Source organism: Theropithecus gelada, chromosome 7b (genome assembly GCF_003255815.1).
Source record: "Theropithecus gelada isolate Dixy chromosome 7b, Tgel_1.0, whole genome shotgun sequence".
NCBI lineage: Eukaryota > Metazoa > Chordata > Mammalia > Primates > Cercopithecidae > Theropithecus > Theropithecus gelada.
In genome coordinates this window covers 3,238,199-3,309,733 of record NC_037675.1, presented here as the reverse complement: position 1 = coordinate 3,309,733, position 71,535 = coordinate 3,238,199, and the positions used below count along the sequence as shown (strand labels likewise).

The 71,535-nt window shown below is 43.2% G+C and overlaps 2 protein-coding genes across 9 annotated transcripts in view; both read right to left on the bottom strand.

The window, feature by feature from the left end:
* The window catches only part of NMB (neuromedin B), a 3,454-nt gene extending 181 nt beyond the window's left edge, over positions 1-3,273 (bottom strand). The window contains exons 1-3 of one of the 2 annotated variants that reach the window (XM_025391457.1): positions 2,685-3,273; positions 1,864-2,036; positions 1-91 (exon numbers count right to left, since the gene is read on the bottom strand). The exon at positions 1-91 is cut by the window's left edge and continues 181 nt beyond it. In XM_025391457.1, the coding sequence (XP_025247242.1) occupies positions 1,864-2,036; positions 2,685-2,841 (330 nt within the window). In that variant the 5' untranslated portion in view covers positions 2,842-3,273 and the 3' untranslated portion in view covers positions 1-91. Of the gene's footprint in view, positions 97-1,863; positions 2,037-2,684 lie in introns of both variants that reach the window. The other variant, XM_025391456.1, reaches the window with a different exon arrangement.
* Positions 3,274-15,839: 12,566 nt separating this feature from the next.
* On the bottom strand, positions 15,840-61,302 carry SEC11A (SEC11 homolog A, signal peptidase complex subunit). Of its 7 annotated transcripts, none has more exons than XR_003120441.1 (7): positions 60,871-61,302; positions 36,880-36,989; positions 32,811-32,960; positions 26,102-26,221; positions 24,606-24,667; positions 17,025-17,082; positions 15,840-16,364 (listed from the first exon to the last, which is right to left on the bottom strand). XR_003120441.1 is itself a non-coding variant. In XM_025391453.1 (7 exons), the coding sequence occupies exons 3-7, from the start codon at positions 36,960-36,962 to the stop codon at positions 16,314-16,316; spliced, it is 462 nt and encodes a 153-aa protein (XP_025247238.1). In that variant the 5' UTR covers positions 36,963-36,989; positions 59,562-59,697; positions 60,871-61,302; the 3' UTR covers positions 15,840-16,313. The 7 variants fall into 7 exon arrangements, 6 of the variants coding, with proteins under 6 accessions (XP_025247238.1, XP_025247236.1, XP_025247235.1 ...); XM_025391453.1 differs by lacking the exon at positions 24,606-24,667 and adding an exon at positions 59,562-59,697; XM_025391451.1 differs by lacking the exon at positions 24,606-24,667 and adding an exon at positions 25,304-25,341.
* Positions 61,303-71,535: the final 10,233 nt, after the last annotated feature.

Genomic DNA, 71,535 nt, shown 5'->3' with positions numbered 1-71,535 from the left:
GCACCTTCCCTGGGTGGGCACAATCTAAGCCACGCTGTTGTGTCTGTCCCATTATTGGTATCATTTCTGAAGTATTTGTACCAGCAGCCTCCTGTACTGAAGAGAAACATACAGAAGAATTGAGTCAGGGAGGGGTTCCTGATAATGATAGGGGCATCCTGCCATTCCTAAGTGCCAGATGTCTGCAGAGGTGGGCACCGGCAGGCTGTCAGCTGAGGCAGAGCACCCTGAATTGCCTTGGAGGGGTCAGGGGCAAAAGTTTTCTCAGAACACAGCCCCAACCACCCAGGGTTGTCATGACAGTCAAAGGAGATCATGGAAGTAAATTCAAGTACAGTGCCTGCTGCTGGGCAGCGTCCTGTAGTCCTCACTCCCCTACCCCAACTCTGCCCCAGACCTCACTCTGAAGCCCCAGACCTAGGCACTGCTGCTTCTGAGATTCTCTAGTTGGTCTGCATGTGTCCGAGCTTCAAAACCAAGGGCACTAGAGGTGGTATTGTTTCCCTTCAGACTCAGCCAGCCCAAGCTCCTAGGCCTTACATCTGAGGTCCTTAGGGGCTGCTGGTTCTATGCCTCAGGAAGTCAGGGATGTCAGTTGAGGCTGGGTTGGACCTTTTCTAGGGAATGCCTCTCCCTTCAAAATGCACACACTATATTGTAGGCACAGTGGGGGATATGAAGGCAAGTCCACAACAGGTGCTGCCAGGGAGCTCACAGACTGGTAAGAGCTCCTATCTACTAAGGGCTGCCTATGAGCCAGGCACCGTGCTGAGCATTTGACATAAATGGTCTCATTTAATGGGAGATGGGCCTTATTATTATCTTCATTTTGTGGGTGAGGAATATGAGGCTTTAGAGAAGTTAAGGGACATTTATAAGGTCACAGAGCTACGAAGTAGCTAGGTTATGAGCCCAGCACGTTGTAGTCAGAACCCACATTCTACCACATCACACTGCCTTCTGCACACAGCAGCAGGGCCAGGGAGGGTGGTGTGCAGTAAGGACAGCACCAGGAGCAGGGAATGGAGGAGTTGCCACTCAGCTGCGCTAGACTTTAAGGCTGGTTTGGCTCTCCAGCTTTGGAGCCTTGAATCCCATAGATCAGTGATTGACAACCAATAATGATTTGGGGCCCTCTCCCCCAGCAGACATCTGGTGATGTCTGGAGATCTTTTCAGTTGTCACAACTTGATGGGGTGGGGGGAAGGTGCTACTGGCATCTAGTGGGTAGATACCAGGGATGCCACTAAACATCCCGTGATGCACAGGTCAGCCCTCACAAGAAAGAATGATCCAGCCTAGAATGTCAAACGCACTGAAGTTGCTAAACCCTGCCACTGGATGCTGAGGCAGATGAGAGAATGGGAAGAGCTCTGGTCAAGGTGAACAAGGTCCAGACTCTGTCTTGGCTACTGACTTCTCTTTCTCTCTCTGGGCCTCAGGGTCCCAGTTCGGCCACAAGCACACACAGGGCACGGCAAAGGTGGACTTGACTAATGCAGCGGGGAACAGCACGGGTGGGACAAGACTGTGGGGACTGAGGGAGAAAGGTCCTTCTCCAAAAGGCTGATGATCCCAGTCTGTTACTTTAGACTGGGTGATGAGTCAGGGGAACTTCTTTCCCTACTTCTTGCCCCATGGGGTCTGCCAGGAAGGTCAGCTTACTTTCTCTGGACTGTTCCTCCTTTGAGCTCTGCCTCAAGAGGGAAAAGCCTGGAACCCTGGCTTTCTGGGGTCTACACCCATAATGTCCTGGTCAGACAGTCACACCCTAATACAGGACTGGGTGGTAATTCCTCCCATGCAGGATCCAGGGATGGCCCCAGCTGGGCCCTCCTGACACTGGAGTGGGGGCTGGCTCACCTAGATGTGGGGTGCGGGGTGGCTGAGGCTCATGCCCAGAGCCTTCTTTAGCAGGAGGATCCTAAGCAGATCATGACTTAGCTGCAGTCTCTGGTCCCTCAGGGAGGTGTGGGGAGCTGTCCCCAATGGGGATGGGCTGGGAGGCTCCAGACTCTTCTTGCCCATGAAGTGACCTAGAAAGGAGGTGTCCGGCACAAGGAAGTCAAGCAGGGAGGATCCTACCTCAGGGGGAAAGTTCCTCATCTCTCCCACGTGTCCATTGTTGTGGCAGGAAGATACTTAACCTTCCTGTTCTTGGTCCTTCCACCTCACCAAGGAGCCACAAAGGTGTCTGGATGGTGGCAAAGCCTGCTCCCTCAGCTTTTCCTGAACAGGTAGAGAGGATGACACAGCTGGAAGGAGGGTGGAATGGTCCAGGGTCAGGGAGAAACTCTGCTACTTGTGTGGCCTGCTTGGACAAGGGACGAGAAAGGGCAGGGTAGGAAGTGGAGAGTGAAGCCAGGTGCCTGGAAAGTGGAGGTGCAGCAAAACCACATCAGCGGTTAGAAGATTCGGTAAAGTCTTGCCTAAGGTAAGGGGCACCGGCTGGCAGTGGGATTTAGGATCTAGCCCAGCCCTGTCTTAAACTGGCTGCGCGACCTTAGCCAAGTCACTGACCTGTCCAGGTCTCAAGTTCACATCTATTAAATTAGATGAGCCCCAGGGTTTCCCACCTGCTCCGACACTAGTGTCCGTGGCTGAGGACAGGCCAGAGGGTTGAGAAGGAAATGGGATCTGAGTAGGATGAGGGGCACTTGCTTGCCCAGTCCGCGAAGACTTACCGGTGGCCCAGAGGTTGCCCCGCGGGTGCACTCGGATCTTGCCGGCTTGGTTGCGGGGCTCCGGGAGATCCCAGCTGAGCGGGGCGACTTCGGCAGCGAGCAGGGCAAAGAGCAGTAGGCTGCTGAGCAGCCGAGCACCCCCCACCCGCCGGGCCATGGCTGTGCCAGGGCAGCAGCTCCGTTCCGGCGCGCTTCCCGGCCGCTCGGCCCCCGGGCTGCCTTCCCTCCTTTTAAACCCGCGCCCCTGGGGGCGGAGCCTGCCCTGAGCAGCCAAGCCGTGCTGCGTGCCCGCCGCCCTCCCCACCCTCACGCTAGGTTACCGGGCAGGGGCACCCCTTTTGGGTCGCCCATAGACCTGCACACCCACACTCTGAACCGCACGCAGGCACCGCTTCCGCCAGGGGCTTCTGGCTGAAGCCCACCACCTTCAGGCTAAGGACCGGGCACAAGGCACCGGGCAAGCAGGAGCCCGGCCCTGGCGGCAAAGCTGCTTCCCCTGGCCCTGCCTTGCCACTGTCCCACGGCTTTCTCAGCCCTCTGAGCCTCTCTTCATGAGGGTAGAGGTCGGGCGAGGAGTTCTCCTCCCGGGTAGCAGCCTTTTTCTTTTCTTTTCTTTTTCTTTTTTCTGAGACAGGATCTGGCAGTATCGTGCAGGTTGGAGTGCGGTGGCGCGATCACGGTTCACTGCAAACTCAACCTCCAGGGCAGGGCTCAAGCCTCAGCCTCCCCAGAAGCTGGGACCACAGGCACACGCCTTCATGCCTGGCTTCCCGCCCCCCGCCCCCGAGAGACTGGGTGTCGCTAGGTTGCCCAGGCTAACAGAGGCATTTTTACAGTGTCCAGCCAAGTGCTAGGCACCAAAGGACTTCCATAAACTAATCCCCATCACCTCCGCCCGTTGGGGGAATCTGATCCGTGTTCACCTTGCTGTCTGCCCTCTCACAGCCAGCACCACAGTCTGGCAATGTTCTGGTACACAGTAAGTGCTCAGGATGGGAATGCAGACTGATGGAGGGTGGGACAAAGGGCCGCTTCTGAGGAATGGGCATCCAGCTGCAGGGCCTGGCTTATGGGCAGGAAGCCGACCTCTGGGTCAAGGAAGTGGAAAGAGCACTGCACCCAAGACTGCACTGCACCCAGGAGTCCATGTACAAGCTGTGACCCGGCTGAACCTCACTTTCTTCAACTGTAAAATGGTAATAACCACACTGCCCTAATTTTTTTTACATGTTTTAGCATACGTACTCTGTGGCAGGAAGCAACAATCCTGTAGGACCTGCCCTCTCACATCTGACACTTTGTTCTCCCCAGGAGCTGTCTGGACTTCCTTGGAAAGAACTTCTTGATCAGTGGCATCATATAATGAGCAGAGGAAGACACTGTGCTCCAGAATAATACATTTATGTTTGCTTAATTAACCGAAACTCATTGTTCAGAGCACTACACTAGACACAAGAAGAGGGGTGACAGATAATTCCCTGCTCCCAAGGGAGTTAACCATCTCCTTGAAGAGACAAGTATACAAAGGAGAGAGTGATGGAGGAGCAGGGCGCAGACCACCCCTTGGACTCTGGATACCTCTGGAACACGGAACAGCATGGCTATGCCAGAACCTACTCCCATCTGGCTTGATAATGGGACCTGCTTCTAGGACTCTTGCTAGTATCTAGCTCAGCAAAGTTGCTAGCTCTGTGGATCCCCATCCTAAAAGGGGAAGCTCACATGAAAAACTGGCTGCCATGCCCAGCTGGAGGCCCAGCTTCCAGGAGCATGACACACAGGACAGGGACGTTTCATTTCTGGCCCTGGCTTTCCCCCCAATCTCCGTGCTTCTCACCTCCCACTCTGGCATTTACACCTCTCTGCTTTCTTGTCACAGCTTAGCCATGGTGTACAGATATAGCTCTTATCACCTTCCGGTAATCATTCCTTTGTGACCCCCCCGCCCCCCGCTCCTCTGCATCCATCAAGCCCCCATCCTATCTTCTCTAGTCCATGGATATAGAAATTAGAGTGAACACACAGAAGCTGGTATTGATTGAGTGCTGCATCACTTAAATGCTTAAAGGAATATTATTTGGTAGGTTTCTCTCTTCTCATTTGGTAGGTTTCGCTCTCCTCATTTTATAGGTGGGAACGAGCTAAGAGGTTTAGCCACTTTCCCAGACATCCCACTGGAATCAGATTTCAGGTCTGTCTGGACCACTGCATCAGGCCCCCAAATCTATGCAGCGCAGATACAACTCTCCTTAAACTACACTCACTCCCATTGTACCATCTCAAATTTCAACACCAAGTTGGGTTTCGATATCTCAGGAGGGAGAGGGAGCAGGCACTGCATTTCGAGTTTCACCTCTCTTCCACAGGTGACTGGACCTTGAGTTCTTCTGAGTTTATACTTAAGCCAAGCTTCCTCTGACACAGCCTGGGTTCACAGCTGCAACCACAGCTCTGAGGCTGGCCCCAGGCACCCTTGGGACCATTTGATCTGTCAGCCTACTACAGAAAAAAAAAAGGGGGGGGCTCTGAGGACCCTGGAGAAAACAGCAGGGGAGCACCTCCACAGACTTAGGAGCACTCACTTTACCTTAGGGGAAAAAATGGGAGGCACAGGGGAGAAGGTGGCTTGCTCAAGGGAGTGCTAGGCTCTGAGTTTAGCATGAAGACCTCAAATGCCAACTGCCTGTTCCCTAAGTCCACTCTGGTGGCAAGAGAAGTCCAAAGGCCTCCACTCCGTGGGGAAAGGCTAGCATTGAATTGAATGGTGGTACATGGGGAAGCTCTTCAGAACCCACTCTTGACCCTCCTATGATTCTACAACATTCAAGGACATGCACAGAAAATGTGAGGCAGGTTCACAAAACAACCCATGGGGTAACTAAAAGGGTGAAAGATACATGGCAAATCCTATCATACCTAACACCAGGAAAACATTTAAAGTGCACCAAGTTTTTTAATAATAAAATTGCTTCATCAAAAATAGTGATTAAGAATGGATATGGGGCCGGGCACGGTGGCTCAAGCCTGTAATCCCAGCACTTTGGGAGGCCGAGACGGGTGGATCACGAGGTCAGGAGATTGAGACCATCCTGGCTAACATGGTGAAACCCCATCTCTACTGAAAAATACAAAAAAACAAAACAAAACAAACAAAAAAACAAAACTAGCTGGGTGAGGTGGCGGGCGCCTGTAGTCCCAGCTACTCCGGAGGCTAAGGCAGGAGAATGGTGTGGACCCGGGAGGAGGAGCTTGCAGTGAGCTGAGATCCGGCCACTGCACTCCAGCCTGGGCTACAGAGCGAGACTCTGTCTCAACACACACACACACACACACACACACACACACAAAGGATGGATATTACAGCCGGGAGCCGGGGCTCACACCTATAATCTTAGCACATTGAGAGCCTGAGATGGGTGGATCACTTGAGGTCAGGAGTTCGAGACCAGCCTGGCCAATATGGTGAAACCCCATCTCTACTAAAAATACAAAAATTAGCCAGGTGTGGTGGCATGTACCTGTAGTCCCAGCTATGCAGGAGGCTGAAGCAGGAGAATCACTTAAAACTGGGAGGTGGAGGTAGCAGTGACCTGAGATCATGCCACCACACTCCAACCTGGGCAACAAAGTGAGACTCTATCAGAAAAAAAAAAAAAAAAAAAATATTACTCCAGTCTACATACAGAAAAAAGAAAAGAATAATTATTTATTATTTATTAAATAAACATTTTTATAAAAATAGAAAGATAATTTTTAAAATAATGGAAAAAATAGCTTGAAATAAAGGACATAAATATATTAATGTTTTTGCTATATTTTCATTACATTGGAATTGATTACGAGTAACACCTTTTCACAATTCAATCTTTTTTGTTGTTTTCCAAAAGTCCTTACCTGCATGCTCCCTTGATCCTCCCATTGCTTCATTATTACACCTATTTTACAGATGAGTTATGTCTCTTTTACAGATGAGTTAACTCAAGTACAAAGCATGTTAATTTCAGAGAAATTAAACAAATGGAGAAAGCCAGAGTGTATACTTCAAACACATGAGAAGTACAGAGGACAACAGAGAAAAGGAAAAGCAGGTCAGGAGCAGTGGCTCATTCTTGCAATCCCAGCACTTGGAAGGCTGAGGTAGAAGAATCGCTTGAAGCCAGGAGTTCAGGACCAGCTTGGGCAACATAGTGAAGCCCAGTGTCTACAAATAAAAAATAAAAAAATTACCTGAGTATGGTAGTATGCGCCTGTAGTCCCAGCTTCACAGGAGGCTGACGGGAAGGACTGCTTGAGCCCAGGAGTTTGAGGTTGCAGTGAATTGTGATCCTGCTACTGCACTCCAGCCTGGGCGACAGAGCAAGATACTGTCTCTTTTTTCTTTTGAGACGGAGTCTCGCTCTATAGCCCAGGCTGGAGTGCAGTGGCGCGATCTTGGTTCACTGCAAGCTCCGCCTCCGGGGTTCAGGCCGTTCTCCTGCCTCAGCCTCCTGAGTAGCTGGGACTACAGGCGCCCGCCACCACGCCCAGCTAATTTTTTGTATTTTTAGTAGAGACAGGGTTTCACCATGTTAGCCAGGATGGTCTCCATCTCCTGACCTCGTGATCTGCCTGTCTCAGCCTCCCAAAGTGCTGGGATCACAGGCGTGAGCCACCGCACCCGGCGGACACTGTCTCTTAAGAAAAGAGGCCGGGTGCGGTGGGAGGCCGAGGCGGGCAGATCATCCGAGGTCAGGAGTTTGAGACAAGCCATGGCCAACATGGTGAAACCCCATCTCTACTAAAAATACAAAATTACCTGGGTGTGGTAGCCCATGACTGTAATCCCAGCTACTCAGGAGGCCGAGGCAGGAGAATCGCTTGAACCTGGGAGGTGAGGGCGGCAGTGAGCCAAGATCGCACCACTGCACTCCATCCTGGGCAACAAGTGCAAAAGTCCGCCTCAAAAAAAAATAGGGGGAGGGGGAAGAAAGGAAGAAAGAAAGAAAGAAGGAAAGAAAGAGAAAATAAATGACAGGAAACCTAGGGTTGTCACAACAGGATGTGTAAAACAGGGGTGTTCAATCTTTTGGCTTTCCTGGGCCACACTGGAAGAAGAGGAATTGTCTTCGGCCACACATAAAATACACTAACATTAATGAGAACCAATAAGCTAAAAAAAAAAAAAAAATCACACACAAAATAATCTCTTACTGTTTTAGGAAAGCTTACGAATTTGTGTTGGGCTACATTCAAAGCTACCGGGCCGCATGTGGCCCGAGGGCTGCAGGTTGGACAGGCTTGGTGTAAAATCTCTATTTTGGCAAATCTTTGAGCACAATCTCCAACTGTATGGGCTGGGGAGATGAAAAGAAACATCCTGGGGTATCTCAGGTCCTACTCTTTAGTTTCAGAGTGAAGAAGGGACCAGAGAACCAGGAAAACAGCAGAATCTTTAAGGGAGAATCAAGGATATTGGATACAATTTCTTAAACTCAGAGGGAACACATAGGGATTAGTTATAAAATCAGAACAGTAACCTCAAAAGGGAAATCTTTCGTAAATCAAAATTGCCAAAATATGAAACATTTTCTTTTTCTTTTTCTTTTTTTGAGACAAGGTCTCGCTCTGTTGCCCAGGCTGGAGTGCAATGGCATAATTTTGGTTCACTGCAACCTCTGCCTCTCAGGCTCAAGCAATTTTCCTGTCTCAGCCTCCACTGCGCCTGGCTAACAAAATGTTTTCTTAAAGGCAATATTTAAAAAAGAGAAAATACCTACACCGAATGAGAACCTGATCATGACTCCAATGGTGGCTAAAAAACAAAGGCTGCTGATCAGCTAACTGGTGCAGTACTCAGGAAAGCTACGAAAACCTAAGGAAGTGAGAAGCCCAGGCCCAGCATTCTTAATTATTTGGGTGTAATATTCACGTATGTTAGGGGACATTTCTGTAACTGGAATGAATACTCTTTAATCTCCAAAGAGGTTTAAATGCTTGGAAATCTGCCAGAGAATCTCACTATTTCTAAGAGACTTACTAATAATCTGAGCAAATCTGCACAAGAAAAACCTAGTCTCTAAAGAATTCCCAAGGGCTTTGCAATTGTGGAATTTATTGCAAATAAAAGAATTTCAATAGACTTTACAAAGGTAAAAGAACTGGGTTATGACATCCAGCATTGTGACACAGTAAAAGCAACAGACTTCAAATCTGGCTCTGCCATGCATGGACCAGAAGACCCTGGACAAATCCCTTAACTTCTCCTGGTTTCTCTCTTTTATAAAATGAAGGTCATTTAGAAGGTTCATTAGATAGAGAAGGTAAAAGCTGTTATAAACTATAAAGCACTTAGCAGAGCTCCTGGCATATTCTAAATACTCACTATTATTAGCCGGACCTGGGAAACGCAAAGCCTGCTTTAAATATGAAGCCCATCTCAGAGGGGGAAAAAGTTCCCTGGATAACAGCTATGGTGTTGACACAATAGTGCCTGACTCAGGCAAAATGCCTATTACATCAAAAATTGATCAACTAAAATGTCAGCCCATCTACCTCAACTCTTGACCAATTCCAAGAAAAAGGATTCTACACAGCATTCTATTTTGGCTTAAAAAAGTTGTCAGGCTGAGAGCTTTGATCAAAGCTTGATGCTAGCCAATTTACTTACTTGCCTGACATTAAGTCTAGTTTAAATTCTTCTAGACTCCTTGAATTAAATCTGGAATATAGCTTACCAATCTAAGTAGACAGGCCAATTAAAGTAACAATTTCAGAGAAATGATTCTTAATCAAGAGTAGGTGGGGCTGGGTGTGGTGGCTCACGCCTGTAATCCCAGCACTTTGGGAGGCCGAGGTGGGTGGATCACCTGAGGTCAGGAGTTCAAGATCACCCTGGCCAACATGGTGAACCCCATCTCTACTAAAAATACAAAAATTAGCTGGGTATGGTGGTGAGCACCTGAATCCCAGCTACTTGGGAGGCTAAGACAGGAGAACTGCTTTAACTCAGGAAGCGGAGGTTGCAATGAGTGGAGATTGCTCCACTGCACTCCAGCCTAGGCAACAGAGCGAGACTCGGTCTCAAAAAAAAAAAAAAGAAAGAAAAAGAATAGGTGGAACTTGGGCACAGTGGCGCACACCTGTAATCCTCACACTTTGGGAGGCCTAGTGGGTCCTGAGGTCAGGAGTTTGAGACCAGCCTGGCCAACATGGTGAAACCCTGTCTCTACTAAAAATACCAAAAAATTAGCTGGGCATGGTGGCGCGTGCCTGTAGTCCCAGCTTCTTGGGAGGCTGAGGCAGGAGAATCACTTGAACCCAGGAGATGGAGGTTGCAGTGAGCCAAGATTGCTCCACTGCACTCCAGCCTGGGCGACAAGAGTGAAACTCCGTGTCAAAAAAAAAGAAAGAGTAGGTGGAATTTCAGAAATGCCTAAGATTGGTAGAACAAGGATAGGATATATAGCTTGAAAGTCATATTCAATATAATAATAATTGTATATGGGAAAGAAGTTATTATTGTTTCTATAATACAAACTTAAGAGAAAGCAAGATCAAATACTCTTGGCTGATGAGGATAAGAGGTTGGATATTATAGACTGGCGCGGTGGGAGAGTGTTTCTCAGAATGAAGAGGAGGTATGAGATTTTTGTTTCCCAAAAGAGGCCATGAGTTTTAAGATTAAGGAACGCTGTTCTACAGGAAAGTTGAAGATTCCTGGTTTAAATGGGTAGTTGGTCTTTTGTGAAGTAGCTTTTCTGCAGATGTTGCCAAACTATACCTACACTGAGGAACATTCTCTGAAATAGCTCTATCATTAGGCTAGAGGAGTTTTTGTAAAAAAAAAAAAAAAAAAAAAAGTCATGCAGCATGCTTAAGAAGAGAAATTTCTTGGTTTTCAGATACCATTATAAGTTTTTTCTTTTAATCTCATTTTATACCCATTCCATAAAGCACATAAATAACTAGTTTCTTCTTTGCATTAGCTGCTAAGGACTGAGAGTCAAAGCTATGGATCTATTCCAGTAGACAACAGAATCTTTTGATATGTCCTGTAGGTACTAACCTCACCTCTGATTTCTTTCTTTCTTTTCTTTTCTTTTTTTTTTTTTTTTGAGACAGACTCTTGCTCTGTCGTCCACGCTGGAGTGCAGTGGCGCGATTTTGGCTCACTGCAACTTCAGCCTCTCAGGCTAAAGAGATTCTCCTGCCTCAGCCTCCCAAGTAGCAGGCATTACAAGTGACAGCTACCACACCTGGCTAATTTTTGGATTTTTAGTAGAAACGGGGTTTCACTATGTTGGCCAGGATGGTCTTGAACTCCTGACCTCAAGTGTTCTGCCCGTCTCAACCTCCCAAAGTGCTGGAATTACAGGCATGGGCCACTGTGCCTGGCCTCCTCACCTCTGATTTCATCCTTTTCTTCTCCCACATTTCTCTCAACCCTGAATTCTTCAATTTTCTACTTCACCACATAGTACTGGAGGTATCTTTATGGAACAAGACAGTATAAATAAGTTTAAAATATGCAAAGCACTGCAGTAGGGACTAGTGGATATGAAAGGATGAATCAGAGGCTGACTGTCTTAATGCCCTCCAGGAGTTGGCCCTCTGGTGGGGGAGAGAGATACACATAAGGCAAACCACTTTGAGGCCAATGTTCGAGAGGAGCACGAACAAAGTACAGGACAGTGCGGAGCAGGAAGCATGACACGGACTCAGAAGCTCCATCCGGAGTAAGAAACACCCCTTTCTGGAGCTCCCTGAGCATCTCTCTATCATCGCACTTATTTTTTTTTATTTACTTATTTTTTTGTGATTGCTGGAAGAATATCATTATACTTAAGATCCTATGTGGAAAAACCTGTTTATGTCCATTGCCCCTGTTAAGGTACTGAGCATGAGGGACATGGTCTTATCCACCATTTTTGTATCCCCAGGGCCTAGCCCCAAATCTGGCACAGAGTAGATGCTCAATAAATGTCTGTTAAATGAATGAGAAAGCTTTTAGTAGGTACGGAAGTGACCAGGCACTCCAGGCAGAGTGACCAGCATAAAAAAGCCAGAATGTCTGTACCATAAGACCAATGTCCAGGATGCAAAAATGTGAGGTCTGGTAAGAGTGCAGCTGGAAAAATCCTTAGGGCATAGAATGACACATGGAAGGCAATATCTTCACCATTTTCTGGTAAGCCCTGCACATTCTAGTTTTGATAATGCTTTTAGGTTACACAGCATTCTTTCTACATTCAGAGAGGTTTTATTTGCTAATTGAATGACAATAACTATGGTGGCTTTACAGTCACCATAGTTGTGTGTGAAGAGTCATATTTGCTATTTTACTTCTGAAAGCCTATCTGGTATTACTTACTGTTCTAGCAGGAGACAATAGTGGTGAAGATATACCTGGCCATAAAACAACCTGAACAGGCCATCCTGACTGAAAGAGCTGCTTGATGAAGGTAGACATCCATTTACCTAGCTAGAACCAGCTGGGTCATCTCTGAAGTTTAACAGTGGCAAATGTCATAAGAGGCCTGCCCCTCAGATTCTGAAATCAGCCTCCCCATGTTCTGAGAGGTTAGCTGGACTTGGTAAAAGACTTATGCAAATACCAAGAAATGCACGCAGGATAACAGAGACTTTCTCTGTTCCAAGCCCTGGGTCTCTAAGAAGGAAGCCTGTGATTCCTTAAGAAAAATAACAAATGACAATACTTCTGCCATCAAGAAAGAAGACACGAGAAGAGCCTAAGCCTAAGGACACATACAAAAAAGAAGGAAGCAGGATTAACAGTTAAAAATCTGGGAAGGGTACATGCTGTTTAAATGGAACCGTGGACAGAGAAAGTTTTCAGATTCAAATTTGGCAAGACCAAGAAAATGTACTTACTAAATAACAGGAAAGTACAGATCACTTTAATGATTCATATGCTTTGCCTCCAAATAATAGCTCAACAACAATGCTAACTGAAGCTACTGCCTCTGGCTACAATGCATGATTATACTGAACACTTAATATATGCTGTTTCAGGCTACTGAGGAAAGACAGTACAGTGTCTATGAAATGCTCCTGTCCTGGAGGAGCTCACAATCTGCCAAGGACCTCGAGGTCATATCCACAAACTTAAACAAACAGTGTAAGGGTGCAAATGCTGAGTGACAGCAGAACTTGTGAAGATGGTAAGACTCAGATAAACAGAAATAAGATGACATAATACAAGTGGAAACACTCAGGAAAGGAGGAAAAAAATAATACTTTTAGACAACTGGTTGTGAATGAGAAAAGTGTTTTTTTTTGAGATGGAGTCTTAACTGTGTCACCCAGCACCCAGGGTGGAGTGCAGTGGTGCAATCTCAGCTCACTGCAACCTCTGCCTTCCAGGTTCAAACAGTTCTCCTGCCTCTGCCTCCCAAGTAGCTGGGATTACAGGCACACGCCATCACAGCTGGCTAATTTTTGTATTTTCAGTAGAGACATGTTGGCCAGGCTGGTCTCAAACTCCTGACCTCAAGTGATCCGCCCGCCTCGGCCTCCCAAAGTGCTGGGATTACAGTTGTAACCCACCACGCCCAGCCCAAGTGAGGAAAGCATTAATGTCTTCCTTCCAATAAGTGTATGAGGAGGAGGGACTGGATAGATGAAGACATAAGTACAAGGATGTTTGCACTCATAAGGATGCTTACTGTTGGCAGAATTCAAAGTTTGAATTCAATGTAGGGAAAAGGTAGTATGAACACAATTTATGGTCCACACAAGAAGCACTTCTGAAAGTAGAAGGCAGGCTAAAACTAATTATTAATAACAGGTGGTAATTATCCAAAATAGGCACAGACTGGCACATGGCAGGGGGACCAGTACACAAGCAACAGGGAGCCACTGAATAAGTATTTCTGGATTTAGGTGATGGCAATGAGAATGGAATGATGGGGTAAATGGAGGATTTAGTACATGGCTAGATATGGTAGGGAAATGACAAATCTAGGTGAATATTCCTTCACATAAAACATGAAATTTGGAGGGGAAGTTTTCAGGAACTTGAGTTTAAAGATGGGACAATCAAGTGGAAGTGTCCAGAGGAAAACAGAGACATGGAACTAGAGCTGAGGACAGACATTGGAAATAATATAAAGAGATTGATTAGCCGGAGGTATAAGAGCAGACAAGTAACAGCCAAAGAGATAATCCCATTATCAATTTCTCATTTAAAGTTTGATAGTTTTCATACTCCTCTTCAATTCCTTTCACTCACAATGGTTGAGCCCTCCCAATTCTCCACTTGCCCTGCCAAATCTCAAACAGCTTATCACGCCACTCAGTTAGCAAAGAAAACCTCTCTGGCATTGCTCACATTTGCAAAGAGCTTTTAGGATATATTTGCTAATAAAATCTCCCATTTTAAGTCTTATGTTTAGCACTAGACAAGATAAAAATTGGGAATTTAATATCCCTCCCCACAAGTAATCTTTTTATTTTTGGCTAATGGAGTGACTCAAATATTATTAAATGATTTGATTACCTTTTTAGAGAAATTTAGTTGTTGCTTGCATCCAGCAAAGGAGGAAAAATAATACTTACATAAAACTGGTTGTGAAAATATGCAAGGGAAAAAAGTATTAATGTTTTCCTCCCAGTACATTTTTGAGGAAAAATCTGGAGTAGATGAAGATACAAGTACATGGATTTTTTTTTTTTTTTTGAGATGGAGTCTCGCTGTGTCTCCCAGGCTGGAGTGCAGTGGCGCGATCTCGGCTCACTGCAAGCTCCGCCTCCCGGGTTCACGCCATTCTCCCGCCTCAGCCTCCCAAGTAGCTGGGAATACAGGCGCCCGCCACCATGCCCGGCTAGTTTTTTGTATTTTTAGTAGAGACGGGGTTTCACCATGTTAGCCAGGATAGTCTCATCTCCTGACCTCGTGATCCACCCGCCTCGGCCTCCCAAAGTGCTGGGATTACAGGCTTGAGCGACCGCGCCCGGCCTACACGGATGTTTACACTCAGGCAAGCTAGGATCACAGAGAACCCTAAGATCCCAACCTTGGCCAGCAAAGCACACTGCTTCTCCCCTAGAGTAGTCCTAGAAAGGCTAGTACAAAAACCAGTGTACTGATTAGGCTGAGCAGTGAACTGCATCTTCCACAGGTGATAAGGGGGGAAAAATGGAATAAATGGCAATTTTCTGCCACTCCACACAGGGAATGTTCAGCTTCTGGTTCATGAGAAAATACAAGTACTATACAAGCCTCACAGACAGGTTCAAAAAAGCATTTGTTATAGCAGTGATTTGCCAAGTTTCATATTCTGTTGAGAATATTAAGAGCCCATATCCAAAGTTGGAAGGCTAAAGCCTGGTTAATGGGTTTAGGAAGGTACTATTCTCCACAGGGGAGGGCTTCAGAAGAGTAATTGTCCCTGTTCTCATGCCATTAGCATTACCGCATAGACTGATTTCCACTGCAGTTGAACAAATAATAGAAACTGTTCAAGCGGCCTAACACAGATAACTCACTTTAAGACTTCACATTAATACAAGAGAACAGATAGAATTAAGAGTATTTGGTGCTCAAAAGATATTTACTCTATACTCCCTATTTCCCTCACTGCCTTGATATTAAAAGAAAACATACAATTGGGTTGTGCACTCACTACTTTAAACTGCCTGCTTTAAGTCTGCATTAGAGAAATGCAAAGTCAGGCACTTGAGAGAACAGCTTCAGACAAATGAGAGTTTAAAGACACCAAGCAGAATGCTTGTCCTCCAGCCCTTTCCTCTGCCTCTAGATGCTAACACACACTTGCCACGGTGTAGAAAGGGCTGAGAATACCTCAAGTGTAGAAAGGGTTATGACTTTTTATAACCAAGTGAGATTTTCTGAACATCTCAGCAACACTAACTGGGTTTATACACATCTGAGTCATGGGAAGAATCAATTTTATGACTAAGAGATTTCCTATGAATGTCAGTGGCTACTTTTGCTTCACACACACACACACACACACACACACACACACACGCAAAACAGAAAAAAAAAAAAACCAGTTGTTAGTATCAGAGCAACCTTCTTAGCTGAAGGACTGTTCACACTAAGTCTTTATATCCCCCAAGGGGTACTAAGAACCAGCCAAGGAAGGCAAATTTCAGAAGCTTTCCCAACAAACACAATTCAGGGATAAGGGGTTCAATGTGCAAAGTCTTTTATTTAAAATTTTAAAAGTTAAGACTTACGACCACCTCAGTATATGCCATTCCTATTAGAAGGAGGTATGACGGTTTCAAACTCATGCAGAGCTGCATTTTCATTTACAAGTCTCTGTAGGCACTTTAGAAGTGAAGCTTGGCTTCAAAATACAAACACTGGGGGCTTTGGCTCAACCTTTTAATATAAAAAATTCACTGATGTACAAAAATGTGAAAGTGTGACAATGACAATTATGAAATCCTGTGACTGAAAGTCCCCTCAAGTGCACTCTGTGGTGCACATGTGCCCGCCCACACAAACTCTGGTGTGGAAACATAAACTAATGCAAACCAGTGCTACCAAGAAGCACCAACACGTGTGTTCTCCATTCCACCAATCACAGACCAGTATCTACTCCAAACATCCAGTAACGAAAAGTATGGCATCTTCCCAGGAACAGCAAGGCAGGTTTCTTACTCACGATGAACCAGCACGAATAAACCCAGCAAAAAGAGCACTGCATACTAGAAAATAAACACAGAACCACACGTCAGAGAAGCATTGAAAAGTTCAAGGGTTCTTAGAGTTAATTAATAAACTGGTCTTTGTGAATATATTACTAAACTACTCAATTATTCTTTCATCTTTTAGCTGTAATCCATTTAAAAGTTTTCAATACTAAGCAAAAGATTACATTTCTTTAAATAATTTTCTTTTTTTTTTTTTTTTTGAGACACAGTCTCACTTTGTCACCCAGGCTGGAGTGCAGCAGCAACCTCCACCTGCCATATTCAAGCAATTCTCATGCCTCAGCCTCCCCAGGAGCTGGGATTACAGGCATGTACCACCACACCTGGCTAATTTTTTTGTATTTTTAGTAAAGACAGGGTTTTGCCATATTGACCAGGCTGTTCTCGAACTCCTGACCTCAGGTGATCCGCCTGCCTCAGCCTCCCAAAGTGCTGGGATTACAGGTGTGAGCCACTGCGCCCAGGCTAATACTTTTTTTTTTTTTTTTTTAATAGACACGGGGTTTCACTATGTTGCCCAGGCTGGTCATGAACTCCTGGGCTCAAGCGATCCACTCACCTTGGCCTCCCAGAATGCTGGGATTACAGGCGTGAGCCACTGCACCTGGCCCAAAAGATTACATTTTTAATAAAACAAATAATACAGGCCCTTACCTTAAATTTAGGATAGTCATTCATGAGGATTGTCACAATTCCAATATAAGGAACAAATCTAAAACAAACAAAAAACTGATTATCACAGAATTTCCGATGTAAAGCAGCTGTTGTCATTCACTGAATATTATCAATATCTTCTATAGAATACTAATTTTCAATTCACAAAGTTCATTTCTATATACTGCCCTATTTGATCCTTTCAAAAGCCCAAGTGATAGTAAAGTTAAGAATATCACCATTTTAGAGATGAGGAAACAGATGATCATGCCCAAGGTACATGGCTTGTGTGTGGCAGAACCAGCACCAGATAGATCCAAGGTCTTAGATTTCCAGGTGGTGACTCTAATGCTACATGTTGATATAGTGCTAGGGGCTAGGTTTATCATCATAACCTTCAAGAAGCTGTCAATCTAGCTAGGGAGACAAAGCAAGCACAGCCAGAATATTACAAAGTACTTCATGTTAAGTGGCCAAAAAGTGAGTGTAAGAGCTCATTATAGTACTTAGGATTTCACCACCTTCTCATTTGTTAACCACCTGTAATCTGTGTTTGGTCCTATTAATCTTGAAACTTTTCTAGAACAGTTTTCATCACCATATGTAGCAAACCAGTCTCAACTCCCATATTCCTTTCCATCATGGCACCATTTGACTTTCATGACCACAAATATGCTCTGGAAATTCCTCCTTCTTGGTTTCTTAATGTACCACAAATTTGTTTCTTCACCTACCTCTTTGGTTGCTACACCTTCTTTTCACTAGCTCTTTCTAATTCCTCATGCCCCTAAAGTTTTTCTCCTCAACTAAGCAAAACCACCTGTTACATGATCTTACAACACCTGATACATTTCCTTTGAGGTCTTTATAACAATTATACTTTTATTAAATAATTAGTTGTACGACAGATTCTATACATGTCTGTCTCCCCTGCTAAACTAGAAGCTCTATAAGGGCAACAATGATGCCTATCTTGTTCCCCCTGTACCCTCAAGGCCAACATAGTACCTTATACATAGGAGATATCCAGTATATCCTGCCTGATTGAATGTCTGAATGTCCGGGCCTCCTCTTTTTGCTCTCTCTTGGGGAAATCCTATTTTCTCCCAGGGCTTAAATTCCTCTCCATGCAAAAGACTACTTTGACATCATAGGAATTCAGGGCAGAAAGAGAAAATTAGCAGGGTACTATCGATGTGAGTGGAAGAGGTGGTTAGCAAATGTAAAACTTTCTTCTTTATCCTCCTCTTCTATCGCTGGACTCCAGAGCGGACTGGCAATATTGTACTAAGCTAGAGCCTGTCATAGGGAGGCTGAGCTGAAGTGGAGGCTGACCTTTGCACACTTTAAAATTGCCCAGATACTTTTATTCAGGGTACCTACCTACAATCTTTGCACCATGCCAAACACAGCACAAACAGAAATTACCTCCCACATAATATCTACACCATCAAAGCCTTAGGCAAACCTGAACACACATTTTGTTTCGGACACATTTCACTTCCCTTTAAGAACTCCCCTCACTTCTGTCTCTTGTCCTCACCCCTCCCTGCTCCTCTCCCTTCTGGCAGGATCACTGAGACCTGTCTCTCCTGCCCCAACCCCAAACTCCCACTAGTGTTTCTTAAAGCCTAGACCTCCTCTGTCACAAACACTTGATGGCTTGTTAAAAATGCAGATTCTTGGCTGGGCACAGTGGCTCATGCCTGTAATCCCAAAACTTTGGGAGGCTGAGGCAGGTAGATCACGAGGTCAGGAGATCAAGACCATCCTGGTCAACATGGTGAAACCCTGTCTCTACTAAAAATATAAAAATTAGCTGGGCATGGTGGTGCATGCCTGTAATCCTAGCTACTCAGGAGGCTGTGGCAGCAGAATCGCTTGAACCCCGGAGGTGGAGGTTGCACTGCGCCATGATTGCGCCACTGCACGCCAGCCTGGCGACAGAGCGACAATCTGTCTCAAAAAAAAAAAAAAAAACACAAAAACACAGATTCTTTTTTTTTTTTTTTTTTTTTTTTTTTTTTGAGACGGAGTCTGGCTCTGTCGCCCAGGCTGGAGTGCAGTGGCCGGATCTCAGCTCACTGCAAGCTCCGCCTCCCGGGTTTACGCCATTCTCCTGCCTCAGCCTCCCGAGTAGCTGGGACTACAGGCGCCCGCCACCTCGCCCGGCTAGTTTTTTTGTATTTTTTAGTAGAGACGGGGTTTCACCGTGTTAGCCAGGATGGTCTCGATCTCCTGACCTCGAAAAACACAGATTCTTATATCTTTCCCAGATCGACTAAGTCAGGGAATTTCTGAAAGGTGGGGCCCAAATGATGCTCCTGCACATCAAAATTCAAGAAGCACAATTTTAGTGTGAGATGCACATATAGGTGTGTGATGGCAAATAATATCCCTTCTTAGGGTTCATGCTTTCATCTCAACCCCTGGGATCTCCAAGAGCTTAAAAGTAACAGTTGTTAAAGAACGGCATGGCTAAGCTCTAAGAGGATGGACAGAGGTTTTCTATATTTTTTATATATTATATATATACATATATAATATATATAATTTTTCCTTTTTAGTGCAGTAACTGTTATTTCTTTTGTCCCATTTTTAACACTTCCATAAAAGAAATAGCTTTCAGTGAAAGTAAATCACCTAATTTAAGAACATAAAGGCAAATGCCTCACAGTAAAGTACAGATTAAGAGCTATAAAAGCATCTGTGATTTCTACCAAGACATTAAGCTGCCAATTCTGATCTGATGATCAATAAGCAGCCATTCTCATACACAGAGACTCTGTTACCTCCATGCAATGATATCTATGCCCAAAGAACCACATCCTTGGCTCCCAGCAACCACATAGGCTGCTTGTGAATGATCCATGTAATTTTTTTTTTTTTTTTTTTTTTTTTGAGACATGGTCTTACTTACCACGCTAGAATGCAGTGGTGTGATCATAGCTCACTACAGCCTTGAACTCCTGGGCTCAAGCAATCCTCCCACCTGAGTCTCCCAAGTAGCTGGGACTACAAGTGCACACTACCATGCCTAGCTAATTTTTTAAATTTTTTGTAGAGACAGCATCTCACTACATTGCTCAGGCTGGTCTCAAACTCCTGGGCTCAAGCGGTTCTCCCATCTTGGCCTGTTAAAGTGCTGAGATTACAAGCATGAACCACCACACACAACCTGAAACTTTTTTTTTAAGGTTGGTTTTTCTTTGCCCACTATCAGTGAAATGAAAGTAACTTGGTCTTTAGGAGTAATATAAGCAAGATCTAAGGATGCCAGAATATGATGAGGCCGTCCAAAGTCAAACAACAGGTTTAATTGTCTGTGCCACTGTTACCCTCCATGGACAGAGATAAGCAGAGTTGATAATCAAGTGCACAGTGCTGCTATCATCAGTCATCTTAAATTCAAACTATTTGCAGGCTTTTGTCTATTCTGCTCAGATAAACTTATGTGCTAAAGCAGAGTTGCTAATAAGCAGGAGGTTTAAAATAAGTAAAATAAATGCCATCCACAAAGCCAACTCCAACACCAGCCTGTGCCAAGTTAATATCTAGAAGGCAAAATGCATTTCATATAGTTAATACATTTCCCTGGGAATTCTTGGGATCACAGGTACTGCTGAGGAAGCAGCCTCAGAAGAAAGCACTGTCTCCTGATGCTCATAGAGATCATTAGACAAAAGGCCAAACAAACAGTAAAGAAAAGATGCCACAAAAATTAAGAAGAGACCCCAGCACAATTCTGTCAAATATCAAAAGGGGTCTATATCTGGGAAGTCTAGAATCCAGCAGCCAACTAAATGAGAGAGTAAGAGAATATGCAACGACCAGAAAAGGATCATCTTGTTTCTAGAATGACTTGTTTCAAGTAAGAAGTACATTCAAAAAGTATTATCCATAAAACTGATTTCAGTTAACAGAGAGCTCAATTACTCTACTCCTTCCTTATATTTTTTTAATTCTTCTTTCCATTGTCAACATTTCTGTTCCCCAATCCTCTGCCAATCTTTCACCCTTTTCTCCTGCTGCTTTCTGCTCCTTGTTGACTAATGGATGCTCTTGAATTTTTCAACTTCCTGAGTTTAGAAAGAAATCACCTCTATTAATACTTAATTGGTTCAGTATTAGTTTCATTTTCTAAAATTGTTTTTATTATGTGCTACAACATGAATAAGCCTTAAAAACATTATGCTACGTGAAAAGAAGCTGGACACAAAAGACTACATATTATATGATTCTGCTTATATAAAAAGTCCAGAATAGGCAAATGCACAAAGACAGGAAGCAGATTAGTGGCTGTCAGGGGCTACAGGAAGTAGAGGATGGGGAGTGACTGCTAATGAGTACAAAGTTTTATTTTTGGGGTGACAGAAATGTTCTGGAATTCGATAGTGGTGATGGCTGCACAATCTTGTGAATATACTGAAACCCACTGAATTGTAGTCTTTAAGATGGTGAATTTTACATTCTAATATACGTGAATTATATCTCAATAAAAAATTTTTAAAATTATTTTAATTTAGAGCCTTAGGACTCAACATAAAATTTTTTTAGCGTGCAGCTGTTAAAAAAAAAAAGAGAGAGACCAGCCTGGCCAACATGGTGAAACCCCATCTCTACTAAAAATACAAAAAATTAGCTGAGCATGGTGGCACATACCTGTAATCCCAGCTAATCGGGAAGCTGAGGCAGGAGAATTGTTTGAACCTAGGAGGTGGAGGTTGCAGTGAGCTGAGATCACACTGTTACACTCCAGCCTGGGCAACAAGAGTGAAACTCTGTCTCAAAAAACAAACAAACAAACAAAAAAACAACAAAAAAAATTTTTTTAAATGCATAAAGGAGGTGGGGTGCAGTGGCTCACACCTGTAATCCCAGCACTTTGGGAGGTCAAGGCGGGCAGATCACTTGAGGTCAGGAGTTCGAGACCGCCTGGCTAACATGGTGAAACTAAAAATACAAAAAATTAGCTGTTTCTACTAAAAATACAAAAAATTAGGTGGGCGTGGCGGCACACACCTGTAATCCCAGCTACTCGGGAGGCTGAGGCAGGATAATCCCTTGAACCTGGGAGGCAGAGGTTGCAGTGAGCCAAGATTACGCCATCACACTCCATCCTGGGCAACAAGAGCAAAACTCAGTCTCAAAAAAAAAAAAAGCATAAAGGAGGCCAGGCACAGTGGCTCACACCTGTAACCCCAGGACTTTGGGAGGCCAAGGTGGGAGGACTGCTTGAGCCCAGGAGTTCAAGACCAACTTGGGCAACACAGGGAGAACCAATCTCTACAAAAATTTAAAAAATTAGCCAGGTGTGATGGCATGCACCTGTGATCCTAGCTACTGAGAAGGCTGAGGTGGGAGGATTGCTTGGGCCTGGGAGGTAGAGGTTGCAGTGAGCCACGATTGTGCCACTGCATTCCAGCCTGGGTGTTAAGAGTGAGACGCTGTCTCAAGAAAAAAAAAGCATGAAGACATATGTACTACAGTAACAGACTTGCCTGTGGAAAAGTTCTATTCTCAAGATTTGGGTACAGCCTGGCTTTGAAATACCAGTTTAGTGTTTTATAAACACAATTTCCACAAAAGAAAGTGTTACGTTCCATTACGTGTCAAGCTCAGTAGAGGTACAATCAATGGAAAGTAAATTTATATAGTTAAGATTCTGTGCTCCTGCTGTTCATGTCTTTTTTTTTTTTTTTCCTACAGAAACTTCCTTAATGCAGAGAGTACCAGACTATTACATTTTTTAAGTAAAAGCTACAAAATGGTCTATATTTTCAATGTTGGGATTTAAAAAATAGCATTAAATAGTGTGGAATTTTTTTCTTGACGGAGTCCCGCTCTGTCACCCAGGCTGGAGTGCAGTGGCGCGATCTTGGCTCACTGTAAGCTCCGCCTCCTGGGTTCACGCCATTCTCCTGCCTTAGCCTCCAGAGTCACTGGAACTACAGGTGCCTGCCACCATGCCTGGCTAATTTTTTTTGTATTTTTAGTAGAGACAGGATTTCATCGTGTTAGCCAGGATGGTCTCGATCTCCTGACCTAGTGATTCGCCTGCCTCAGCCTCCCAAAGTGCTGGGATTACAGGCATGAGCCACTGTGCCCGGCCAGAATTTTTTCAAAAATTGTCCAGAAGACAAGTTCCTTGAGTGAAAGCATATCTCCCCTAACCTTTCGTAGGATGGTACATCTTTTACCCAACCAATGGGCCAGAGTGAGTAGACAGAGCTGTAATGAACACTTAAGAATCGAGACCCAGGCTTGGTGTGGTGGCTCATGCCCATGGTCCCAGCACTTTAGGAGACTAAGGCAGGCAGGTCACTTGAAGCCAGGGGTTCCAGACCAGCCTGGCCAACATGGCGAAAACCCATCTCTACTAAAAATATAAAAAATTAGCCAGGAGTTGCGGCATGCACCTGTAATCCCAGCTACTTGGGTGGCTGAGACATGAGAATCATTTGAACCTGACAGGCAGAGGTTGCAGTGAGCTGAAGATTGCTCCACTGCACTCCAGCCTGGGCAACAGAGCAAGACTTTCCAGCCTGGGCAAAAGAGCAAGACTCTGCCTCAAAAAAAAGAAGAAGAAAAAAAAAAAAGAAGACTCAGATAAAGGAACACTCAGTTGTACTGGCAGGAGCATAAATGAAACAGGCTTGGCAAAATTTGTCAAAAACCTTAACATATGAGTATGCTTCACCCAGTAATTCCACTTCTAGGAATTTATTCTGAAGAATGGTTGGGCAGAAATGCTGAGATACATGTAACAAGGATGTTTATCATAACATTGTTCACAATAAAAAAGCTGGAAATAATCAGAATACCTAACAACAGGAGACTGACTGAATAAAATCTATCTACATATCCATAGGATACAGTATATGGCCTTTCCATACAGTGGAATAGCATACAGCTTTGAAAATGATGATATGATGGTAAATACAGTGATTTGTAAATATGTAGTGATTTTTTGGGTAAAAAAGGGTTATAAGACAGTGTGACCACTCTCCTTTCATACACAAAATGCATTTATATTTGTATAAATATGTACATACTAGGGCTGGGTCCACAATTCATGCCTGTAATCTCAGCACTTTGAGAGGCCAAGATAGGCGGATCACTTGAAGTTGGGAGTTTGAGACAGTCTGGCCAACAAATCGAGACCCCGTCTCTACTAAAAATATAAAAAATTAGCTGGGCGTGGTGGCACACACCTGTAATCCCAGCTACTTGGGAGGCTGGGGCACGAGAATCTTTTAAACCCAGGAGGCAGAGGTTGCAGTGAGCTGAGACCATGCCACCCACACTCTAGCCTGGGTGACAGAGCAAGACTCTGGTCTCAAAAAAAAAAAAAAGGCAAAAAAAAAGTACATATTAATATTTTTATCTCTACACATAAAGGCTAATACAATGCAAACCAAAAAGTTAATAAATATTTATGGAGATCAAGAAAAAGGAGATAAGAAGTGACTTTGCTTTTTGATTATTGATATTTCCTTTATGTTTCTACATGAATCTGTACATTTATAATCTGAGGAAAAACAAAAAGACTCAAAGAGATTGGTGAGTTTAAATAACCACATTAGCAGCATCTTGGGAACTGAGGAAGATGGGGACTAGTATTTCTCAGAAGCACTGATGACCTAATTTGGATTATAAAAGTATTTTTAGCTCCATCAAAGGAAAAGTTCTTTAAAGTGGGGACATATTAAAAAAACAACAGCTCTGCAGAAGGCAAAGCACAATGATACCTGTTCTGATCTGATCTCTTTGGCCCCAAACTGAGCATCTCTCATGCTGTAACTGAGGAAGCTTTCACTTAGCAACTCATACTTCCTTCTCTGTGGGAACTGCGTTTCTCAGGCCTGTTTACTGGTGTAATAACTCTATATCCATACAGTCTGTTCTAGGTCAAAAGGAGCAGAGGTTCTGACAGTGGCAAAAGTGCCATGTGGCATCTAACCAGTGAGAATTAGCAACCATCCATTTCAGAAATGTTATGCTAGTAATTTTTGTATGATGGTTAAGGTGGACTATGCAGCCAGCCACTTAGGATCATCAGTGTAATCTTAGATACATAACCTACCTCATTTACGTTTCCTCATCTGTAGAATGGGAATATTAGGGTTGTTCTGAGGTTAAAATGTGGTAATACTTGTAAAGCACTTAGAATGAGTCTCTGGTACACAATAAGCCCTAATAAACGTGAGTTATTGTTAATACTATTAATAACATTAAGGGAGCAACAATGCCATACTTCCTTAATACCAACAACTTACAATTCCTGTCCTCCACTGAACTGTTCTCCTGATAAAATCTGAAACAAACAGGCTTAATATAACTTTTTAATTTCATTTGACCTCATCAATTCCAAGACTAGAAATATTATGGATTAAATTAACATGATAAAACTAATTTGGATGAACACTTTGAGTTGTTGACTTAGTACTTCTTAAGAAATATAAGTTTGTGGTGAAACCCCATCTCTACTAAAAAATACAAAAATTAGCCAGGCATGGTGGCGGGTGCCTGTAATCCCAGCTACTCGGGAGGCTGAGGCAGGAGAATCGCTTGAACCCAGCAGGTGGAGGTTGCAGTGAGCTGAATCGCGCCATTGCACTCCAGCCTGGGTGACAGAACAAGACTCAAAAAATAAGAAAAAAAAAATCTCAAAAAATGAGAAAAAAAAAAAATGTATGATTCATGAGGCAGGATTAATAGTGCTCTAGACCCCCAGAGCCTAGCATAGTATGGACATAAGAGCACATGGAAGGTGCCCAATATTTCTTGAGTGAACCAAATAAGTAAACACATTTTTTAAAATTATCACATCCAATTCACCATCTCATCACTAGTATTCTATTCTTTTATTGCACCCCAGTTCCTCACCTCTGGAGTAGTATACCTGAAATTTTAGACACTTTTTAAGAAGCAAAATTTTCAAAGGACACAAGGGTGATTTGGTGGAACCAGAACCAAATCTCCATATTCAACTGTGTATGATCAAATAATATATGATTGAGAGGGCCACACTTCAAGTGATATAAAAAGTTTGAGATGCTCCCCTCTATACTTACCCCCTGGCTCTCCCCACAACATCTTTTTTCTCTAGCCAATGTTGTCCTTGTTTATAGAGGCCTCGGTCATCAACTGCATTATTATCTCCTTTGGTCAAAAACTTGATATGCCCATTTTGCCTTAAAAGAGTAGAGGAAACCCAAGTCATCAAATACCTTCATGGCATTTAAAGCACAAAATCTGTTCTTGTTAACCAAAAATGTTTGTGGCATTGGGCTATCTTATCACCATTCTAGTGCTGAAATAATGATTTATGGAGCTATAAGAATGTTAATAGCTGTGTTGTTTATAAACGACTAAAAGCAAACTAAAGATCCAATATTAAGGAGGTCAAATATTATGTAAGCATTAAAATAATAGTATAGAAGAATATTTAATGACAAGATTGCACAAATGTTATTAAGTGAAGAATACAAAATAGCATGTTCAGTACAATCTCATTTTTATATTAAAATATATGCATATTACCAATTTTCTGGAAACACAAAGAGCAAAGGAACACAATAAACTACTCACAGGATATAATTGGCAAGATACAGACTATGGGAAGCTACAGAATAACCCAGTTTCTCCAACTAATGACTTGCAAGGAACAAAGAGAGTTCGGGAAGTGACCTACAGATTAAACAACAGCCAGCCAGGCTCAGTGGCTCACGCCTGTAATCCCAGCACTTTGGGAGGCTGAGGCGGGTGGATCACCTGAGGTCAGGAGTTCAAGACCAGCCTGGCCAACATGGTGAAACCCTGTCTCTACTAAAAATACAAAAATTAGCTGGGCGTGGTGGTGGGCGCCTGTAGTCCCAGTTACTCGGGAGGCTGAGGCAGGAGAATAGCTTGACCCGGGAGGCGGAGGTTGCAGTGAGCTAAGATCACGCCACTGCACTCAAGCCTGGGAAACAGAGCGAGACTCCATGCCAAACAAAAAACCAAAAAAAACAGGAGACTATAAAGCCACATCAACTAATTGCAGCTGAGGACTTTATCTGGATCCAGAAAGTTATGACACAATTGGGGATTTGAACAAATATCAAAAACTTGATGATACTAAAGAATTGTTTGGCCAGGTGCAGTGGCTCTCTCCTATAATCCTAGCACTCTGAGAGGCCAAGGTGGGTGGATCACTTGAACCCAGGAATTCAAGACCAACCTGGGCAACATGGCAAAGCAAAAAATACAAAAAAGTTAGCCGAGCATGATGGTGTGCACTTGTGGTCCCAGCTGAAGTGAGAGGATCACCTGAGCCTGGGGAGGCTGAGGCTGCAGTGAGCTGTGATCACATCACTGCACTCTAGCCTTGGAGACAGTGAGACACTGTCTCAAATAACAAATAATAATAACACAGGAGGGGAAAGAGGTGGGAGTAGAGAAGGAGCAGAATTGACTATATATTAATCATCACTGGGACAGTGATGATAGATACACGGGGGTTCCTTATACTCTTCTGTGCATGTCAGAAACTCCCCAAATTCAGAAAATAAAAGCAAAAAAAAAAAAAGGTATTAGACAAGATCTAAAATAATACAGACCAATGTATAAACAGATCAGTGGATCAACAGTGGCTATCTATGGCTTTCTTTAGATTAGCTTTATCTTCTTTTTTCTCCAACAAACATGAGTTACTTTTATATTAGGAAAAAATGTTAGCTTTAAAAGAAGAAATACTTCAATTCTTCAGATATGCCACGGTTTACAGGAACAGTATTTTGTTTTTTTGTTTTGTTTTGTTTTGAGACAGAGTCTCACACTATTGCCCAGGCTGGAGTACAATGGCGTGATCTCGGCTCACTGCAACCTCCGCCTCGTGGGTTCAAGCGATTCTCCTGCCTCAGCCTCCCAAGTAGCCAGGATTACAGGTGCCCGCCACCACACCCAGCTAATTTTTTGTATTTTTCGTAGAGACAGAGTTTCACCATGTTGGCCAGGCTGGTCTCAAACTCCTGACCTCGTGATCTGCCCACCTCGGCCTCCCAAAGTGCTGGGATTACTGGCATGAACCACTGTGCCTGGCCAGGAATAGCATTTGCTTGATCAGAAAATTATTAGTTTAATTCTACTAAAGAACCATGAAGTTTCTAGTAATTTTAAAATTTAATTGAAAGCAAAGTATATTTTACAGTTGATAAAGCCTAGCTGAAAATTAATTCAAGTGCATTTGGATTGACCACTGAAGTAGAAAGAAGAAAATTAGCTTCAGGTTTCTATAGGCTAATATCCACTTACATTCTAAGTCAGAAACTGGCTCACTAGATGTTAAATCTGCAGAGGAAACTAATTTGGGAGGTGTTGCAAACACCAAAGATGGTTAAGTGCAAACAGTCACATTAAAAATAAGATTCCAGTTAGAAAAAAATGCAAATATAGAGAGAAAAATAATCTGTAGCTGACAATTCAGTAAGTGAATAAAGGAAAAATTCTGAAGGGTAAAAGAGGACAGGTGCTAGCTGGGGCTCACTGCAAGAGTGAAAGTCAGGAGCAGCAGGAAGGAAAAGTGAATTCAACCCAGAAAACAATACCAACTCCACACATGCAGAAAAGGCAAATCAGATATGAGGAGATAAAACCCAGGAAATGGGGAACTCCCCAGAAAAAGGAAAGGGTGCTAGAGAGATATGGACTACTCCCAAAGACTTGATTTGCTGGCAAAACAAACAAACAAATATATTAACACACCCAATTTCCCCTTCTGGGATGTAATCAGGAGACACCACTATAGCTTTTTTTAAAAAGCATAGATATTCTTCATCTACTTAGTGGTGACACAAATATTCTCTGGTGGCAACCAGCTCTTATTAGACTTATTTTTTATTTTTTTGAGATGGAGTTTCACTCTTGTCACCCAGGCTGGAATGCAACGACGCAATCTTGGGCTCACTGCAACCTCTGCCTCCCGAGCAGTGGGGATTAAAGGCGTGCACCACCACAGCCAGTTAATTTTTATATTATTAGTAGAGACAGGGTTTCACCATGTTGGTCAGGCTGGTCTGGAACTCCTGACCTCAGGTGATCTGCCCTCCTCGGCCTCCCAAAGTGCTGGGATTACAGGCGTGACCCACTGCACCTGATCTTACTAGACATATTAAGTCCTACTCCAGCATTTCACAAGTCATAGGCTCAAAATACTGAGTGAAGGTATATTTACATAGGATTTTTCCCTTGCTGGAACAAGGACCAAATATTTAATATTATCTACTTCTAGGGATATCAAAGAGTTTAGAATTTAATTCACCCATCGCAATACTGTGAAATTAGGAAGAAGGAAATACCACTTTATAGATGAGAAAAAATAAGACCCCAAAAGCTAAATGGGTACAGAATAATGTATCCATCTGCATGGGAAAAGCAAAGCTAAGGATTAAGTCACCCAATGGTAAAATTTCTCTTTCCAAATACGTAATCACATGCCAGTGTTCAATATCATCCAATTATAATATTTCCTGATATGGTTTGGCTGTGTCCCTACCCAAATCTCATCTTGAACTGGAGTTCCCATAATTACCATGTGTCATGGGAGGGACCCAGTGGGAGGTAATTGAGTCATGGGGGCAGGTCTTTCCCAAGCTGTTCTCGTGATAGTGAGTAAGTCTCATGAGATCTGGTGGTTTTATAAATGGGAGTTCCCTTGCACATGCTATCTTGCCTGCCGACATGTAGACATGCCTTTGCTTCTTCTTTGCCTTCTGATTGTGAGGCCTCCCCAGCCATGTGGAACTGTGAGTCCATTAAACCTCTTTCCTTTATAAATTACCCAGTGTCAGGTATGTCTTTATTAGCAGCATGAGAACAGACTAATACACCTCCTATAGGATGAACTTACTAACTACATACATTTTGAATATTATTTGTCCCCATATTTAAGAGCAACATTAATACTATTAAACCAAATGGGGCTGGGTGTGGTGGCTCACGCCTGTAATCCCAGCACTTTGGGAGGCATAGGTGGGTGAATCATTTGAGGTCAGGAGTTCAAGACCAGTCTGGCCAGCATGGTGAAACCCTGCCTCAACTAAAAATACAAAAATTAGCTGGGCATGGTGGCAGGCGCCTGTAGTCCCAGCTACTCAGGAGGCTGAGGCAGGAGAATTGCTTGAACCCAGGAGGCAGATGTTGCAGTGAGCCAAAATCGCACCATGCACTCCAGCCTGGGTGAAAGAGCGAGACTCCGTCTCAAAAAAAAAAAAACCACAAATGGTAACTCTGACCAGGTATTTCAGTCTCCCCAAAAGAAAAAAGAAAATTGAAATTTTCTGAATATTAATATCTACACGGGCCTGCAAGTTGAAGGTATCTCAAGAGTCTGAAATAAATCACCAAAAACCCCAGATTATAAGTACCATATTTAAAATCATCAGAATTCTTACACAATTATTTTAAAAATTTAAGGATTTTCCAATTAAAAATTATCTGTCTATGAATCTGCCCAGAAACAGTTTTAAACTGAAGTCTATGACTCATTCAATTTCTTTTTCTTTTTTCTTTTTTTGAGATAGAGTCTCACTCTGTTGCCCAGGATAAAATAAAGTGGCATGATCTCAGCTCACTGCAGCCTCAACCTCCTGGGTTCAAGTGATCCTCCTACCTCAGCCTCCTGAGCAGCTGGGACTACAAGAGCACACCACCGTGCCTGACTAATTTTTTTTTTTGTATTTGTAGAAACAGGGTTTCACCATCTGGTCTAGATGCCCAGGCTGGTCTAGTGCTCCTGTGCTCAAGCACTCCACCCGCCTCAGCCTCCCAAAGGGCTGGGATTACAGGCATGAGTCACCACGCGCAGGCAAACTCACTCAATTTCAAATAATCATAAATAAAAATGGAGAAATTTTCCTCCAGCTTAAACAAGGCCTGAGCTCAGTTTGATTCTCTCTGATATATTTAGGGGAAAGTTGGTTCAGCTTTGTTCATAACAGGCATTGCTGAGAATGAACAACACAAATCCACTTTGAGAATCTGGAAAACACTGTCTGCACTGAATAAACCTCTATAATTCCAAAATAAATTTCTTTTTTTTTTTTTGAGATGGAGTCTCACTCTGTCACTCAGGTTAGAATGCAGTGGCGTGATCTCAACTCACTGCAACCTTAGCCTCCCAGGTTCAAGTGATTCTCCCGCCTCAGCCTCCTGAGTAGCTGGGATTACAGGTGCCCACCACCACGCCTGGCTAATTTTTGTACTTTTAGTAGAGATGGGTTTCACCATTTTGGCCAGGCAGGTCTTGAACTCCTGACCTCAGGTGATCTGCCCGCCTCAGCCTCCCTAAGTGCTGGGATTACAGGCACAAGCCACCGCTCCTGGCCCCCAAAAAATGTCTAAAAATTTAAGTTATTCCTTCTCAGTCAATAATATAATGTCACTTTAAATTATAGTATTTTCACATACATACTGACATCGGATTTTATTAAAAAAAAAAAAGCTGTCACATCTTTATTTCACCAATGAAGAAAGAACTCTTCTAAACTAGAATGTTTACAGGAATTTCAAAAACCAATGGTTGACAGTTCCTTCTTCTTTAAGCAGAGGAAAAAAAACAATTTTATAGGGTGGTAAAAATAAGATAGTTTTTACAGAGAGCTTTTGCATATTCAAGAACTAAAATCCACCAGGTGCAGTGGCTCATGCCTGTAATCCCAGCACTTTGGGAGGCCAAGGCAGGTGGATCACTTGAGGCCAGGGGTTTGAGACCAGCCTGGCCAACATGGTGAAACCCTGTCTCTACTAAAAATACAAAAATGAGCTGGGCATGGTGGCACATGCCTGTAATCCCAGCTACTCAGGAGGCTGAGGCACGAGAATCGCTTGAGCCCAGGAGGCAGAGGTTGCAGTGAGCCGAGATAGCACCATTGCATTCCAGCCTGGGTAACAGAGGGAAACTGCCTCAAAAAAAAAAAAAAAAAAAAAGAACCTAAATCATGCCTACTCTTTCACTTCTCGTCTGTGTGTCATCCAGAATGCCTCCCTCTTCTTTCATTTCTTTGTTTTCTTTTATGAGACAGGGTGGAGTGCAGTGGCACAAACACGACTTACTGCAGCCTCAAACTCCTGGACTCACACAATTCTCCCACCTCAGTCCTCCAATTAACTGGGACTACAGGCACATGCCACTACGCCCAGCTATTTATTTATTTATTTATTTATTGAGACAGAGTCTGGCTAATTTTTATATTTTAGTAGAGACAGGGTTTCACCATGTTAGCCAGGCTGGTTTCAAACTCCTCACCTCAGGTGATCCACCCACCTCGGCCTCCCAAAGTGCGGGGATTACAGGCGTCAGCTACCGTGCCTGGCCTTTTTTGTTTTGTTTTGTTTTATCAGAGAAGGAATCTCACCATGTTGCCCAGGCTGATCTCAAACTCCTGGGCTCAAGCCATTCTCTCACCTTGGCCTCCCAAAGTACTGGGATTGTAGGCATGAGTCACTGTGCCCAACCAGAAGATTATATTTAGGATCTATCTTTATGTCATGGTTTTTTGGAATTATATACAGAGTCACTGACAGGTTGGGAAGTAAAAGGGAACCAGGAAAAACCTTCAGGGAAAAATATGAACCAATAAATAATTATTTACAGTTTTCAAAATGTTCACTAAACTTTCAAATGGACTGGAAGAGGGCCTAGAGGTTCCTCACTCTTTCATAGTCTTCAGGCTATCAAAACTAAATACCACAAACACTTAAACAAAAGCAGTTAGAAACAAAAATGATATACTTTGCACATACTTTTCATGAATCTTCAAGACTCGGTGAACTATAGGAATCTCTCTTCCTTCTATCCTAAAAACAACAATTTCTCCCACTCGTATGGGATCTTCAACTCGATTTGTTAGAAATAGAAGATCTCCTCTATGAAATGCAGGTTCCATGCTGCCACTAGGAGGGAAAGAAGAATATAATAGCAAAAAGAAAGTATGAGATTAAACGTACTTCCCAAATTAGATATTCAACAAAATAAAAAATATCACTTCTGGAGTATACTCAATACTTTAACAACTATATCAACAGAAATGTGTATCGTTCTCAAAATATGGTTTCCTCAGACTAATAAGTTACGACAAAGGATTTTGTTTTAGTTATTAACCTTCACTGACTAGTTCCATTTCAAGTATTACTATTCAAAGAAGCTTAAATCTTGAAAAGGTCAGTGTTACTAATTCCTTAACCTTTTAAAATTTCAAATGACAAACAGAATATAAAAGAATGAACTTTAAAACAATGCCCTTATTCTCACTTCATCTGAAAACACTAAACATATTCAAATATGCAAATTAGAACTCTGCCATTTATAAAGATAACAGCCAAGATGACCTTACAGGTTCAACTCATTTAGAAGGAAAAATGGCTCATCAAGTCAAAGAACTGTCAGCCACAGAGATAATGCTTGTGTTATCAATTTACTTATTTTAAAAAGAGAAAAAAAAAAACAAGGAATAAGCAGAGATTTTTGCCTAAGAATTTCAGAAGCCAGGAAAAGATTCAATTCTATGGTAATAAGTAAGACTAACTTCTACAGAGTATCTTCTTACCTTTTACCTCTTCCATCCTACACCAAGTCCTAAAAAGGTCCTAAGATATTTGCACTAATTTATGAACTCCTTTTTATCTAACAAGAAGTAGCCCATCAGTATTTTTCAGAAACTCAAGCTCCGGTTTTCTATAACAACAGCTTAAGTAACAACAGAAAGACAAGAAATAAAGTTCAATGCGGGAATAAGTACAAACTCCAAACACTTTTGTTTAAAGACTCTCATCCCTCTATGTAAAGGGATATAGCAATGGGTCTCAAACTTTGCTGCACATTGGAATGACCTGAGGAACTTTTAAAAAATCTCGGCCAGGTGCAGTGGCTCACATCTGTAATTTCAGCACTTCGGGAGGTCGAGGTGGGCAGGTCACCTGAGGTCAGGAGTTCGAGACCAGCCTGGCCAACACAGTGAAACCCAGTCTCAACTAAAAATACAAAAATTAGCTGAGTATGGTGGCGCACACCTGTAATCCCAGCTACTCAGGAGGCTGACGCAGGAGAATCACTTAAACCCAGGAGGCGGAGGTTGCAGTGGGCTGAGATTGTGCCATTGTACTCCAGCCTGAGCAATAGAGTGAGACTCTGTTTCAAAATAAAAAAAAAGAAAAAAGAAAGGAGGAGGAGGAGGAGGAGGAGGAAGAAGAAGAAGAAAGAAGGGAGGAGAAGGGAGAAGGAGAAGAGAGGAGGAGGAGAAGGAGGAGAAGAAGAAGGAGAAGGAGAAGGAGAAGGAGAAGAAGAAGGAGAAGGAGAAGAAGAAGGAGGAGAAGAAGGAGGAGAAGGAGGAGAAGGAGGAGAAGAAGGAGAAGGAGAAACTGCGGGCCAGGCACCATGGTTCAAGCCTATCATCCCAGCACTTGGGAGGCTGAGGTGGGAGGATCACTTGAGATCAGTTGTTCAAGACTCGGTCTCTATAAAAAATAAAAATTAGCCAGGTTTGATGGCACACTCCAGTCTGGGCGATGGAGGGAGGCCCTGTGTTAAATGTTCTTATCACAAAAAAATAGAAAGGGGGGAAACTTTTGAAAGTGATGAATATATTCACTTCTATGATTGTGGTAATAGTTTCACAGGAATATACTTACCTGCAAATTAATCAAGGTGTATACATTAAATATGTACAGCTTTTTGTATGTCAATCATATCTCAATAATTTGGTTAAAAAAGAGTAATCTAAGTACTATTACTTAGAGTCTAGATAATGTTAATGTACTATTACTTCAATTCTAGATAATATTAATAATTCAATTTATTTTAAATCTGCTGTCCATTATCTCCAGAAAGGATTTGGGCTTACAAAATTAAGCCCAAAATCTGACAAAACTATAATGTTTCTTTTCTTTTCTTTTCTTTTTTTTTTTTTTGAGACGGAGTTTCGCTCGTCGCCCAGGCTGGAGTGCAATGGAGCGATCTCTGCTCACTGCAACCTCCGCCTCCTAGGTTCAAGCGATTCTCCTGCCTCAGCCTCCTGAGTAGCTGGGACTACAGGCGCCTGCCACCACACCCGGCTAATTTTTGTATTTTTAGTAGAGACGGGGTTTCAACATGCTGGCCTCGAACTCCTGGTCTCGAACTCCTGGCCTCAAGTGATCTGTCTGCCTCAGCCTCCCAAAGTGCTGGGATTACAGGCATGGGCCACCACACCCAGCCTGTAATGTTTCAATTAAACAACCAAGTGGTAATTCTCTAAAAACGAGTTATTAAATTGGGTTTTAAAATCACTAAGAGTGGCTGGGCATGGTGACTCATGCTTATAATCCCAGCATGTTGGGAGGCCAAGGTGGGAGGATTGCTTGAACCGAGGAGATCAAGACCAGACTGGGCAACACAGTGAGATCCTATTTGATATAGTTTGGCTGTGTCCCCACCCAAATCTCATCTTGAATTCCCACGTGTTGTGGGAGGGACCTGGTAGGAGGTAATTGAATCATGGGGCGGGTTTTTCCTGTGCTGTTCTGGTGATAGTGAATAAGTCTCATGAGATCTGATGGTTTTAAAAAGGGGAGTTCCACTGCAAAAGCTCTCTTCTCTTGTCTGCTGCCATATGAGACGTGCCTTTCACCTTCTGCCATGTCCCCAGTCACGTGGAACTGTAAGTCCATTAAACCTCTTTCTTTTGTAAATTGCCCAGTCTTGGGTATGTCTTTATCAGCAGCATGAAAATGGACTAATACACTGTTTCTACAAAAAAATTTAAAAATTAACCAGGTGTGGTGGAGCAGGCCTGCAGTCCCAGCTGCTCAGGGGGCTAAAATGGAAGGATCCTTTGAGACCGGTAGGTGGAGTCTGCTATGAGTTATGATGGCACCACTGCACTCTATCCTGGGTAAACAGAGCGAGACCCCATCTTTAAAAAAAAAATTCACTAAGAGTATGAGTGCAAAGATAGGGAAGGAAGCAGAGTGGAGAAAAAATTCAGTACTATTTGTCACCATAAGAGATGGTATTAATGCCTTCAAAATTCCTGGAGTCTAGTTTAGAAGTGATATTTAAAGGTCAGCAGGAAACTTGGAAATAATTAGTGATTCTTCTATACTGACACTGAGAACATGCTACAGAAAAACTCTTTAATTTGTGGAAGTACTATAACATCTAATGAAGTAACAACTAAATATCAGGCCTGGTGTATCAAAGTGAGGAATATAAAAAGACAGAACAATTTCAGGAAAATAAAGTACAATGAGACACTTTCTTAAGGGATGTGACAAAAAGAAACCTCACATGGTAACCTTTTTGTAGAACAGTCATGAGCCCTTTGGGGTTCTGAATGGAAATGCCTAACAAAGTGAGAATTTCTTTTCTATCTCTCTTTTTTTTTTTTTTTTTGGAGACAGGGTCTCGCTCTGTCGCCCAGGCTGGAGTGCAGTGGTGCAATCACAACTCATTGCAGGCCTCAAGCTCCAGGGCTTAGGCGATCCTCCCACTTCAGCCTCCCGAGTAGCTGAGACTACAGGTGCATGCCACCACACCCGCTAACTTTTGTATTGTTTGTGGAGACAGGGTTTCACCACATTGCACAAGCTAGTCTCAAATTCCTGAGCTCAAGCAATCCGCCTGCCTGAGCCTCCCAAATTGCTGGGATTACAGGCATAAGCCACCGCGCCCAGCCTGAGAATTTCTTACAATTGAGAAGTAGTGACTAATTTTCTTCCAGGCCCTTTTCTGGAAAACAGTAGTTTCTAAGGGAATGATATACCAGTTATTTCATATCTCAATTTTTCTCCCAAGTAATGCCATGCAATTCCATGCCTTGAAAGGAAAAACTGTTACCTGAGCACCACTACAATTGGACTTTCACTTCCAGTTATTACCATTAACCCCTTCCAGATCATTAGTGCTGATGAGACAATCATTCCGAAATTTAGGACTTGATAATAGAGCTGCAAGAACAAAAGAGAAGACATCAGATCCACCATTATACCCACTTTGGAAAGCAATTGAGAGCGGTAACAATTTGAAAGTTTCAAGCAGTACTATTAGGACAACTACAGTTCTGAGACATTCTTTAATATACTATAATAATTATGCCATCAGCATATCAAAACAGGCCCCCCTTCTTTCGCCAAAGCACCCTGCTCCATTTTGTTTGGTAAAACATCAGTTACATTTATATAACACCATATTATTTTAAGAACCTTTCACAAAAGTTATTTCATTTGGGCTCCATAATCATTCAGCTTAAATTCAATCATACCCATGCTACTTACCAGCCAACAGTAATCTGTCTCTGCTGCTGAACTCCTCTATTACTTTACTTTTCTTTTTTTTTTTGGAGCCTCGCTCTCGCTCTGTCACCCAGGCTGGAGTGCAGTGGTGCCATCTCAGCTTACTGCAACCTCCGTCTCCTGGGTTCAGGAAATTCTCCTGCCTCATCCTCCCGAGTGGCTGGGACTACATGCATGCACCATCACGCCCAGCTAATTTTTTTGTATTTTCAGTAGAAACGGGGTTTCACCATGTTGGTCAGGTTGATCTCGAACTCTTAACCTCAAATGATCTGCCCACCTCCGCCTCCTAAAGTGCTGGGATTACAGGCATGAGTCACCACGCCCGGCCCTCTATTACTTTTCTACCATATTTATCCCTTGATAATCATGGGAATAGTCAATGACATTTAACTCTACCTTCTCATTTTACAGTTAAGGAAACTGTCTCATAAAGAGGAGACTTCACCAAGTCCTATAGCTTATCAGTCACATAGTCAAGACTTGAAGGTCAGCTTTCTTACTAAATCTCTAGTACTCCACAAATTCTAAAATTCTGTGACTTGAATAATCAGATAAAACACCAGAAGGCATTTCAATTTCAAATAAAGAAAATTCAGAACGTATGGAAAAAGGCAAAAAATATTATCAAATCAGATAAGAGAAATAATGTGAGCTAACTGTTTTGGGCCAAGGCTGGAAAAAGCATAGAGAGGATGACCAGACACCAAGGCAAATAGTTCAAAAGGAAAAAGCTGGTACTGGAAAGTACTGGGAGAGATCTGAAAAAGCATATTAAGGTCCAACTATGAAGAAACTTAAACACAGGACTGAACCTGTGGATCTAACAAAACATTAGTAATATAAAGTGAAAAAACAAAAGTTTCAAAAGGTCTTACTCTGTCGCCCAGGCTGGAGTATAGTGGCACAATCACAGCTCACTGCAGCCTCCAACTCCTGGGCTCAAGCAACCCTCCTACCTCAGCCTCCTGAGTAGCCAGATGTGGTAATTTTTGTATGTTTTGTAGGGAAGAGGTTTCGCCATATTGCCCAGGCTGATCTTGAACTCCTGGGCTCAAGCAATCCGCCTACCTCAGCCTCCCAAAGGGCTAGGATTACAGGTGTGAGCCACCATGCCTGGTCACTTTTGATAAGATTTGCTTGTGGACATTCTACACAACTGTCCTAGTCTCTTCAAAAATCCAATGTCATTCAATGTTATGGAAAAAAAGGTGGAAGACTGTTCTAGATTAAAAAGGACTAAAGAGATATAACAACCAAATATAATGCACAAACTTTGGTTTCTTTGTTGTTTTTTTCTTCCTTCTCATTCAGTTCTAATAATACACAAACTTTGGCTGGATCTTGGTTCAAAAAAAAAAAAAAAAGCGTAAGAAAAAATCTGAACTATAAAAGACATTTTGGGGTGAATTGGGGAAACTCAAAATATGATTTGAATATGAAATGACACTAGGAAATTCATGTTAATTTTCTTTTTTCTCTTTTCTTTTCTTTTTTTTTTTTGAGACAGGGTCTTGCTCTATCACACAGGCTGCAGTACAGTGACATGATCTCAGCTCACTGTAACCTCTGCTCCCAAGTTCAAGTGGTTCTCATGCCACAGTCTCCCAAGTAGCTGGGATTACAATGGGCATGCATCATCACACCTGGCTAATTTTTGTATTTGTAGTAGAGACGGGGTTTCACCATGCTGGCCAGACTGGTCTCAAACTCCTGTCTTCAAGCAATCCACCCACCTTGACCTCCCAAAGTGCTGGTACTACAGATGTGAACCACTGCACCCAGCCTCTAATTTTCTTAAATTATGTGATAAATTATGTGATAATGGTGTTGTGGTTATGTAGAACACTGTCCTTATCATAAGAGATGCATATTAGTAGTAGTTGGCTAGTAGTTGTAGTTAGGGGTGAATTGTCATTATCTGCAATTCATTTTCAACTGATTCAGCAAAAAAAAAAATTCTATATATGCACACACACATAAGTATACATAGAACACATATGGCAAAAATGCTAATAATTGTTGGATCTGTGTGACAGATTACAGGTGTTCCCTGTACTTTCTTTCAATTTTTCTGAAAAATTCCAAAAAATGTGTAGAAAAAAATGGAAGAAGCCAGGTGCAGTGGCTCACGTCTGTAATCCCAGCAATTTGGGAGGCTGAGGTGGGCGGGTCACTTGAGGCCAGAAGGAGGAGACCAGCCTGGCTAACATGGCGAAACCCATCTCTACTAAAAACACAAAAATTAGCTGGGTGTGGTGGGACATGCCTGTAATCCCAGCTACTTAAGAGGCTGAGGCACAAGAATTGCTTGAACCCAGAAGGCGGGGGTTGCAGTAAGCTGAGATCGCACCATTGCACTCCAGCCTGGGCAACTGAGCAAGACTCTGTCTCAAAAAAAAATAATAATAAAAAGGAAGAAAATAAAATAAATGTTAGTTGTTATATTTGGGGGTGTAATACTAGGCAATTCTTATTTATTTCATTTTGATCATCTACATTTTCTACTTCTTCCCTTTTTAAACCAATTGTAATTTTTATCAAAACACTATACACACATACATACAAGAATATGTAAAAAAAGCAATATCCTAGCCATGGCAGGCCACCATTTTCATCTCTTCTAGCTATTTATTCTGATATTTACCCCAACCATTCTAAAAACTAATTGTTTGTTTACTTTCATACTAGGGTGTTAATGCATGACGTTCAAAATGTGCAACGGGGGACTAGGCACAGAGACTCATGCCTGTAATCCCAACACTTTGGGAAGCCGAGGTGGGAGGATCACTTGAGCCTAGGAGTTCGAGACCAGAAAGCAAGACCTTAATCTCTACAAAAAAGTACAAAAAAGGCCGGGCGCAGTGGCTCACGCCTGTAATCCCAGCACTTTTAGAGGCCGAGGTCACTTTTAGAGATCACGAGATCAGGAGTTCAAGACCAGCCTGGTCAACATGGTGAAACCCCATGTCTACTAAAAATACAAAAATTAGCCAGGTGCGGTGGCACGTGCCTGTAATCCCAGTTACTTGGGAGGCTGAGGCAGGAGAATTGCTTGAACTGGGAAGTGGAGGTTGCAGTGAGCCAAGACTGCACCATTGCATTCCAGCCTGGGCGACAGAGCAAGACTCCGCATTAAAAAAAAAGAAGAAGAAGGTACAGGAAAACTTAGAACATTAAACAGAGATGTGGATAATCAAAAAAAAAAAAAAAATTCAGAGGCTGGGCTCGGTGGCTTATGCATGTAATCCCAGCACTTTGGGAGGCCAAGGCGAGCAGATCTCCTTGAACTCCTGAGGTTAGGAGTTCAAGACTAGCCTGACCAACATGGAAAAACCCCCCATCTCTACTAAAAATACCAAATTAGCTGGGCTTGGTGGCACATGCCTGTAATCCCAGATACTTGGGAGGCTGAGGCAGGAGAATCACTTGAACTTGGGAGAAGGAGGTTGCAGTGGGCCAAGATCCCACCATTGCACTCCAGCCTGGGCAACAAGGGTGAAACTCCATCTCAAAAAAAAAAAAAAAGAAAGAAAGAAAGAAAAATTAGCTGGGTGTGGTGTCGCATGCCTGTAGTCCCAGCTCCTTGGAGGCTGAGGCAGGAGAATCACTTGAACCCAGGAGGTAGAGGCTGCAGTGAGCTATGATTGTCCCACTGCATTCTGGCCCAGGTGCCAGAGCAAGACTGTGTCTCAAAAAATAAACACAATTGTGATGAGGAATCCAGCTCTCTTGTACCATTTTCTATTTTCTCCCTACAATTATTGACCTGTTTTTCCTGCATACTTTATAAAAACGTTTCAAGTTTCATATTCTTATAAATGCAAAGTTAATCTCTGAACAGACAGACAAGAAACTGGGGAAGAGGAACCAGGAGTCAAGGTGGAAGGAAAAGATGTTCTGATACACATACTTCACGTTTTTACCATTTTTAGTATATGCAAGTATCACCTGTTCAAAACTAAACTGTTTAGGTTTATTTTTTTAAGTCCATGCTAATGGCCAGAACACTGTATTTCAAGCATTCCAATGAAGCATGGTGTACTCAATCAATGTGATTAATCAATTTCCACAAAAGGAAATCTGAACATTTTCTCAGAGACACTTAGATATTTGCTATTCTTTTGAGTAATGGAGTGATGTGAGCACGTGGGTAATCTGAAACCTACTTTGACACTCACATTTACAGGTAAGGAAACTGAGGCACAGAGAAGCTAAGCGATATGCTCATGGTTGCACATCTACTGGCTGGCAGAGTAGCACTATTAGAACTCTGGCCTCCTAAATTCTACGTTTTCAAGATGGTGGCTTTTTAAAAGACAAAATGGGTCTTTTTATTCTGAAGGCTGAATTGAAGAAGTGGAGTGGGAGATGATAGAAGTAGGAAAACTAGCTTCTAAGATGCAATTATGTCAACCAGAAGATAGTGAGGAATTAAGACTCAATTTTCCAACTTTCTGCACTAAAAATATCACCTACAGTACTGGTTAGGACAATAGATTCTGGGCCCTAATTCAGAACCTCTGAGGAAGGGGTTGTATGATTCTACAATGTATATAGCTCCACAGTCCCTTGCTCAAAACCCTTGGGGGTCAGATGTATTTCAGGATTCAGAATGGGTGTGATTTTGAAAAGGTAATACTTGCACGTACCCTATGTTACATACATACTCTTAGCAGGGTTTATGGCAATATCCCATTATCAAACACATTAAGATTTTGGCAGCAAAACAAAAATTCACACGGAAGTAAATAAAAACTAAAAAAACAAAAAAACAAAAAAACCTGCATGTCAATCAGTTCACATCTATTTTGTTGAGGAAAAAAATTTCCATTTTCAAAAGGGCTCAGTTATAGAGTTGTCAGACGTTACCTAATAAGATATTTAATAAGATAACTGCTATTTAAAAGAAAAATGCCCACCAGGTGCAGTGGCTTATGGCTATAATCCCAGCACTTGGGAGGTCAAGGTGGAGGACTGCTTGAGCCCAGGAGTTCGAGTCCAGCCTGGGCAACATAGTGAGACCCCTATCTCTAAACAAAAAATAATAAATTTTAAAAATTAAGAAAAAAGAAAAGTGCCAGTCAAGGCAACATAGCAAGACCCTGTCTCTAAAAAAGAAAAAAAGAAAAAAAAAAAATTCAATTAATTAGCTGAGTGTGGTGGCATGCACCTGTAGTCTCAACTACTTAAGAAGCTGAGGTGGGAGGATTGCTTGAGCCCAGGAGGTCGAGGCTGTAGTGAGCTGTGACCGCACCACTGCATTCTAGCCTGGGCAACAGTGCGAGACCTTGTCTCAAAAAATAATAATAAAATAAAAATGAACAAGTTAAAATATATGATTTCTTATGTCCTTGCAAGGAGGTCACGATCCCATCCATAATTATCCTTCTCCTTTTCCTCAGACATACAATGCATTTATTATGGAATCATTATTGTGAAATGTATCTAATCATCAAGATAGTCTTTCTCATTATTATTAGAGAAAAAGGTTAAAAGTTTCTGATTATGTATAACTGGTATGTTCCTTAAAACGTACCTATTTGTATACTGCTAAGTCAATCTGCAAGCCAAAACCTACACAGAAGCACACTATTTGCTAAAACAAACATTCTATCTGAGCAAAAGCTTGAAAAGTGTCATACTCTTCTCCCTTTCTTTTTATGCCTCTTTTCTTGCCAACAGTCTTTACTCAAAAGTCAAACATATTGCCTCCCTAGCCCCTACTTTCTTTATCACTATGTCTGAATGCTTAGGAATGTGTATAATCAGAAAACAAGTGTTGTCTCTTTCTGTACTGGCAGAAATAAGGTGGCAGCTACCTAACCTCATATCATCTGACCACATCAAGCTAACTATTAATAAAGACATTGCAACATATGTAGAATAATAATCACAGAATTGAATAGCCTTATTATTTTTTTCTAAGAAATGACCAGAACAATATTTCTTCAATGCTCAAGGTGAAACTAGAAAAGAATGATATCAAAACCAATCAAAGTTCTATATAATATCTCTCAGCAGCTGTGATATGGGGATTTGTGTTTACTATTCTTTTTTTTTCTTTTTAGGAAGTATTGTGTAGAACCCTCCCCGAAAGTCCTGTGACTAGAATAAGCCACAAGACAATTTATAATCCACTCTAAGTAATATATAACAAGAAATTAAGAAAACCCTAACACAGAAAATTCAGCAAGATAAAAGTTGATAATAATTTTAAATACTACAATTTAAAGGGCTACAATCTAGAAGCTGTATCCTGTGTATTTACCGATCACAATGATCAAATACACCATTGTGCTTCCTATTCTTGTAAGAGATATGTGAAGATCAACATATAGGATATGTTTGTAGAAATCAGAAGCAAAAATGTGTCTTAGAGCTACAAAATAGCAGTTGGCCTAAGTCTTAAGTTCCATTTATCTTAAGACCTCAAATTAAGGGACTCATTAATCCATAATCACAATTCTCCTGCTTTCTAACTCACGAAAGGAGAAATTAGAAGCTAAGTATTACAGAGAGTATACTGATAGCAGCTAGAAGTGAAATTGATGGTGCTGAAAAAATTGAAATATCTTCAAATGGACACTATTATTGTGATCCAATAAAGTCAACGCAAGTCCTGGAATAAATCTTAAATGATAATTTTTTAAATCCCTAATAGTCTAAACAAGCATACCACCATTAAAACAAGTTTCACTTTAGAAATCTGTTAAATCTTTTAAAATCTGACAAGTGAAAACATATTTAACATATACAAACACATGTATAGCAGCTTCCCTCATAATAGCCTCAAACTGGAAATAACTCATATGCCTATCAACAGATGAATTCAGGCTCACTGGAGCATTTTAGATTTTGGATATTTCAGATTTGGGATGTTCAATCAGTAAAATGCAAATAGAAGTATTAAAAAAAAATCCAAAATACTTCTGGCCCCAAGCATTTCAGATAAGGGATACTCAACCTGTACATAAATTGCAGTATTTCTATAAAATGGAATACTACTCAGGAATACAAAGGAATTAACTACTGACACATGCAACATAGGTGAATTTCCAAAATATGCTGTCCTGGCCAGGAGTGGTGGCTCATGCCTATACTCCCAGCACTTTGCAAGGCCAAGGAGGGCAGATCACTTGAGGCCAGGAGTTTGAGACCAGCCTGGACAACACAGCAAAACCCCGTCTCTACCAAAAATACAAAATTTATCCGGGCATGGTGGCACGTGCCTGTGGTCCCAGCTGCTCGGGAGGTTGAGGTGGGAGGATGGCTTGAACCTGGGAGGCAGAGGTTGCAGTGAGTTGAGATCACACCACTCCACTCCAGCCTGGGCGACAGAGCAAGACTCTGTCTTAAACAAACAAACAAACAAAAACAAACAAACAACAGAAAACAAAAAAACAAAATGAGCTAAAGAGACCAAATTTACCTTCCTGCCTGAAATAACTGAAACACTGGACAAAATATATGGAACAAGGGTTTTCAGACATTGGACATGTGACTGTGTTCAGGTAGTAAGGACTATGATTACTTAGAAAGGGGAAACAAAGAAGGTGAGACTGACAACTGCCTCAACTTATAGATCGGAGAATTTCCAGACCACAGGGCAAAGGAGAAATGCAGACGGAGCCTAGCAGTCTCCCTGACTTAAGGATAAAGAACTGGGGAGTTCAGCCAGGCACAGTGGCTCAAGCTGTAATCCCAGATCTTAGGGAGGCAGAGGCAGGAGGATAGCTTGGGCCCAAGAGTTCAAGACCTGCCTGGGCAATGTAGCAAGATCCCCATTCTCCACAAAAAAAGAAAAAAACAAAGACACACACACACAAAAAGGAAGAACTGGGAGTTCAGGGAGACAAAAGCAAAGATCAGTGCATGCATGTGAGGGGACTACTGAGGATGGAAAAAGAACCATCTAAAAGGAGCGGATAGAACAATTCTCACAGCTCTTACGGAGGAAGAATAGTTTGTTTCCACCAGAGTAGAAATCTTCATGGGGCTTTGGATTAGAGTACTCAGAAAGGTATTATTCACTTGTAGTGCAAAATTAGCCATAGACTAACAGCTGCTCTGGATCCATCTAACAAAGCTTCATAAGAGCTTGAGAAGACCAAACTGTTTCCAACTAACTTGCCTGTATCCCAGAATAAAGCTCAAGAATATTTATGCAAATACAAAAATATCCAGCACCCAAAAAGGTAAAATTCACAAAGTCTGGCAACCAATAAAAAACTACCAGATATGCAAAGAGGCAAGAAAATATGACCTATAATGAGAAAAATCAATAAATAGAAACAGACCCCAAAATGGCAGAAATTATAGGATTAGTAGAAAGGGATATCTGCTGGGCAAGGTGGCTTATGCCTGTAATCCCAGCACTTTAGGAGGCGAAGGCGGGTGGATCACAAGGTCAGGAGTTCAAGACTGGCCTGGCCATGTCTTGAAGAGTCATGGTAAAACCCCGTCTCTACTAAAAATACAAAAATTAGCCTGGCGTGGTGGCGCATGCCGGTAATCCTAGCTAATCAGGAGGCTGGGGCAGGAGAATTGCTTGAATCCAGGAGGTGGAGGTTGCAGTGAGCTGAGATCACGCCACTACATTCAAGCCTGGGTGACAGAGCAAGACTCCATCTCAAAAAATAAAAAACGAAAACCAAAACCAAAAACAAAAAAAGGTAGAGGAAAACTTAACACATTAAGTAGAGATGCGGATGACAGAAAAATATCCAGAGGCCGGGCGCAGTGGCTCACACCTGTAATCCCAGCACTTTGGGAAGCTAAGGCAGGCAGATCACCTGAGGTCGGAAATTTGAGACCAGCCTGACCAACACGGAGAAACCCTGTCTCTACTAAAAATACAAAATTAGCCGGCCGTGGTGGCGCATGCCTGTAATCCCAGCTACTCGGGAGACTGAGGCAGGAGAGTCAATTGAACCTGGAAGGCAGAGGTTGCAGCGAGCCAAGATCACGCCATTGCACGCACTCCAGCCTGGGCAACAAAGCTAGACTCCGTTTCAAGAAAAAAAAATGTAAATGATCAAATACTTTACTTAGAAGTTAAATATTGTTCACTTGGATAAATAAAACAATGTTCAATTATATGCTGCCTACAAAAATGCACTTTAAAGACACAAATATTGTGAAAGAAAAAGAAAAAAAGAGAAAAACACATATCATGCTTACATTAATCAAAAGAAAATTGAAGGAAAAAAAAGCAAGCTAGAGTGGTTGCATTAATATCATACAAAGTAGATTTTGGCTGGCACAGTGGATCACGCCTGTAATCCCAGCACATTGGGAGGTCAAGGTGGGTGGATCATGAGGTCAAGAGATGGAGACCATCCTGGCCAACATGGTGAAACCCCATCTTTACTAAAAATACAAAAATTAGCTGGGCGTGGTGGCATGCAGCTGTAGGCCCAGCTACTTGGGAAGCTGAGGCAGGAGAATCGCTTGAACCCGGGAGGTGGAGGTTGCAGTGAGCAGAGATCACACCACTGCACTCCAGCCTGGAGACACAGTGAGACTCTGTCTCAATAATAATAATAATAGGGAGGTAAGTTCATCATGAGGATGTAAAAATTCTAAACATTTATGCAACTAATAACCCGGCTAATTTTTTCAAAAATTTTTGGCCATGGGCGGTGGCTCACACCTATAATCCCAGCCCTTTGGGAAGCCAAGGTAGGCGGATCGCCTGAGGTCAGGAGTTTGAGACCAGTGTAGCCAACATGGTGAAACCTCATCTCTACTAAAAATACAAAAATTAGCTGGGCGTGGTGGCGGGCACCTGTAATCCCAGCTACCTGGGAGGCTGAGGCAGGAGAATCGCTTGAACCCGGGAGGCGGAGATTGCAGTGAGCTGAGATCGCATGCACCATTGCACTCCAGCCTGGGCAACAAGAGCGAAACTCCGACAAAAAAAAAAAAAGAAAGAAAAAATTTTAGAGATGAGGTCTTGCTACGTTGCCCAGGCTGGTCTCAAACTCCTGGGCTCAACAATCCTCCTGCCTCAGCCTCCTGAGCAGCTGAGATTATAGACACAAGCAACAGTGCCCAGTTTACAAATATATTTATACCAATATATTATACAACTTTACATATTAGACAACTTTGATGAAGTAAATCAATTCCTTGATACCAACCACCAAAATTCACTTAAGAAGAAACAGACAACCTGAATAGACTTATATTCTATTTGAATATAATTAATTTGAATTTATGGATTTAAATAATCCATATTATTAAATAATTTGAATTTATGAATTTAAAATCTTCCCACAAAGAAAACTCCAGGCTCAGATGGCATTCACTGGCAAATTCTACCAGACATTTAAGGAAAAAAATTCTAACAATTCTAGACACTAACTCTTCCAGAAAATTGCAGAAAAGTAAATACTCCCCAACTTACTCTATTAATCCAGTAAGCCAATTTTAAGCCAGTTTTAAGTAAGGTTCTGCAACAGGTCCAGCTTTGAAAGCTCTACTAGTAGCTGGGATTACAGTAGTACCCATGTGACTCAGAAGATTTCATGGTAACTGGTATGTCTGTAATGGATAGGGATGCTATATGGAGCCTTCGACAGTCCTTTACAAGTAAATGACAGCCAAGACCTTTCGGATAGGGAAAAAGCTATACTGTCCTTTGGAGAATCGTTCTCCTTTTGAGTAACAGCTTTTAGTTTGCTACTGAGTTCTTGTAGAGACTGAAAACTTGACCATGGGCCAAGTTAACATGTGACCTGAACTCCGTGACATGCACTGGATGCCTGGACGCTGTCAGATTCAGCAAGCCATAAAGTAGGACATGCATAGCAGTAAGTACTCCATCATTAAGTGTAAGTGGTATAGAGAAGACTGGGCTCAAGCATGTCCTGAAGACACAAGTAAATATGAGCAAGTGACTCAGATACCCATGGCTCCTAATAATGCTACCCTGCTTCCTCCCTCATATTGTATTTACTGCCTCATGAGGAGCTCCCCATGACAGCTGACTAAGGAAGACTTTAGGCCTGATTTGTGATGGTTCAACATAAACCATCTAGCACTAACTGAAAGCAGACAGCTGTAGCATTACAATGTCATGCAGGGTTGATCATGAAGGATTGTGAAGAAGAGAAATCCTCCCAATGGGCAGCTTCAAGCGATACTGCAGTTGTTCATTTTGCCTGGATGGAGAGATGACTACAGATGTAGATTTACATTGATTCAAAAATGACTAGCAGTTTGGCTGGATGGACAGTGACTTGGAAGGGATATCACTGGAAAGTTGACACAAGAAGTCTAAGGAAGAGATATGTGGATGGAGCACTCCAAATATGTATATAGAATATGAAGATAATTGTGTACCATATAAATGCTCATCAAAGAATTACCTCAGCAGAAGATCTTAATAATCAGGTGAACAAAAATGACTTCTGTGGATATCAGTCAGCCTATTTCCCCAGTCACCTGTCTTACCCAGCAGACTCATGACTAAAGTGGCTGCAGCAGTCAAGATAAAGGTTAGCAACATGGACTTCCACTCACCAAGACCTATTAGGTTCTAGCCAACACTGAGTGACTAGCCTGCCAACCGCAAAAAAACAATACTGCCGCCAATCCTGATGGCAGGCTGATCATACTTCATCATTTCAATCATGAAAGGAACAGCAATTTCTTCTTGCTAGACTAGCCTCTCGATACAGATTGGTCTTCCTTGTCCTTAGTATTTCCGTCAAAAAGCACCATCCACAATCTTACAGAATGCCTTATTCTTCATTGTGGTATCCCATACAACACTGCTACTGACCGGGGGACTTATTTTATAGCAACTAAAGCACAGCAGTGGGCAAGCAGTCATGGAATTCACTAGTCTTATCATGTCCCTCATCACCTTGAAGTAGCCAGCCTGAAATAACAGAATAGTAGACCATTTTCGATTTATTGTCTCTCAACTCCAAATCCACCCTCCTTCCTTGTGTTACTCAAGCTGAATCCTATAAACACAAATCCTCTGCCAGCTGGCTTAATGTTAGGTGTAATTAATAAAGGGTATTGAAAGGCCACTGCAAAACAGAGGGCTTCCCCTCCTGGTTTCAACATGATTTTAGTCCACCTAGTACCCAGTGGGTCAGTGTGCTGGAAGCCTGGTAGTGCTCACTTCAGTGACCACCAAGGTTGACTCGAGCCCACACACACTCTCTGCCAAATTTCTCAACCTTCCAGTAATTCACGACTATAAACCAGCTCCAGGTCAGTACTCTGGCAAATGGTATTGCCATGATAGGTTGCATGTTGCTGTGGCAGCCAAACCCTCACCAAAAGGTCTGAATCTCAGGCTTGGGAGGGGTTTGGGGTAAGGTGCTTTCTTAGTTCTTTCTTTGTTCACTCTTCCTCATCCTGGAGGATAGTAGCTATTTTCTGCATATGCTACTTCTGGAATCTTTTTTTTTTCTTTTTAAAGAGAAAGGGTCTCATTCTGTTGCCCAGGCTGGAGTATAGTAGCATGATCATAGCTCACTGCAGGCTTAAACTTCTGGGCTCAAGTGATTCTCCCGCCTCAGCCTCCCGAGTAGCTAGGACTACAGGTGAGCACTACCATGCCTGGCTAATATTTTAACTTCTTATAGAGACTGGGTCTCACTATATTGCCCAGGTTGGTCTTGAACTCCTGGCCTCAAGTGATCCTCCTGTCTGGGCTTCCTAAAGTGCTGGGATTATAGGCATGAGCCACTGAGCCCGGCCAAGAGTCCTCTTTTACCCCTTTCAGTAGTTTAGCATCTTCTAGTAATTAACAGTTATTTATATTAGATTTTCCCTGTTCAATTACTGCTACGGTTACTCTCTTCTGCGTGACAGAAATGGCCTTTTCAGAATACAGTTATGGCATCAGCTAGGTGGCAACACTTTGTGGGTTTGGGGTAATGTCTAATGTCCTCCAGTATGTTGTATATGATCTGAATTGACAACCAACATATGGTGCTGTTTTTTCTATAGCTAGGATTCACTAGTCCAAGAATTAAAGGATAGGAATGGGTGTGACTCCTCTCATTATTACCCCTAATGATCTGGTAGTGAAATTTCTGCTTCCAGACCAGGGGCAGTGGCTCACACCTGTAATCCCAGCACTTTGGGAGGCCGAGGCAGGTGGATTAGCTTAGGTCATGGTTCGAGACTAACCTGGTCAACATGGTGAAACCCCATCTCTACTAAAAATACAAAAATTAGCCAGGTGTGGTGGTATGCACCTGTAGTCCCAACTACTCAGGAGACTGAGGCAGGAGAATTGCTTGCACCCAGGAGGCAGAGGTTGTAGTGAGCTGAGATCGCACCACTGCACTCTAGCCTGGGCAAGAGAGCCAGATTCCATAAAAAAAAAAAAAAAAAAAAATTGCTCCCCATCCTCACAACTTTTAAATCTGCTGATTTAAAGGTTTTATTTATTTGTTTATTTATTTATTTATTTATTTTGAGATGGAGTCTCGCTCTTGTCACCCAGGCTGGAGTAGAGTGGCACAATCTCAGCTCACTGCAACCTCTGCTTCCCGGGTTCAAGTGATTCTCCTGCCTCTACTGAGTAGCTGCGAATACAGGTGCCCGCCACAATGTCCAGAATTTTTTTATTTTTCGTGGAGATGGGGTTTCACCTTATTGGCTAGGCTGGTCTCGAATTCCTGACTTCAGGTGATCCACCCGCCTCAGCCTCCCAAAGCGCTGGGATTACAGATGTGAGCCACCACACCTGGACTGATTTAAAGGTTTTAATTCACAAAGGTTTTAATCCATCCATCAGGGGACATAATGGTTCCATTAAACTGAATGTTAAGACTGCTACTTGGTCACTTTGGGCTTCTCATTCCAGAGAACCAAAATGCAGCAGGGTTATAATTGGCTAGGGTGATTGATCCTGATCATCAGAGAGAAACAGGGTTGCTACTATGCCACGAGGGAAGCAAATGGAACTGGAATATAGAGGATCTCTGGGGCCCCTCAGTACTCCCACCTAAAAGTCAGTGAAAACTCCAACAACCCAATTCAGGTAGGACTTCTTATGACAACCCCAGTAAAGAAGGGTAGGTCACCCCAAGGCAAGAAATTATGACCAATTTAGGTTATTGCTGAGAGCAGAGAAAGAAAACAGCTATGATCATGTGACCAATTACAGAAACAAAGGTTATATCAGAAACGTAACTTTTGTTTTATCTTTATTCAAAAGCTGGTATGATTAAAACAGGTGTGTATGGATGCCAAGTTGACAAAGGGTAGAATCTAACAGTTTTGTACTTTGTCAACTTGGTTAAGCTAGAACTAGGTTTCCCCAAATCCCCTTCCCTGTATGGTTCTGGGTTAGAGTTGGCCAAAAAGAAATCTGCCCAAGATTTGGAAGGTGAAAGTGCAGTAGTAGCTGTAATTACACAGAAGGTCACTGTAGTTAGAGATGGTAAGACAGACACTGAGGGGCTAGCAGAATTCAGCTCTTCTGGCTGACTCAGAGACTAGACAGACAGGCAACGGCCTCCCACGGATCTCTCCATCTGCTCTCCTTTGCAGTCTCACTCCAGCAGCTGGACGTGGAATCCTGTCCCAGACTCCATGGCAAGCTTAGATCCGTCCACCCAAACCAGTGCTTCAGAAGAGCTGCTTAGTGACATTCCTCTGGGTCTCTAATCCACTTTTAGACTCTTATCCAGTTTCTCCTACAATTGTGTGAGACTTTTTTTTTTTTGAGATGGAGTCTCACTCTGTCGCCAGACTGGAGTGCAGTGGAGCAATCTTGGCCTACTGCGACCTCCGCCTCCCAGGTTCAAGCAATTCTCCTGCCTCAGCCTCCTGGGTAGCTGGGACTACAGGCGCACGCCACCAGGCCCAGCTAATTTTTGTATTTTTAGTAGAGAAAGGGTTTCACCATGTTGGCCAGGATGGTCTCGATCTCTTGGCCTCGTGATCCACCTGCCTTGGCCTCCCAAAGTGCTGGGATTACAGGCATGAATCACCGCGCCCTGCCGAGGTTTTATTACTATAATAAATCCATTATTCAATAATACTCATGGTAGTTATTCTTCCAGACTAAACCCTGACTGATAAACCATGTTTTTTGGACAAAATTTTCCAGTTAAGGGGTAGACACCTTAAGTGTCTAGATTCTATATCTCACTTTCTTCCTTGAGCAGAAAAGATAACCCTTTTGAAGAAGAGTTAAAACCCCAGTTTCTCCTAAGGGGAGCTCATCTTTACTGTTATAGGTTTGTGCCATCTGGCTGTGGAAAAGAATAATCATCCTTGTCTTTATGTCATTTGTGGAGAGAACGTTATGAAAAAAATAACAAATGTAAAATATCAAGGAATGGTAGCAAGAAAATATCTTTGTTACTATGGTACTGTATTCTGGATTTTGCTCAGTTACACGGAATAAAGAATAATTTCTGGCTGTTCAAAAGAATATATTAGTCGGGTATAGTGGCTCACACCTGTAATCCCAGCACTTTGGGAGGCCAAGGCTGGTGAATCACTTGAGGTCAGGAGTTCAAGACCAGCCTGGCCAACATGGTGAAACCCCATCTTTACTAAAAAATACAAAAAGTTAGCCAGGCGTGGTGGCACACGCCTGTAATCCCAGTTACTCAGGAGACTGAGGCAAGATAAGTGCTTGAACCCAGGAGGCAGAGGTTGCAGTGAGATGGCACCACTGTACTCCAGCCTGGGTGACAGAGTGAGACTCTGTCTCAAAAAAAAAAGAATATACCTGTTGATGTTAATTGCAGTTTACAATAAAATTTTACTTGTGATTTTCTTGTGTATGTAATGGAGACTGATACCAATATTTCTACATTGAAACTTGGCAATTCATTAATAAATCTTGACACTCTGCCGGTAATGAAGATTTTCCTGATCCTAAATAAGACCAGATTACTTTCCCATTAAAAAAAAAGTATCCTCTGTGTTGGATACACCTCCTATTTACTTCATATTTATCCATATTAGGTCTATGTCTAAGAAAAATGTCTTAGGTTTCTGTATGTTTCAGGGACAACTCATTAAAAAAAAAAAGTATCAAAGATACCTAGGCAACAGGGCAAAATCTCATCTCTACAAAAAATACAAAAATTAACCAGGCATGAGTTGGAGTCTCACTATGGTACCCAGTACACCTGTAGTCCCAACTACTTGGGAGGCTGAGGTGGGAGGATGGCTTGGACCCAGGAGGTTGAGGCTGCAGTGAGCTGTAATCGCGTCACTGGACTCCAGCCTAGGTGACAGAGCGAGACCTTATCTCAGGAAAAAAAAAAAAAGAAAAAAGAAAAAAAAAGTTATCTAGAAATCGTTAAAATATCACTGCAATAACAGTTAAGAGTTGGGTCATACTAAGAGATAGGAAGATATAAAAAGAATGAAGGATCCTATTAAGTCTCAAGGACTTTACATTTAGGCAGGAAGGCATACAGATAATTAAAACCCAGAGAAATGCAAATTCAATCAAGCAATGTAAGTGGCCTGCGGGGAGTTAAGTACACATTTATGGGAGTCTGCTTAGTCCCTTCAGGGCTCAGACAGGCATCTAGTCACATCCTGGCCAATAAAAAAATCTCAGCAAGCAGAGAAGTCAATTCTAAATATTACATGTGACCTACATGTAACATAAAAATAATTTGGCATAACATACCTATTTCATTAGTGAGTAAATATATATATATTTTTTAAGAGATGGGGTCTCACTGTGTTGCCCAGGCTAGACTTGAACTCCTTGGGCTCAAGTAATCATCCTGCCTCAGCCTTCCTGAGCAGCTGGTACTACAGGTGCAGCACCACACCTAGCTATCATTTTTAACCCCAGAATGATTTATAATTAAAAATAGAATGTTTAAGGGAAAGCGTGCATAGTGTTAATATTCTTATGTTAAGAACTCTGTTCATATTTGTTTTTGTTTTTTGTATTGTTTTGTTTTTTGAGATGGAGTCTCGCTCTGTCACCCAGACTGGAGTGCAGTGGTGTGATCTTGGCTCACTGCAACCACCATCTCCAGGGTTCAAGCAATTCTTCTGCCTCAGCCTCCCGAGAAGCTGGGATTACAGGTGCATACCACCACGCCCCACTAATTTTTGTAGTTTTAGTAGAGACAGGGTTTCACTACGTTGACCAGGCTGGTCTCGAACTCCTGATCTCAAGTGATCTGCTTGCCTCAGCCTCTGAAAGTGCTGGGATTACAAGTGTGAGCCACTGCGTCTGGCCTTTACTGTTCTTTTTTTTGAGACAGGGTCTCACACTGTTACCCAGGCTGGAGTGCAGTGGCACAATCTTGGCTCACTGCAACCTCTGCCTTCCGGGTTCAAGTGATTCTTGTGCCTCGGCCACCTGAGTAGCTGGGATTACAGGCGTGTGCCACCACACCTGGCTAATTTTTGTATTTTTAGTAGAAATGGGGTTTCACTATGTTGCCCAGGCTGATCTCAAACTCCTGGGCTCAAGCGATTCATCCACCTTGGCCTCCACCATTACAGGCGTGAGCCACTGCACCCAGCCATATTTGGTATTTTAACTTCTGTAAAATTTAAGAGAATTTGACCTAGTGAAGTAATAAGTTAGCCTTAAAAATTCGTTTAAAATGTGTAATCAGTTGTTTTAGATTTATTATTTGAATCAGAAAGTTTACTATTTATACAGTGCTGAAACATTTTAAGAGAACTTAAGAAGTCTCAGATCTATGAAAATGAGATAAGTAGTCCATGTTTGTTGAATAATTGAAGTTCTTTAAAATAACTTTTTAATTTATAAAGTTTAATCATTTTAAGATGTTTAACTTTGTAAATTAAACCAAACATAGGCTCTTAAAAGTGATTGTTGGCCGAGTACAGTGGCTCACACCTGAAATCCCAACACTTTGGTAGGCCGAGGCAGGCAGATCACTTGAGGTCAGGAGTTCGAGACCAGCCTGGCCAACATGGTGAAATCTCGTCTCTACTAAAAAAAATACAAAAATTAGCCGGGAATGGTAGTGCACGCCTATAATCCCAGTTACTCTGGAGGCTGTGGCAGAAGAATTGTGTGAACCCAGGAGGCAGAGGTTGCAGTGAGCCGAGATGGTGCCACCACACTTCAGCCTGGGCAACAGAGTGAGATTGTCTCAAAAATAAAAAAGTGATTGTTAAAATTTGCTACACTTTAAATAGGATAAGATTTGTAAACAAATTCCAAAAATTTAAGAAAGAATTTAGTTTTAAAATTTTAGGTTTTACAAATTATTATTAGAACTAAAGATAACTCTAAATAGGCTTTTCTGTACACAAAAACCACCTCAATGTGCATTTAAAAATGCTCGTATCTTTGGGAGGCTGAGGTGGGCAGACCACGAGGTCAGGAAATCAAGACCATCCTGGCTAACACGGTGAAACCCCTAAAAATACAAAAAATTGGTGTGTGATCACATGCATCTGTAGTCCCAGTTACTTGGGAAGCTGAGGCAGGAGAATCGCTTGAACCTGGGAGTGGGTAGCTTCCAGTGAGCCAAGATTGAGCCATTGCACTCCAGCCTGGGCAACAGAGCGAGACTCTGTCTCAAAACAAAACAAAAAAATTGCTTACATTAAGGTTGGGCACAGTGACTCACACTTATAATGAATTCCAGCTCTTTGGGAGGCTGAGGTGTGCGGATGGCTGAGCTCAGGAGTTCACGACTAGCCTGGGCAACCTGGTGAAATCCAGACTCTACAAAAAATACAAAAATTAGCCAGGTAGGGTGTCGCCAGCCAGTAGTCCCAGCTACTCCAGAGGCTGAGGTGGGAGAATCACTTGATTCCAGAAGGAGGAGGTTGCAGGGAGCCAAGATTCTGCCACTGTACTCCAGCCAAGTCAACAGAGTGAGACCCTGTCTCAAAACAAACAAAAATTTAAAAAAAAAAAAAAAACCTCTCATACCAATCAGTGGTGTGCTGGAACCAGCTTCCTAAATTTTCAGCAATTCTGCAAGCTGGTTGTTAAACACAGTGCTGTTAAAAAACTAGAATAATAAATTATATTAAAGGCCAGGCACGGTGGCTCATGCCTGTAATCCCAGCACTTTAGGAGGCCAAAGTGGTCAGATCACTTGAGGTCCGGAGTTCAAGACCAGCCTGGTCAACATAGTGAAACTCCCATCTCTACTAAAAATACAAAAATTAGCCAGACATGGTGGCATGCACCTGTAATCCCAGCTACTTGGTTGCAGTGAGCCGAGATCACATCACTGCACTCCAGCCTGGGTGACAGAACACAGCGAGACTCTATCTCAAAAAAAAAAAAAAAAAAAAAAAAAAGAAGTCATACACCAAACAAAGGTAAGTATACAAATAAAATAGTATATGACTATTAGCTAAAAGGACCTTAAAGATCACCTAATATTCTAGGGTGGTACCCAGAGACTAAGAAAGAATACAAGCAGTACTGTTAAAAATAAATTAATTTAAACAACTTGGCTGGGTGTGGTGGCTCACATCTGCAATCTCAGCAGTTTGAGGGTCCGAGGTGGGAGGATCACTCGAGCCCAGGAATTTGAGACCAGCTTGGGCAGAATAGCAAGACTCCATCTCTATAAAAAATACAAAAATTAGCCAGGCATGGTGGCATATATCCATAGTCCCAACTACTCAGAAGCCTAAGGTGGGAGGATTGCCTGAGCCGAGGAGTTCAAGGCTGCAGTAAGATGTGACTATGCTACTGCACTCCAGCCTGGGCAACAGACACAGACCTTGTCTTTAAAAAAAAATAATAAAAATAAAAAATAAAAAAATGGAAGAAACCCAACATACCTCTACCTCTATTATAAAGCCCAGAATCCAGAACACAGACAACATGAAATACTGGGGAGGATGTGGAGCAAAAGGAACCCTCATTCATTGCTGGTGGAAGGCAAAACAGTACAGCCATTTTGAAAGTGTTTCACGGTTTTTTATAAAACTAAAACATACTCTGTTTGTTTTGTTTTGTTTTGAGACGGAGCCTTGCTCTGTCGCCCAGGCTGGAGTGCAGTGGTGCGATCTGGGCTTACTGCAACCTCTGCCTCCCAGGTTCAAGCCATTCTCCTGCCTCAGCCTCCTGAGTAGCTGGGATTACAGGTGCGCACCACCACGCTCCGCTAATTTTTATATTTTTAGTAGAGACAGGGTTTCACCATTTTGGCCAGGCTGGTGCTGAACTCTTGGCCTCTAGTGATCCTCCCATCTCGGCCTCACAAAGTGCTGGGATTACAGGCATGAGCCACTGTGTCCGGCCTAAAAATTGATTAAAACTCCAAAGAATACATATTCTATGATTCCATTTATATAAAATGCAAACCCCTCTATACTGACAAAAAGCACATTAGAGGTGGGACAGAAGGGGTCTTGTAGGTGATATATATGTTCTGTATCTTGATTGTGATCGGTATACATAAGTATAAAACCTTATCAAACAGTAAAATGGATGGAGTTCATTTACTAAAGTATTCCTCTGTGGATCTGATAAGAAAAAAAAAAAAAACTCAAACAAAGTAATCAGACACTTAAAATAGATGTAATATGTAATTAGGTATAAGCAGAGAAGTTATGCAAACAATAGCAACTTTTAGAGGAATAAAACAAAATTCTAATTTCCCTCTTTCATTTGATTCTCAGTATCTACACGTATCTACATGTATTGTCAATTCTTTTTCCCAGATACTACGTACAGATAAAGAGCTCATTTCATAACTCTCCCTCATCCCATCGTATTCAATCCCTCCTATCCATTCCTGACAACCTCTGGGAGGCCAGGGTGGATAATTTTACCATTTAAACTTCCACTAACCCTGAACGTCATAGATGCAATGAATTCTGAACCACAATCACTCCATATTAGAGAAACACAGGGCAGAATAGCCCACTCATTTTATCTTCATGTATCTGGTCTCTCTTCCTGTCCATTTTGTTAGAGCAGGAGGAGTGCCTTATATATCTCTATGCTTTAGAGCCTATCTAGCAGGTTTGCAAGTGCTGAGTGAATTCCCTCCCTTTGATTATTGGAATGCTAACCAACCCAGGTTAAAGATGAAGCTATTGGTCGGGCACAGTGGCTCACGCCTGTAATCCCAGTACTTTGGGAGGCCGAGGCAGGCGGATCACGAGGTCAGGAGATCGACACCATCCTGGCTAACACAGTGAAACCCCGTCTCTACTAAAAATATAAAAAATTAGCTGGGCGTGGTGGCGGGCACCTGTAGTCCCAGCTACTTGGGAGACTGAGTCAGGGGAACGACACGAACCCAGGAGGTGGAGCTTGCAGTGAGCCGAGATAGCACCACTGCAGTCCCACTTGGGCGAAAGAGCAAGACTTTCATCTCAAAAAAAAAAAAAAGATGAAGCTATTAAGAAGGTCTTTCAAGATCCAACTTAAATGCTAGTATCTCCTTGAAGCTGTTCGTAATGCCCTGACTCTCACAATTTTCTCACAATCTCTCACAATTTTCCTACCACTGCTAGAATGGGTCATATCCTTCTTTATCCAAGTGTTCAGGCTTTAAAGAACTGAGATCAAATCCACATCCTGCCATTTACCTTCTTTTTTTTTTTTTGAGACAGAGTCTCGCTCTGTTGCCAGGCTGGAGTGCAGTGGCACGATCTCAACTCACTGCAATCTCCACCGCCCAGGCGATTCTCCTGTCTCAACCTCCCGAGTAGCTGGGACTACAGGCGTGCGCCACCAGGCCCAGCTAATTTCTGTATTTTTAGTAGAGAGGGGGTTTCAACACGTTGGCCAGGATGGTCTTGATCTCTTGACCTTGTGATCCGCCCGCCTCAGCCTCCCAAAATGCTGGGATTACAGGCATGAGCCACCACACCCAGCCTACCTTCTATCGTAAGCAAATCACTAAAGCTCTATAACAAGGACATCAACCACAGCACAGCCAATACTCACCATGTGCCAGACGCTCTTCTGAGGATGTTATATTAACTCATTTAATCTTCATAGCAACCCTACGGTTGCACAACATAGTGAATGCGACTAATGTCAGTGAAGTATACACTTAAAAATGATTAAAATGGAATATTTTATGTTGTGTATCTTTTTACAATAATAAACGTAAACATAGGCACAGAGAGGTTAAGTAATCTGCTCAAAGTCACACAGCCAGTAAACAGCAGAGCTACTTCAAACCTCAGAAATCTAGCTTTAGAGTCCATACTCTTAACTTCTATACTGTACTGCTTCTCATAAAGTCTCATTTTCTTCATATGTTTAATATGAACAACATTACCTACCTTACATGTGTATAAAGCGCTTCACGCATGGTAAGAGCTCAAAAAAGTTATTGTTTTGCCTTAGTCCTTTTCTACACATTTAGGCTCCTTGAAGGCCGAGTCTTTCTTAACTATCTTTGCATTTCTCTCATTGTACCTGGCATAGAGTACAATAAATATCAGACTCAAAATAAATACTGTCTTCAGAGGAATGTCTGTGGCATCTAGAAAATCCAAATATGGATTAAAAAAAGACAACACTATACGAGTAAAAATTTGAAGTGTTGTCATAAAAACATAAAGTAACATTTGTGCAATTTTTATAGAATGCTCAATTCTGACTGACAGAATTGACACTGAGCTAGCTAAGGCCTGAAGGGGAGTAAGGAAAGATTGTGTACCTACTTCCCTAAGTGGCAGCTATAAGTACAAAACAATGCAAGTCCAAGGAAAAAAAAATCCTTAATGGTGACATCAGGATAATCATAACAGTAAAATACTGTTTAAAACAAACAAACAAGTCCGATGCAGCAAAACTAGGCTCTACAGACACACTTAGTGCCAAAGGCAAAACAGAGCAAACTTTTCTAAGGACTAAATAATTACAACAGTATTCTCAGTACTATTTGGCATACGATCTAGAAGATCAAGGTAGAGCAAAGTGTAAGGACAAAATCAGGAGACCCACATTTCCAGACCCCCGTGGCACTGATATCGGACTGTAAAACCATAGATTCTGAGGGCTGCCACCTTAGTGCTAAGCGGACGCAAGGGAAAGTGGTGTAACTGTTCCAACTCGGAGCTCACAGCGGTCCAAGTCAAAGTCGGTGCAGCCCGCTACGGCTCAGCTCTACTAAAGGGTTGCAAGGGGCTGAAAGCAGCAAAACGGCTTCTTGGGGCCTACAATCGCCTTGCTGAGCGCTCCAGAAACCGGCTAAACCTTGTCTCTCCCAAATCCACCTGGAGTCGCTCCGACTGGAGAAATCAAGAGTCGGCCGCCTTAAAATGACTAAAACAATAAGCAACCCCAACTCCCACTTTCAAAGCACGTACGGTTTCCATTTGCTCCCCTGCCTCAGAAGGAGGAATGGAACATGAAGACACCGTTTCCCCCCCCGCCCCGCCCCAGGTAGGCCCTGAATCAGTTCGGGGTTAAAAATAATGAGGCGGACAAGGCGGCCTCTGGCCATAGACTCCAAAGCAAGGGAATGACCCAGGCAACAGACCAGCTCAGATCCTCACACCAGGACCCTCGGGTCCGCCAGGCCCCGCAGCAGCAGCCTGGAAGAGACAAGAAGAGCCAGGAGAAAAAGAGGACGGCCAAGCTCACCTGCCGCTTGTTCATCCGCCGCACATCGTCCAAAAAGTCTAAAGACAGCATGGCGGGGACCGCGAGCAGGACACCGGCAGGGCAGATGGCGCGATGACCAGCGGGCGGAACGACTGGCGCTCGGGTCGGGCTCACACTGGACAGGACCCCGCAGTGCTTGCACTTCCGCTTCCGGGGCGGGAGCTGGCACGGTCGGGCACGGTCCCCGCCCCCCGCGCCACTTCGCTGCGGAGACCTGAGAGACTCACGACCGTGCTAGTCCAGTCTCAGGGCTCGGCCTCGCCGTGGGAGGGTTCTCCCGCACTGGCTGTCGCCTGCCAAGAACCGACTGGACGCCACTTCCCGTGCTCGGCTCCGCGGCCCCTCACGGAGGCGGCGACCCAGGCTTAGATGGGGAGGCTGCCCAGCCACCTTCGCAAGGCGGGCCTGTGTGCCCGGCCGGCCAATCGCAAGCAACCTCTCCGGTGTGGGCGGGTAGAAGCGGTTCCGCGTCCCGGCGTAGGTATGGGTGTGGCAGTGGATGTGTGGTGTTATAGTGGGTTCTCAGGTCGAGCAAGTCTCCCCGGGTTACGGAGTAAGTCAGTCCTTCTTTCTTTCTTTCTTTCTTTCCTTCCTTCCTTCCTCCCTCCCTCCCTCCCTCCCTCCCTTCCTCCCCTCCCTTCCCTCCCTCCCTTCCCTCCCTTCCTTCCTCCTCCCTCCCTCCCTCTGTCTCTGTCGAGGTGCTTGCTTGCTTGCTTTCTCTCTCTCTCTTTGTCTGTCTCTCTGTCTCTTTCTTTCTCTCTCCCCTTTCTTTCTCACTGTCGCCCAGGCTGGAGTGCAGTGGCGCAATCTCAGCTCACTGCAAACTCCGCCTCACAGGAGATTCTCCTGCCTCGGGCTTCCAAGTAGCTGGGACTACGCGCGCGCCACCACGCCTGGCTTATTTTTGTATTTTTAGTGGAGACAGGGTTTCACTATGTTGGCAAGACTGGTCTCAAACTCCTGGCTAATTTTTCTATTTTTAATAGAGACGGGGTTTCACTGTGTTGGCCAGGCTGGTCTGGAACTCCTGAGCTCAGGTGATCTGCCCGCCTTGGCGTCCCAAAGTGCTGGGATTACAGTCGTGAGCCACCTCGCCGGGCCGTCCAGCTGCTTTCAGTAAGTGCTTTTCGCGTAAGGTTGGACCATGTGAGAGACCTTCAAAGCACTGCCTGAGCCTGCCAGGAGTTTACAGTCCAATTGGAGAGAAAACTGCCCGGGACAATTAGAAAACATCCAAATGGTGCAACAACGTGATGAGACCACCAGTGGTGTGGGTCGTTAGGAAGTGGCTTCCTTTCCGACCTTGACTTTGCTGACAGGATTTAACATGGTCTCCTTGAATTCTACCTCCTGATTTTCTTGACTCGGGCACCTTGATGTGACTATCTTTTCGCTACCTTTTGCTTTGACTGGCCAAAGCTCCTAATACTTCAGTCAACAAAGATTAAAGCTGGATTACTTGGTATCATTTCTCTCTCTCTCTCTTTCCCCCCCGCCAAAAATAATCATTCTCTCTCGTTAGGGAAAGATGAATGAAGGATATACTGGAACTCTTTCTAGTATCCTCGAAATTCTTTAAATGGAAAGTCATTGCAAAATAAAAACTTGCATTTATTGGAGGATGGCTATAATAAAAAAGACAAATAATACTAAGTTTAGGGGAGGATGTGAAGAAATTGGAACTTTTTTCTTTACATGTGAAGAAATTGCAACTTTTTACATTCCCACTGCTGGTGGGAATGTAAAATGGTACAGCCGCTTTGGGAAATCGCTGCAGTTCCTCAAAAGGTTAAAGATGGGCCCTGCACAGTGGCTTATACCTGTAATCCCAGCACTTTAGGAGGCTGAGGCAGGTGGATCACCTGAGGTCAGGAGTTCCAGACTAGCCTGGCGAACATGGTGAAAACCCAGCTCTACTAAAAATACGAAAATTAGCCGGGCGTGGTGGTGGGCGCCTGTAATCTCAGCTCCTGGGGAGGCTGAGTCAGGAGAATCGCTTGAACCCAGGAAGGAGAGGTTGCGGTGAGCCGAGATTGTGCCACTGCACTCCACCTTGGGCGACAGAGCAGGACTCCATTTCAAAACAAACAAACAAAAAAGGTTAAAGCTGGAATCATCATATTAACCAGCAATTCCACTGCTAGGTATATACCCAAAAAAAGAGAAAACATTTGTCCACACAAAAATTTGCACATGAATGTTCACACCATTATTCATAACAGCTAAAAAGTGGACATAACTGAAATGTTTATCAACTAATGAAGGGATAAATAAATGTGGTATATTGGAATAATGTACTAATAATTCCGCTGTTACAATGGAATATTATTTGGCAACAAAAGGAAATACTGCAACATGAATGACCCTTCAAACAGTTTTAGTGAAAGGATCCAGTCACAAAAGACAAAGTATTGCATGATTCCATTTAGGTAAAATATCTAGAATACACAAATCCACAGAGATGGAAATCAGTGGTTGCCTAGGGCTGGGAGAGTTGGAGAAAATGGGGAGTGGCTGCTAATGGGTATGGAGTTTATTTTAGGGTATGCTAGTTGTACAGCTATGTGAATATACTCAAAACCATTAAATTGCATACTTTACATTGGTGAATCGTATGGTATGTGTATTATATCGCAATAAAGCTATTGCGAGAAAGAAAAAGAAACCACTGGTGTCTGGCTCACTGTTAAATTCCTAGCGGTGAACACATAGCCTAGCACATGTTATACCCAACAAATACTTGTTGAATTTAAAATTGTGTGTGTGTGTGTGTGTATTTTTGTTATTTCCAACAACTGCTGCCTCTCGGTACCCCACACTTACTGAGTTGAAAACAAATTCCTAATTTATCCAATTTAGGAAGACTTGTGGAATAAAATACATGTGAACTCCGTGAGGACAGGGACATTGTCTTGTCCACCCCATTATCTCCAGCTCCCATGAGAGTACCAGACATGTAGCAGACACTCAATAAGTATTTGTTAATAATGTTAAATATGGGTTCTAGTCTAAATTCTGGCTAGTAGAACCCTTGGCCTATTCCTATTAACGTTGAATTCAAATCTAAAAGTGAGTGCCAGCACTATTTAAATGAGTATCAATCTTGTAATGTGTAGAAAAGAGCCCTAAGAGAGGCGTAAAGTCCTGTGGAGTTTCAAATGTGGCAAAAGTCAATTCAGTTGGGGAGGCTTGTGGGGAGCTTAAAAACGGTGTCAGGCCAGGCACAGTGGCTCACGCCTATAATCCCAGCACTTTGAGAGGCCAAGGGGGAAAGATCCCTTGGGCCTGGGCAATAAAGTGAGACCTCCTCTCTACTAAAAATAAAAATTAGGCCTGGAACAGTGGCTCATGTCTGTAATCCCAGCACTTTGGGAGGCTGAGGCAGATGGATCACCTGAGGTCAAGTTCAAGACCAGCCTGGCCAACATGGTTGAAACCCTGTCTCTACTAAAAATACAAAAATTAGCCAGGCATGGAAGCATGTGCCTGTAGTCCCAGCTACTTGGAGGCTGAGGCAGGAAAATCGCTTGAACCCCGGGGGGCAGAGGTTGCAGTGAGCCAAGATCACACCATTGCACTCCAGCCTAGGCAACAGAGTGAGACTCCATCTGAAAAAAAAAAAAAAAAAACCAAAAACAAAAACAAAAAAAACCAGAATGCACGAGAAAGGAACAAGACCAGGGCAGAGTGATATAAACTAGGAGGATCTGCAAAGGCTTAATGAGGTTTCCTGCACTGCTCAGCGTCTCATATGAAAATAATTCAGAAATTTAGGACAGGTGATCCCAGACTTGATACAGATGTAAAGCCTAAGGAATTCAATTTTCCAAACGTGGGACTCTGACATGCTATTTTCTTTGCCTACTGGGATGCCAATCTTTCTGACACATAAGTCTTTTGGCCCTATCAATCACAGTGTTATGTGTGGCATTTTCCTTTATAGAAAGCCTGCTGGCCCCCCTGAAGAAAGTATCTTAGTATAGAAGTTGAGTTAGACCCACTTGGCTTTGAATCACAGATCAATTGCTAGCTGTTTGATCTTGGACCAATTAGTTAACTCTTTTTCCAAAAAAAATTATTTAATTTAATGTTTCTAGAGACAGAGTCTCACTCTATCACCCAGGCTGGAATGCAGTGATGTGAACATACTTCACTGCAGCCTAGACCCCCCAGGCTCAAGCAATCCTCCCACTCAGCCTCCCAAGTAGCTGGGACTGCAGGCACATGCCACCATGTCCAGCTCAGTTAGCAATTTTTTAATCCCTAGTTTTCTGGTGTGTAAAGTAGGAATACAACAGAATTTATGTCATTTGAGGATTTAACAAAATAGTACATGTAAATAAAGCTGTTGAGGGCTGGGCATGGTGGCTTAGGCCTGTAATCCCAATACTTTGAGAGGTGGGCAGATCACTCAAGCCCAGGAGTTCGAGACCAACCTGGGCAACATAGTGGAAGCCTCATCTCTACAGAAAATTTAAAAAATTAGCCAGATGTGGGGACATATGCCTGTAGTTTCAGCTACTCAGGAGGCTGAGTCAGGAGGATCAATTGAGTCCTGAAGGTTGATCCCGCAGTGAGCCATAACTGTGCTTCTGCACTCCAGCCTCAGCAACAGAGAGAGACTCTTATCTCAAAAAATAAATTAAATAAATAAATACATACATACATAAATACATAAAGCTGTTGTCACAATGGATGACAAATGGTAAGTAGACAAAGAATTTAATAATTATTAAAAACAAGAAGTAGGTTCAAACTGATACCCAAATTCTAGGCTAGGAAGGTCTGTCGTTATGGTTGAGCCCTGGTTAACCACTTCTGTACAAAAGGATCTCTGCCAGCAGAAGCAAAGTAGACTTCATGTGGGGTTTTTTTGTTGTTGTTGTTGCCCAGGTTGGAGTGGAGTGCAATGGTGTAATCTCGGCTCACCGCAACGTCTACCTCCCAGGTTCAAGTGATTCTCCTGCCTCACTCAGCCTGCCAAGTAGCTGGGATTACAGGCATGCACAACCATGGCCGGTTATTTTTTTATTTTTATTTTTATTTTTATTTTTGTATTTTTAGTAGAGACAGGGTTTCCCCATGTTGGTCAGGCTGGTCTCGAACTCCCGACATCAGGTGATCTGCCCCCTTCGGCCTCCCAAAATGCTGGAATTACAAGCATGAGCCACCGCGCTCGGCCTGACTTCATGTTTTTAAAACCCTATTTAAAATAATTATAATCTTACCAGTTTCTCCTTCAGCTTCTCAATGTAGGAAGTGATGGGTAGAAGCAGAAGGTCCTCTATGACCCTGCCAGAAAAGGAAGTGGCCCAGGCATATCACAGCAAGGTGGTGCATAGGCCACACTGGAGATGTGGCTCTTCCCTGGTGCCATCTCCCACGAGGATCTATCTCAGTTTGCTGGGGGTTGCCTGAGGTCAGGTCAGGGGGATGCAGAGATGGAACTTTCTGCCTACCAACCCAGTGGCTATGGACATCAGAGACCAAGGTTTTAAAAGATGTAGCAGCTCTGCATAGCATGGGATAACAGAAAGAAATGTCATTCTCAAAAATCAAAGGCACCCTCTGTACAGAGAGATTACTAGAGTCACCCAAGTCTCCCTGGAAGATTTTTGGAAAGCTCTCTTTAAAAAGTCCCAGACAGCTGCAGGGACAGCTGTAAGAGGGAAGCACCAGCCTTCTGGGTTGGTATGTGTGTATATGTGATGGGGGTTGGGGAGAACACACCAATTTCCTGCTTGGCTATACTGCTTTAGCTAAAAGAAGAAAGGGGCCTTGATGTTTGTTTTGTGAGTCCTTAGAGAGGAGAGATCCCTGTTGTGAATGTGGTTGTCGTGTGGGTAGAGGATCAAGAGTGGGGACACCCTTGGCCTCTCCTCTGTAACTGGGCCTGCACCTCCTTCCTCTTGGAGGAGTTACCTTTTGAGCTCTTGGATCTCACAGTTAATGACAGGGAACTGGCTCTTATATCCCTCTTGATAGGTTAAGGGATCCTATAGGAATCTGTTGAGGCAGTGAATCACCACTGGAAATGTGGTTTGTGTAAATCTGGATATGGATATCCAGAATATAATCACATTCATTAGCAATCATTTATATACACATTCAGGTACTTAAAAATATTTACCTAAAGGCTCCTAAGAGCCTGTCTTCACGGTACTCATGCTGAACCTTTGTGATTTGGCTACTGCCTCTTTTCTTTTCTCTTCTCTTTTCTTTCTGTTCTTTTCTTTGTTTTGAGTCGCCCAGGCTGGAGGGCAGTGGCATGATCTCAGCTCACTGCAACCTCCACCTCCCGGGTTCAAGCCATTCTTCTGCTTCAGTCTCCCTAGTGGCTGGGATTACAGATGTGCACCACCATACCTAGCTAATTTTTGTATTTTTAGTAGAGATGGGGTTTCAGCATGGTGGTAAGGCTGGTCTCAAACCCCTGACCTCAGGTGATCCACCCGCCTTGGCCTCTCAAAATGCTGGGATTACAGGCATGTGTCACTGCACCTGGCAGGCTACTGCCTCTTTCATCAACTTGATGTCTGATGTTCCTTCCCCAACTCCTTACCCTACAGTCCAGACATACTCAACCACCTATACTCCAGCACATGGCATAGGGATTAAAGAAGTAATCTCTGGAGCCAAACTACTCTAACCCTTACTGTGTGACTCTAGCTGAGTTACTTTACCTCTATATGCCTCCGTTTCTTCACCTGTAAACAGATATTTTATCACCCAGGATTTATTATTATTATTATTAGAATTAAGTGAGCTAGTCTGGATGCAGTGGCTGATGCCTATAATCCTAGCACTTTGGGAGGTCAAGGTGGGTGGATTGCTGAGGCCAGGAGTTTGAGACCAGACTGGGCAACATGGTGAAAACCTGTCTCTACAAAAAATACAGAAATTAGTTAGGTGTGTTGGCACATGCCTGTAGTCCCAACTACTCAGGAAGCTGAGGTGAGAAGATCCATTGAGCCTGGGAGGTTGAGGCTACAGTGAGCCATGGTGGCACTACTGCACTCCAACCTGGGAGACAGAGTAAGACCCTGTCTCAAAAAAAAAAAAAAAAAAGAATGAAGTGAGCTAATGAATAAAACCCACTCGAGAGGCAAGGTGCAGTGTCTTACACCTGTAATCCCAGCACTTTGAGAGGCCCTGGCAGGAGGATCAATTAAGCCCAGGAGTGCAAAGCCACAGTGAGTTATGATCCAGCCACTGCCTTCCAGCCTGGGTGACAGAGCAAGACCCCTGTCTCTCTAAAAACAAACCAGACAGCCAGGCATGGTAGCTCATACCTGTAATCCCAGCACTTTGGGAGGTCGAGGCGGGCGGATCACAGGTCAGGAGTTCAAGACCAGCCTGGCCAATATGGTGACACCTCATCTCTACTAAAAATACAAAAAAAAAAATAGTCGGGCATGGTGGTGTGCACCTGTACATCCCAGCTACTCAGAAGGCTGAGGCAGGAGAATCATTTGAACTCAGGAGGCAGAGGTTGCTGTGAGCCGAGATTGTGCCACTGCACTCCAGCCTGGGCGACAAAGCGAGACTCCGTCTCAAAAGAAACAAAACAAAACAATACAAAATACCACCAGAATAGTGCCTGACACTTAGTAAATCAGTAAATCATGGTTATTATTATCAGAATGTCCTCCCACTTAGAGGCCTGACAAACTCCTGCTTACTCTTCCAGACCCTGTCTAGGTGTCATATCCTATGTGAAGCCTGTCCAGACCTCCCCAAGTCAGAGTGAATTGCCTTTTCATTAGTTCCACACCTGTTTCTTTTTTTTTTTTCTTTTTTCTTTTTTCTTTTTTTTTTGAGATAGGGTCTGCCTCTGTCACCCATGCTAGAGTGCAGTGGTGTGATCACAGCTCACTGCAGCCTCTATGTCCCGGGTTCAAGCAATCCTCTCACCTCAGCCTCCTGAATAGCTGAGACTACAGGCAGGTGCCACCACACCTGGTTAATATTTTTATTTTTTGTAGAGATGAGTTCTTGCTATGTTGCCCAGAGTAGTCTTGAACTCCTGGGTTCAAACAGTCCTCCCACCTCAGCATCCCAAAGTGTTGGGATTACAGGTGTGAGCCATTGTGCCCGGCCATATCTTTTTATATATCTATCTATTTTTTTTTCTCCTTTTTTCTTTTTTTTTCTTTTGAGATGGAGTTTTCACTCTTGTTGCCCAGGCTGAAGTGCAGTGACTCGATCTTGGCTTGTTGCAACCTCTGCCTCTCAGGTTCAATCAATTTTCCTGCCTCAGCCTCCTGAGCTGGAATTACAGGGGCCAGCCACCACATCCAGCTAATTTTTTGTATTTTTAGTAGAGATGGGGTTTCATCATGTTGGCCAGGCTGGTCTCAAACTCCTGACCTCAGGTGATCCACCCGCTTCGACCATCCAAGGTGCTGGGATTACAGGCGTGAGGCACGGCGCCTGACCCCCATACCTATATTTTATATGTACTTTTTGTTTGTTTGTTTGTTTGTTTGTTTGAGACAGCTGGAGTGCAGTGGCTCAATCCTGGCTCACTGCAACCTCCTCCTCCTGGGTTCTAAGCAATTCTCCTGCCTCAGCCTCCCAAGTGCTGGGGATTACAGGCACCTGCCACCATGCCTGGCTAATTTTTGTATTTTTAGTAGAGACGGGGTTTCACCATGTTGGCCAGGCTGGTCTCAAACTCCTGACCTCGGTTGATCCACCTGCCTCGGCCTCCCAAAGTGCTGGGATTACAGGCGTGAGCCACCACGCCCGGCCTATATGTCCCTTATTACATGGAACTTCTATCATATTCAATCTTCTGAATCTAAAATAAGGTGTCAGTGCCTGACCAAAGATTCTTGCTGTCCTAAACACATTAACTCATTAACTCATTAACACATTTGGGTCTGTAACTGGTGAACTCGAACTGAACTGGTGAAGGAATATTTTCGGGGTGGAGTACTTCCTGTGTTGGGCCTGGCTAGTCCAGATTTGTCAACATCCTGCCTCCCAACTCCTACTGTTAACTAGGCTGCCCAGAGAAGAATGCACAATACCAGCCTCACCCCTCACCCTGGAGGCCCCAACCACACATAACTTCTTTCAGTTCCCCAAAAGGCTCTGGGCATTCCTTAAACCCGCTCTTTCTGGCATTCTCTAGCCCTTCCTTCTCCCTTTGCTTAGCCATTCTTTACTTAATCTTTAGGTTTCATCTTAGACATCATTCCCTCCACCCCCAACCCCCAATACCTTCTCTTATTTCCCAAAATGGCTTAAAGTATTCTCCCAGGCAGCCACTGAGCCCTTCATACTTCCCCTATCACAGCACTTATCACATTTTATTGTTATTACTTGTCTGGCTCCACTGGTAAATTGTAGGCTTCACAAGCCAGGCAATATGTCTGTAAAGCTACCCCGAGGTACAGTCCCTGGCCCATAGTTGATGTTCAGTAACCGCTATTAGGAGAAAAAAATGCGTCAGATGTAATGGCTCATGCCTGCACTCCCAGCACTTTGGGAGGCTGAGGCAGGAGGATTGCTGGAGCCCAGGAGTTCAAGACCAGCCTGGACAACATAGGGAGGCCCATCTCTACAAAAAAATAAGAAAAAAATAGCTAGGTGTGCTAAAGCCTGGGCAACAGAGTGAGACCCTGTCTCAAAAAATAAAAAGAGAGAGAAAAGAAATGAACACATGAATAAAAGGAAATAAGTGTTCAGCAGCAGCACCTGCATCACATTCTCCAGCCTTGTTTTTTTTTGTTTTGTTTTTTTTTTTTTAGAGATGGAGTCTCGCTCTGTCACCCACCCAGGCTGGAGTGCTGTGGCGTGATCTTGGCTCACTGCAACCTCCGTCTCCCAAGTTCAAGCAATTCTCCTGCCTTGGCCTCCCGAGTAGCTGGGACTACAGGTGTGCGCCACCATGCCAGGCTAAGTTTTGTATTTTTAGTAGAGGCGTGGTTTTACCACGTTGGCCAGGGTGGTTTCGATGTCTTGAACTTGTGATCCCAAAGTGCTGGGATTACAGGCATGAGCCACCGCATCTGGCTTCTCCTGCATTTTTATCTTCCCAAAAGAATCTGTGCGCTGTTTTGTTTTTGTTTTTTTTTTTTTGAGATGGAGTCTCACTCTGTCGCCCAGGCTGGAGTGCAGTGGCGCAATCTCTGCTCACTGCAACCTCCACCTCCCAGGTACAAGCAATTCTCCTGCCTCAGCCTTCCGAGTAGCTGAGAGTACAGGTACACGCCACCACAGCCAGCTAATTTTTGTATTTTTAGTAGAAACAGGGTTTCACAGCGTTGGCCAGGATGGTCTCGATCTCTTGACCTCGTGATCCACCCGCCTCGGCCTCGCAAAGTGCTGGGATTCCAGTCATGAGCCACCAGTGCCTGGCTACATCTGGGTTTTAAAAAACAAACAAACAGCGGGACACGGTGGCTCATGCCTATAATCCCAGCACTTTGGTAGGCCAACATGTGCAGATAGCTTGAGCTCAAGAGTTTGAAACCAGCCTGGGCAACATAATGAAACCCCATATCTACAAAAAATACAAAAATGAGCCAGGGGTGGTGGCACACATCTCTAGTCCCAGATATTTGGGGGGCTGAGGCGAGACGATCACTTGAACCAGGAGGTCGAGGCTGCAGTGAGTCAAGATTGTACCACTGC

What these genes read in the sequence shown, in the direction of transcription:
- SEC11A (XM_025391449.1), bottom strand. Translation starts at nt 60,921, where the DNA reads ATGCTGTCTTTAGACTTTTTGGACGATGTGCGGCGGATGAACAAGCGG. An exon ending in GGCGGATGAACAAGCGGCAG is followed by an intron (nt 36,990 to 60,870) that starts GTGAGCTTGGCC and finishes TTGTTCTTGCAG; the next exon opens with CTCTATTATCAAGTCCTAAA. An exon ending in GTCTTGAAGATTCATGAAAA is followed by an intron (nt 26,222 to 32,810) that starts GTATGTGCAAAG and finishes TACTCTTTTAAG; the next exon opens with GCAAAATGGGCATATCAAGT.